The sequence below is a fragment of the Diadema setosum genome, chromosome 9 (assembly GCF_964275005.1).
Source record: "Diadema setosum chromosome 9, eeDiaSeto1, whole genome shotgun sequence".
NCBI lineage: Eukaryota > Metazoa > Echinodermata > Echinoidea > Diadematoida > Diadematidae > Diadema > Diadema setosum.
In genome coordinates, this window is record NC_092693.1 from 38,433,121 (window position 1) to 38,505,209 (window position 72,089).

The 72,089-nt window shown below is 38.7% G+C and overlaps 5 protein-coding genes across 5 annotated transcripts; 3 read left to right on the plus strand and 2 right to left on the minus strand.

Moving 5' to 3' along the window:
• The first annotated feature begins 7,147 nt into the window (after positions 1-7,147).
• On the plus strand, positions 7,148-7,720 carry LOC140233379 (uncharacterized). The gene has a single exon (XM_072313485.1). It carries the CDS (start codon positions 7,148-7,150, stop codon positions 7,718-7,720), a length of 573 nt encoding a protein of 190 aa, XP_072169586.1.
• Positions 7,721-10,915: 3,195 nt separating this feature from the next.
• Positions 10,916-27,414, minus strand: LOC140233380 (uncharacterized aarF domain-containing protein kinase 5-like). Its single transcript, XM_072313486.1, has 14 exons — positions 27,089-27,414; positions 26,130-26,259; positions 23,936-24,070; positions 23,062-23,202; positions 21,516-21,632; positions 20,545-20,676; positions 17,941-18,024; positions 15,663-15,744; positions 14,970-15,048; positions 14,173-14,264; positions 13,247-13,466; positions 12,542-12,616; positions 11,823-11,918; positions 10,916-11,212 (listed from the first exon to the last, which is right to left on the minus strand). The coding sequence occupies exons 1-14, from the start codon at positions 27,412-27,414 to the stop codon at positions 11,065-11,067; spliced, it is 1,857 nt and encodes a 618-aa protein (XP_072169587.1). The 3' UTR covers positions 10,916-11,064.
• Positions 27,415-38,114: 10,700 nt separating this feature from the next.
• On the plus strand, positions 38,115-41,021 carry LOC140232752 (uncharacterized). The gene is made up of 2 exons (XM_072312867.1): positions 38,115-38,253; positions 38,506-41,021. The coding sequence occupies exon 2, from the start codon at positions 38,756-38,758 to the stop codon at positions 40,079-40,081; it is 1,326 nt and encodes a 441-aa protein (XP_072168968.1). The 5' UTR covers positions 38,115-38,253; positions 38,506-38,755; the 3' UTR covers positions 40,082-41,021.
• Positions 41,022-54,722: 13,701 nt separating this feature from the next.
• Positions 54,723-55,766, plus strand: LOC140233489 (protein phosphatase 1 regulatory subunit 3B-like). The gene has a single exon (XM_072313607.1). It carries the CDS (start codon positions 54,723-54,725, stop codon positions 55,764-55,766), a length of 1,044 nt encoding a protein of 347 aa, XP_072169708.1.
• A 13,409-nt stretch (positions 55,767-69,175) lies between these two features.
• On the minus strand, positions 69,176-69,667 carry LOC140233381 (peptidyl-prolyl cis-trans isomerase B-like). The gene has a single exon (XM_072313487.1). It carries the CDS (start codon positions 69,665-69,667, stop codon positions 69,176-69,178), a length of 492 nt encoding a protein of 163 aa, XP_072169588.1.
• Positions 69,668-72,089: the final 2,422 nt, after the last annotated feature.

Consider the following 72,089-nt stretch of genomic DNA (forward strand, 5'->3'; position numbering starts at 1 on the left):
ACAAGTTTATTTTGTCCGTTTCTTCTTATTCGAATCCACATATTTATGAAGTTCTCCTTTATTACCATTAAGTAAGGGTCATCTGATGATTTTTTTTTTTTGGATTAATTATGTTTATTATCAACCTTTCATCGGAGTGAGATTTTTAATTCTGAGCCTCCGTTAGACGCAATGTTTGTATATGTTCGGGATCGACGCTCCGAACAAGGCAAACACTACTTTCTAGGTCTGATAAGAGCAAAAACAAAAACACAACAAAAATAGCAACAGCAACAAACAAAAATAATACTTATCAATTAATTCGTTTATTTGTTATCATTACCAAGTGGAAATGTGGAACAAAAGGGTTAACCAATATCTAAACGGAGTGCGATACGTTGATGCAATAAGGACTGCAATCGTGAGAGGACGAACATTTATCATTCGAGACGGAAAACACATTATTTTTTATACTGGCGTAAATAATCCGGCATTGTGCATGTAATAAGAAAGGACATCTTTGGTTGCAAATTAAGGAAAATAGCACGTGTTCAGTCATTAAAGGATACCATGAAGGAGCATCATAAACAATGACAAATTGATTACACGAAATAAACGTGATTTTCAAGCGTTTCAGGAAGAGTGGTGTTTGCTCAGGTAATGTTTTTTATTATGTTATGTCATGATTGCGTTGTTACACATAGTCCGCTGTATGCTCCAAAGTGTCCTATTTTTTGAAATACGAATGTCATATGTATTCATTTTGATGAATATTTACATACGTGACATAAACTGGATATCCAGCAGTGAGAGAGAAAATACCCATTTTAACTTTTTCCTTTTTTCTCTACAGTCTACTAAACAAACACATACACACATCCCCCCACACACACATACACATATAAACACACATACAGACATACATAAATATATACACATACATTCCAAAATCTACATTCCATTTTCAGAGCATTTAATCATCTTCTTTGCAAATAAAGATACATGTATTTCTAAAAATCAAAAGAATGTCATGTGCAAGTAGTAACATAAATTCTACACGATACAATAAAGAAAATAATTAATCTGAATTCTTAATCTTCCTTGTCTTTATCATTAATATCTGTGATTATCTTTAAGTTTAGCATACGTAGCATATACAACTACTTTCATATCTCCTTTAGACCTGCATGTAGTATACCAGTGTTACAGTTATGTTTAAGACATTTTTTTTTTTCAACAGAGCAAAACTCCTTACATCGATTACGCGACATTGCCGCTCATTTTCGTGACTTCCTTCAGACATTCAATATATCATTAAAAATGCGATTTTCGAACTTTAAAGGGAGACTATGATTTATGATGGTAAGGTGTGTATCAGTGTCATTTTTACGTAATACGTGTACGCCGTATAGACACGTAAACAATAGGCCTACTCCATGTGCTGAAAAGATGTTAGAAAAGTTTTATCACACGACACTTGTCAACGCCGGCAAATAAGACTACTCTAGCTCTAATGAGGTACACTTGTTACACTAGATACAAACACTTTGAAAAAAAGATAAGTAATATAAATATATATATATATATATATATATATATATATATATATATATATACATATATATATACATATATATATATACTCCTAGATGGGTCATTTGGAAGACATTTCCATTTGTTTTATATGCAAATTTTAAAATACATGTTCAATGGCAATTTACGCAATGGAGACACGAAAATTGTCTCCTTAATGACCAGTTGTCTCCCTAATGAAGACACTTCCCCCCAATATGTCTCCCTAAGGTGCCAACTAGGTAAATACATATATATATATATATATATATATATATATATATATATATATATATATATATATATATATATATATATACATACATATATATACATATATATATATATATATATATATATATATATATATATATATATATATATATATATATATTACTGTTACAGTGTATATGAATATATTTGCTAAGCATCCACGCTGCATACAGAGATAGACACAACTTTCACACTTGGAATAAATTATCATTAAACCTTCATTTACATGTGATAAAAAAACCCCAAAAACAGAAGACACTGACATGACCACATACGACAATATATTCAATGACATACTCTGTGAGGCAACGTGTCTTCCATATAGAGCAATGAATGCATTACAAAAGACAGGGAATATGAGAGTTTTCTATGAAGACATGGTACATAATTGCATTCTAAATGACGTAGTCGATGACTGTATGACATAGTCAGTGATTGTAACCTATGCGACTGGGTTCATGATTAGGCCTATAATGTAACAGAGAAAACCCTCAAGGTCCATGATTACACTCTTAAGAAATGGGATAGAAATCATTTTTCACTGCATCCTTTATGACAGAAGGATCAATAATGACACACTTTCATGTGTGGGCCATCAATTAGGGCATTGTAGAAGAAGGGGAAACCTGACTGCTTTCTATGTGAAAAAGAGTACGTGATTGCACTTTATACAAAGACAGGAGCCGATATGATCACATTCTCCAAGAAAACATCAAGTTACCAGCAAGTTACAATGCATTCATTACAATGCATTCACTACGATAGTCCTATGGGCCATGAGGGCATTCTATTACACGGGGGTCATTATTGAGATGTATGAGAAAAACGTACATGATTGCAAGATATTATAAAAACAGAGGCTAAGTAAGACACACAGTCAAGGCTGCGAACACAAAAATCAAAGAATGTAAAAAACAATGATAATGCCCTCTATGCCAATACACATATTGTGACTGAATTCATATTATAACTGACCAATGTCATAGTCTTATACAGAAGGTAACCTCTTGTTACTAAACGACGATACTGTGTGTTTTGAGGTATTTACGCCAAGTGGAGAACAATACAAAACAAAACAAACCCATGATAGTCTGAGCAAAGGGAATACACTGTTCATATTTCTGGGCAAGTCTTCGTACTACACATACTCTCATAGACAGAAAAAAGAAATAGATCAAAACAGTGTGTTATGCAACTAACACTACACTTCTCTCATTGTCATATAGCAACCATAAAAATTTAGAATACATCTATGGCAGACTACTTTACATAATATACAGTATTCTCGACTGCATACAGCAGTTTCTCTTCGGAGTCTTACAGTACAAATGATACTCAAATCTAAATGTAAAAAAACTAAAAACATAGAGCTTTGTATCAACTGAGAGGTAAGGATTTCTTCTAAAATTCAGGACAGAAGCTATAAGGCAAGCAACAACACTGTGAATACTGTACACTGCAAATATCCGAAAGAACTATATACACCTGTCAGTCTATGTATGCATTTTCACTGAGGTATAAATGTTCAGTTTCAGCAAACATCTCTAATCTTCCATGTAGAGGAGCATACTTCACATACATATCAATAGCACATTCACAGAAACAAGCACAATATCAATCAGATAAAATAAATAAGAAATAACATAGTAACCTTTGCTTTGGGGTTGCTATATCCAAGGCAAGCCACTGTTAACTCAAAGCTTTTAAGAGACATGTACCTGATCAATCCACTCAAGGTGGTATTAAATATTTGCCTCCATTAATCAGAATTAGAACATACTTATGTTGACAAGGATGGCCTCCTTTAGCTCTTGCCTCCATTGCTATCACGCCCACACAGACACTATGCAGAGATTTTGAAGAGACTCTTTCAAGGAAATCATACTGAACAGGTTTAGGGAAGAAGACTTGGAGCACGCACACATGCCTCTGTTGATGGGAAAAACTGTATCCCTGTAAAATCATGTCTTCCTCATTTCCACTCTGTATACTACATGTAATATATTTGTGAATGAAATTTTCCAAACATAGCACAAATATGTGCACTTCTGTGAGAAGTGTACAACTACTTCAAATATTGAACACAGACTGGCTGAATGAGTCACGAATGCTGTAGCGGCAGGAAGTATAATTCCCATCCAACTCGGTTATCAATAGGGGTCCCACCCCTTGGTCACTCTCAAGTAAGGTACCATGTTTAAATAGGTATGGCACCCCCTAAGTCCATTATATAATCCGTCTGAGGAGAAGTGTAACAGTGTGCCACACCAGGGCCCCATCTCATAAAAAAAAAATTGATATGATAGCAACTCTTGCTGGAATGACAATTGTCATAGTAACGACAAGAATCCCGGTTCCTGATTGGCTGTTGCTATTGGAAGTTTTCATTACAGCAAGAGTTGCTCTCCTAACATCTTTTATGAAATGGGGCCCAGGAGTTGGCACATCATTCTTTGTGAGGCAAGGACCACTTGCAACCCAGCAGACAAATGTAGTGAAAAAGTCTGTGAAGTCAAGGATGAATTCGGAAAGCAGTCGTGAACCACGCTCAAGTCACGCTAACGAGAATGCATTACGCTTGTGTGCACGCTCACGCACACACACACATGCCAGCTCGACGCTGCTAAAGAAGAACGCCAAGAAAGATGCTATTAGTAACGAATAGTAAAAAAAAAAAAAAAAGAAAGAAAGAAAAAAAAAGAATTGGTGACTGTGATCATCATTGGGCTCGTCGAGTGGAGTCTATTTGGTGCACACGTGCGTTTGGACTGAACCTTAACCACTTCTGCGTAGAAGGCTCATTTGGGTGCAAGATAACGCTACATAGAATAACTTCACGACTACGAGATGGATGATGCGGCAACTCAATCGCTAAAACAGTCATGGTCAGCACATCAGAGATGGCTGTCGAGGCTATACAAGGAGCTCGAAGTGTTGATGGATGACTTTGGAAATAAATCTGCGGTGAATGAGAAGTACCAGAAGCTGATAGGGGTATTTGCGCAGTATGAAGGAGAGTACTGCCAATATCATGGCACACTGTCTGGAGCTGAAGCAGAAACCGCAGAAGCAAAGATCAGTGCCAGCGTCAACAACAGAGAAGAGTTCAACACTAGGTTACAAGGCTGGCTGGATAAGGTGGCGGGACATCGAAGTGCTGACAAGGATGACAACAGGGCATCAGTCCATTCATCTGAAACATCGTTACGCTTATCAATGTCATCGAGCATCAGGTTGTTGAAGAGGTCGAACTCCAGTTCATCGTCGGCAAGGCTGAGGGAAGCTAGGGCCAAGGCAGCTGTAGTATGTCTGAAAAGAGAGCAGCTTCAGTGAGCTCACCAGCTGAGGGAACAGGAGCTTAAACTTCAGCAAAAGATAGCAGCGATGGAGGCTGACGACATTGAGGCTGCCGAGGTGGAGCTGCAGATACTCGGAAGAGAGTGACGATGACGCACCTCACGTGGACTCAGTACAATTCAAATACGACATGTCTCATAGTAGTGTGATGGATCACAATATGTTGACACTGAACTACAGACAGCCTCAGTCAATTTTATTGGGGCACCTCTCCTATAACTTTATGCAGATCCGTCTCCCACTCGGTCATCCATTATGGTGCTTCGTGTTTGCCCCTTATACCCACTGGATAGCCATAAGAACCCCGCACCATTAATCCAGAAGGGCGCAACCACACACCCAGCACCCCCTCACACATCCAGTCATCATCCAGCTCACCGCACACACACACACCCACACCACCCAATATCCCCCAAGATGACCCCCACTTTTAATGCAAAATGATGTCCTTATCAGAAAGGTTAAGTCGCCCAAGGATGGACAGTTGTATCATCAGATACTCCTCCCTGCGACCCTACAAGATGAGGCCCTTCATCGCTACCATGATTCGGCAGGACATTTTGGTTCCAAGAGGACATATCACATGTTGGCAGACAGAGTTTTCTAGCCCAAGATGGAGCATGATGTGAAAGAGTGGTGCTGCAAATGCAAGAGGTGTACTTTGAGCAAGCCACCAACAAGGAGGCCACAGGTTCCTTTTTCCATTCTTGTGCACCAATGGAGGTTTTGACAGTTGACTTTACCATCTTTGAGCGTTCTCATGATGGCTATGAAAATGTACTTGTAACAGATGTTTTCACAAAGCATACCTGGGCAATACCAACCAAGGACCAATGTGCGGTGACGATTGCAAGGGCTCTGGTGGCACATGTTTTTCTCGCCTACGGATGTCCTTACCGATTGCACTCCGATCAGGGAAGATGCTTCGAGGCCCAGGTAGTGCAGGAACTCTGTGAGCTGTACGGAGTTCAGAAGAATCACACTGTCCTGTACCATCCGGCTGGAAACGGACAGTGTGAACGTTTCAATAGAACTTTGCATAACATGTTGGCCACCCTGCCTGAAGCCCAGAAGCGGAAATGGACCCTGTATCTTGCCTATATTTGCCTACAATAACAGCCTTCATTCAGCAACTGGAGTGGACCCTTTCTTCCTGATGTTTGGGAGAAACACCATGTGGTATTGATCCAAGTGGGGAGACTTGACTTTACAGAACAGTGACTGGTTACGTCAGGAGACATCAAAGTCGGTTGAAAACAGCCCGAGTCATTGCTGCCAGACAGGCAAGAGGAATCATGACTGGGGCCGGGATTGCTCCCATAAATCAAATGTTCCAGGCAATTGATTTGGCTTTAAACATGCCTAAGCCAGAAATAGCAGTGTTTGACGGTAATCCACAGGAGTACTGGGGATTTATCAATCAGTTTGAAACTACTGTAGCATCTAAATGTGTGATGAGAGAGTCAAGTTGACATACATGTATTTGATTCGGTACTGTAGAGGAAGGCCAAGGAGAGTATTGAAAACTGCACTTTCTTGGGTAAGGTAGGCTACCAAAGGGCTTGGGAAATACTTAACAGATCAGTTTGGGCAGCCATACCAAGTGAGCCACGCCCACATGAAAAAGGTGCTGTCTCGCCAACAAATCAGGCCTAATGACAGCAATGCACTGTGGGATTTGGCATGAGACATGAAACGATGTCACATGGTGTTGTCTCAAAGGGGGTATGGGGCGGACATAAAAGCTCAGATAACCTTCTGAGTATCCAGCAGTTGCTTCCGTTACATCTTCAAGCAGAGTGGACAAAGAGGGCACACCCAATAATGTGCAGGGGGGATGTTCCCAACTTTGAAATCATGACTGCATTTATGGAAGAGTCTCCCAAGCTTGCCATCAATATGTTTGGTCAAAATATTGGGAACACAAAATTGTGCGTTTGTCTTGGGGAGGGCTAGATTAGCACCCATGCAGGCGGTTTCAATCCCGAGACTGGAACTGATGGCGGCAGTCCTAGCTGTGACCATGGACCAGTGTATCAAAGGCGAACTTGACATCAAAATTGATGAGACCATGTTCTGGACAGATTCTACAGCAGTGCTCCAGTATATACAGAATGAAAGTAGACGATTCAAAACATTCGTTGCTAACAGAGTTGCTCAGATCTACCATGCATTGACACCTAAGCAATGGAGGCACGTTGATACGAAATCGAGTCTGGCAGATGACGGATCTCGAGGTCTGAAAGCATCAGAGCTTCTCAACAATCAACCTTGGATCACTGGACCTGAATTTCTCATGAAGGAAGATAAATTCTGGACCGCACCTCCAGAAGTGCTACAGCTTGCACAAAATGACCTTCAAGTGCAGAAAGAAATCAGCGTGTTTGCTACTTTACTGAGAGGTAACATGCAAGATCTCCTCAGAAGATATTCTTCGTGGAATAAATTGAAGCGGGTTGTGGTGTGGCTTCTCCGCTTCAAGAGGTGGCTTCTTGCCAAAGCTAAGGGCGAACAGACTGGAAAGCTGATGTCTTCATAGTCAGCAGAAGAGTGCATACAATCTGAGAAAGACATTACCAAAAGTCGTGCAAAGAGGTACGTTCGGTGATTTTCTGGACAGTAAAGAGTTAAAGGGCTGTGCTTTGAAAAAGGTCAATCCAGTCACAGGAGATGGTATTGTTCAAATCGGAGGCAAGCTCGGCAATGCTCCGCTAGATTATTATGCGAAACACCTAATCATCATGCCTCATGAACATCACGTCACAAGACTCCTCATTTTGCACCACCATCATTTGGTAGGACATTCCAGGGCAGGAATGGCATGGTCTTTCCTAAGATCCAGGTACTGGGTGATGAAAGGAGGTGTAGCAGTGAAGAAGGTACATTTTAGTAGGGAAATGTCTTAGGTGCAGAAGAAGAAACGCATCGAAGATGGAACAAATGACGGCAGAGCTTCCATCGCACAGAGTCACACCAGACAAGACTCCCTTTGCATATGTCGGCGTTGACTATTTCGGGTCAATTCTGGTAAAACAAGGCTGTAGCAGGGAGAAAAGGTATGGCTGTTTGTTTACGTGCATAAACACAGAGCTGTTCATATTGAGGCTGCCCTGTGACTTGACACAGACTCTTTCATAAATGCCATACGACGATTGATTGCCAGGAGGGGCAAGCCAGAGAAAATTGCGAATTATAACGTGACAAATTTAAGCGGCGCAGAGCGAGAGTTGCGAGAGAGCCTAGAGTCACTCAATCAGTCTACGGTTAACAACTACCTTCTCGATCAAGGAATAAACTGGACACTCAATACCCCCAATGGCAAGTGACACGGGTGGGGTGTGGGAGAGAATGGTGAGGTCGATTCGAAAGATTCTCGGCAACCTCCTCGGGCAACAGACAATGTCTGGCGAAGTCTTATCTACTGTGGTGGTAGAAGTCGAAGGCATTCTGAATTCACACCCCCTCACTCAATTTAGTATGGATCCGCAGGACAATGAACCCATGACTCTCAATCACTTGTTGTTGATGAGACAGAGTCCTAGTCTTTCGCCTAGCAAGTTTGACACGGGTGATTGTTACGGGAGGCGCAGGTGAAAACAAGTTCAGTACTAGGCGTCGGTCTTCTGGCGGAGACGGCAAGCAGAGTACATGTACTTGCCTTTGCTACAAGAAAGACAAAAATGGCTTACTCCATATACAAATTCGGCTGACTCCACGAAGGAATTTGGCCATAAGGGACTTAGTCCTTCTGGCAGATGACAACGTTCCGAGGGGACAGTGGCCACTTAGAAAGGTAGTCCAGGTGTTTCGAGGAAAGGATGGGTTCACGTCACGCTTACGGCAATGCATCACGCTTGTGTGCACGCTCACGCACACACACACACATGCCAGATTATTTGGGGGCCCTGAATTTTACTTTGCTGTATCCAAAAATTTGTTATAACAGTGTTCATTATAATGGGAGAGTACTGTATATCACTCATAAACCTGTCCACAGCAACAACAACAGGTGGTTCCTCTCAAGTGAAACATAGTGTGAATAACGTGAGCAGGAATGGTCGATTTGAAGGAGTGTCAAGAGAACAGCTTGAATCCAAATCTCCCATTCAGATCACACAGTTAAACCATATCGTTAATTTGCATATCATTTCATCTTAATAGCCCTTGGCTAGAAAGTAAGGAGATTTATAGTGTGAACTACAGTGTATTACTATCTATAAATACACCATGCCCCAGTTCCCTCTTTGCAAATCTATGTGAGATACCATTTTGCCGTGACTAGCTTTGCACAAATTACAAAATCATCTCGCTTGGGTATTCCTTGGCCAAGGAAGTACAGAAACAATGACAAAATGAAAGGCAACATGGATGACAAAAATATTTCAGACTTCTTTACATACCAATATACAGTATTGCTAAAATGCTAAATTCACAGATAAAGAGGTCTTAGATACCTAATTTCCAGATCAACATTGAGAAAGGAACCTACATACTTACACACAAACAAGACGTAGAAAGAGTTGCTGAATATGAGAGGGGAAAAAACCAACCCTGGTGTGAGGATTTATATACCTTCGTAAGATAGAGTGAAGATGAAGACGGGGAAATTTTCTACTGAGGTATGCTACTACAGTACTTATACTACATATTATGACAACTACTTCTACTACTACTTTTAACAGTCACAATAATGATAATAATGATGATGATCGTGATGATAATGATAAAATTAATAACAGTACCAATGGCAGCAATAATACTGTGTATCTACTTGTGTTTTTCATTATTAATAGCATCAAGGCACTTGCTGCGGATACCATCGTATGAAAATCACAAAGAGTTTAGATGCTTTCTGGATGTGTTTTCCACATATCAATAGAAATGATCTTTAGTCATTTTTCTCCATCTGATAAATTTTAGCTCTGATTGGTCAACCCCAGGGGATCAAATGAAGAATACAAATTATGTTAGGAAGTGTAGAGAGTATGCAAATTAGAAATCTGCGAATTTCACATAGTGGTGAATTACAATAAAAACAAAAACAAAAACCAAACAAAAACCAATTTGTTTAAGTAAATTGAAACAAATGCTAGCGATTCATATTTCCAACTTCTGAATACAGTGCATATAGAAGAATAATCAGTCTTGTTTCCCTAGTAGTGTGTTCACACATGTGAAAGACTATTACCCCTTTCAGTAACCCTCTTGGCTCGGACCAGGAGCGGGCCAAGTCGAAAAATTTTGAGTTTTGAATGGGTCGGGCCAAAGTGGCCCGCGCCAGGAGCGGGCCAGGAGCATGCTATTTTGGCGCTGCTGCAGCTAGCACCAAGCACGGACCAGGCACGCCCTGGCACTGATCAAAGAGTTTATGAACAATAGCAGAACCAGGTGTGGGCCAAAATTCCTTTCACGGTCAAAGGTCACCGCTTACGCTGTTCAGCTCATAAGAGTGCGGCACGCACATCAAATATCGCGCGAAAATGCACTTCCGCTCTGTCCATGACGTGGTCAGTTACAATGGCAGTTATCCCTTATGTGACCGAGTTTATGAATGGGTCATCGTAAAAGTAGCGCAGCTCTGCTATAGTAACTGAACGCAATTTTTACTGCTTGGCACAGGCTAATTTAGCTCGGACCAGGAGTGGGCCAAAAATGCACAAGTTACTGATTTTGATGAAAGGGGCTTATATGAAAAATTTTAGCAATCGTATATACCAATTTGCTCATTCCCATATTGAAACAAAAATATATACTCAACAAACTCAGAAAGACAAGTATCCCTATAGCCAGTGAGACAAATCTACTACAAGGTATCTTTTTATTCATAGAGTACAGGAATAATAAATGACTACAATTGCATACTAGCTGTAAAAGCATGAAAGATCATGAGTTGGCCGTCTTTGGAGGCAGCAAGCTGTCAAAGAAGCTACCAACATCTGGAGTCTGTGACGGCTTCTTTGAAGAGAACCAACCAAGGCGTGCCATGACAGCAAATACCATCATGCTGAGCTTGTTGACGAGCTGATCTGACCTGTAGAGCAATAAGTGCAGAGACAGAGTATAAAGATTAATACATAAGACAGATTAATGCTCAGCTTTCTGAGTAGTTGACAAATATGATCCAGAATTTAACACGAGATTGTGAAATAGTTTCAACATGCATCCTGCCAAGTCTCAAAGAGATTACACTGTGTCTGAGATCACACTAATAAAAGCTCCAGTAAGTACAGCAAATCATTCCATTTATGTTGAAAACATCACACTAATCATATCTATGAAAATAGACAATAGACCGGAGTTCCATAGCACTCTTCCCTGCAGAACAAAACCATTTGGAGAATACTATTTGCTAATTACATGAACTTATATCTGCGGGTACATTTATCTGAAAAAGCTTCATTTTCTGCCCGTAGCTGACAAAATTGCATGAGGGCTCTGATGGCGACAAACTCAAGATAGCTGTTGATTACAGTGTTCAAGTTCTCTCAATTATCTTCGTGAATTTGAAGGCAATATCAGTCAAAACAATATCAGACAGAACAAAGAGAAAGGAAAGAAACGGAAATGTTTACAATTGACCAGGAGGCACACACAAAACAAAATATTTGTGTTGTTTGTTGATTGTCATGTCACTATCTCACCTGAGAATGAAGTCATAGATGAATCTTTGCCAAAGAGCATTCAGCTGACCTCTGATTGACCTCTCCTGAGGCAAGAACTCTGAGCTGCCCGCAGCACTGGACAGGAAGTAAAACATTATTTAATTCAATTCAATTCAATCCAATTCAATTCAATTTATTCATTTCATAAAATCACATTCAAAATATTTACAAAGATGTGTGAGTCAAAGGAGGAAATCACGCAAAAGCCTAGGGCTTGGAAATGGAGATTTCCTTTACAATATAGTTTAAAATCACAGTTTTGAATGAAACATATGTCAAATGTACCTAAAAATAAAAAATAAAATCAGAGTCATCATGAAAAAAGAGAAGGGAAACTCTAACAAACTGTGGACCTTTACTCAGTGAAACCCAAGCACAAGACATGTCTTCATTCATATTAATCCTGTCATATCTTTGCACAGCCACTATCATTTTTATTGAATGTTACAGTTCTCCTCATTCTCCCCTAGGCTACTACTACTACCACCACTACCACCACTACCACCACTACCACCACTAACACCACCACCACGACTAGTACTAGCCATCTACTACTTGGCTCGAGTCTGTATGTGTGTGTTCTGTAGAGTAGGTTACGGGGTTTCCTTCATACACTCAGCAGCAGCAGCAGCATTATTACCAAGAGTCCCTAAATCCATTTAAACAAGCATTTGTGGGTATGAAGTAACTTTACTTACCATCTCCCCATGGTGACTAAGTAATTCACTGGTTGCCCCAGAGCTCTATCAATGTACCTCACTGTATTCATGTTCCTGGGAGAGAGAGAGAAAAAAAGAGAGATGATGAAAATATGGTAGGGGAATGACAAAAGTGAAAAAAAATATAATAATAATAATAATAATAATAATAATAATAATAATAATAATAATAATAATAATAATAATAATAATAATAATAATAATAATAATAATAATAATAATAATAATAACTTGGCAAGGTACTGGCAAGTGCTTGAGAACATAAGGGTTCTCTCATGCTGAGGACATCTTGAGCATACTGACAGACAAGCAAACAAATACTGTAAGACCAGGAATATTCATGCCATGAAATTTTCAGGAAATGGAGCCAACAGCCTCTTTTGCAATATGAAAATTTCGAGAATTGCCACTGGCATTCAATGCATTAAGCAAAAAAAACAAACAAACCAAAACAAAACTGTGGTGTGCAATTTACTTTTGCAAACCTTGGCTCCTCGTGAAATTCACAAACATTTTATGTATGTGAAAATTTCTGGTTTTACAGTAACCACAGAACAATGTTTCCTTTTCCAGCAAAATGGCAAATAAAGTAGTGTTCAGTCCTACTAGTTCACAAGAGGGTGTTAGTCTAGGTAGCTGGAACATTGGTGTTAAGTCTCACAAGGCAGGGCAAGGTCGATTTACCTCATGATTAGGTAGAGGCACTTGGGGAAGGTCTTCATGAAGTCGTTGAGGCGCTCCTGAAATTCTTCCATCTTGTCCTGCAGCCGGTGCATCTCATTATGGACCTCCATGCTCATCTTGCGAAGCTCGGCATTGGAGAGAGCGAAGGACATGTGGAGTCCTCTCTTCGCCTTCATGTTTAGAGGGCGCTGTGTCAGCATCATGCCCAGTATCAAGTATTCTGGTTGACGAGAACAGAAAATGGATCAAAGTCATGGATACCAACCTTGTAAACAGCACTGCAGTAATCTGAGGGCTTGAGAGATGTATTTTTAGTGGAAAACAGTATGTTTACCTCTTTGTATTAGACATGAGTAGCCATACACTTTGAGAAAACTATATTTTCCATGAAATCTGCAGTATTTACGGTGAAAAAAAAACCCAGTATAAAATACTGCAAAAAGAAAGTAACAATCGACATCTCTGCAAAGTGCTTTAGTGATACTAGACTACACAGAAATTCAATAGGCAGATGTACTTCAAATCTAGACATCAGCAGAGAATATTGTTGGAGGGATTTCAACCAAAAATCTGATATCATGGGTTGTTGCACAATTGGTTGCCATGGTAACACCATCAGATATCTATTTCTCTGTAAGAAAGCCATATCCACCAATCTCTCTATAGTAGTGAAATCTAGCTGCATCATTCTGCATGGGTATATAAACTGTGCTATCATGTAAGCTAGAGCATATTTCATCAATCTGAACAAATTACCGGTAACCATTTTGCAAACTATGTCCATTCAGGAGGTATAAGAAATGAACATTTCATCATCTCATTACAAGATGCTGTACAATCTACCATGCATATCTTGCAACCACTGAAGCAAATCCCTTGACCACTGCAGCAAGTTCCCTGACTACTGGTCAGTCAGGCATCCTTACCTGGGACACCCATCTCGTTTGCATGCTGGATCATGGCAGGCTCGTCCTTCAGGATGACCGCCCTCCAGAACTGACCAAAGGCTACTCGGATGCTGGGAGTCACATGAGAAACAGAATTTAGTTATCAAATGGTACATTGAAGAAGAACCTGCTGATTGAGAGCTTTAATGCGAACCAACATAGAAAAAAAAATCAACAATGAAGTGCTTTCAACACATTTATGAGGCAGCAAACAGGATGCATTTCTTGCAAAAGATTGGGCAGTGACACTTTTGTCCAACTTAATACAGTTAACCTTGCCTTAGCTGAATCTATTTGGACCAGAGAAATAGCTTCGATTCAGAAAAAAATTGACTTATGGAAGGATTAAAATCAATAGATTATAAAGAGAAGAGTACTTGAAAAGACCTTGAACTTAGGCGATTATTCGACTTGTGCAAGGTAGACTGTATATATTTCATTTTATGTCAGATATGAAACCAGAAATATAAAGTCAATTAACCCATCAAACATGGGAATCTAGCTTAGCCTGTACAAAGTCTTATGGATATTTCATAATCTCAAGTTAAAGCTATTGCCATGGGGCTGCTCGACACTGTCTTTAAATTGGCTCTGTCATATGATTTAGACTTCACCTCACTAAATTATGACTTCCCTAAACTCTAAGTCACAACTCATTTTACACAACATTTACATGGTGTCCCACTTGAGTCTAAGGTTCTTGATTACAAGTCAATTTGAAAGGACCTCTACACACATTTCCAGTTTATTCCCAAGCTCTGTACATCGTGACTCACTCTGATGGAACCTCCTCATACAGGCCATGGTCTAAGACTACCAGCTCTGCTTTGCCTCGAGGATTCTTTCGGACCAGCACTGCAGAGAATTATCAAGCAAATATATATATAACTCTGTTCGTTCATTTGAAGCTTGTTACACTTGCCAATCTGTACAGTTCCTTACAACTACAGTACCAAGTTTAAATGTCTTTGGAACTCCTTATACAGTGGACTCCCATTATAACAAAGTCCTCGAGACCAGCAGTTTTGCCTTGTTATATCAAAATTTTGTTATAACCGAACAAATAAACAATAGAAATACATAGAATGGATAATGTAGTGGCCTGAATTTTTACTTTGTTGTAGCATGGAGCTACCATGGTTGTAGTCGGAATTCGTTATAACGGGAGTGCACTGTATCCAGCTCATCGTACATGAACAGGATTTCATCACACCTATAAGTACCTAAAACTGTTGGTCTGTCAGTTGGGCAGCTCATGACGGGAAGCACACTCCTTCTGCTCATACTTATTCTATTCCCCATCACAAAATGGGTGGACAATTAGCTATTAAATTTTATGGCAAGAGGATATATCAACTTAGTACATCTCCAAATCTTTTGTTTGTTTTGCTCACTCATTGGTTCTGTTTTGCCATTACTGAAAGATTTAAAGATTCTGACACTTTTTTGCCAACTGCATTCATATTTACCATTTCCAGGGTGGGGATCTGCATGTACAAAGCCAGTGTGGAAGATTTGTTCACCAAAAACTTTAATAAGCTTTCCATCAACCTACAGAAAGAAAAACATGAAAATAAATAAATTAATACATAAACAAATGAATAAATGAATGAATGAATGAATGGATGGATGAATGAATGATGGGTGGATGAATGAATGAATGAATGAATGAATAAATAAATGAATGAATGATGATAATAATGATGAGTAATATATATAAAGGAACACAAATAAATACATGCAAAGCTTCAAATATTAAAAGATAATAAGGTCTGTCTTTGAACTGACCGAAGAAAGAAAACAGGACTGTTGAAAGAATATATTGAAGAATCTTTGGCTCCATGAACAAATGTGAAACTCTCATAAAACTTTCAAATTTCTGAAGTTTAAAGAAATCATGGATATCAAAAACACATGCCAGAATTACAATTCATACTGAAATCTCAAATGGTTATGCCAACTAAATGTATTCCATAAATCTCCTATCAAATGCTGTGAAAGCTAAAGGCAGCTTCTGGTTGCAATGCAGTCAAAGACTCTACTCATCATGACTCCATTTCATAAACAGTTCTTATGAGAGCAACTCGTGCTGGAATGGCAAGTGTCATGGCAATGACAAGAATCCAGCTTCCTGATTGGCTGTTACTACAGGAAGTTGCTATTCTAGCAAGAGTTTATATCACAACATTTTTCATTAAATGGGGCCCAGACGTGACTGTACCTTCAAATTTGCAACATTAATTGCATGATGAGTTTTTATTCAGAGTGTCTGTAGGCCTGCCCAGTTCAATGCACCAGGATGTGCTTTGGAAGAGAGACTTACTAGCTTTCACACCGATGCAAAAATTAATGCTGGTGATAACAGGATGTGACGGCGGAATATGGAATGTTGCCTTACAGCACATGATAACTTTATGACCACATCCTGGCAGTAAAAGACATCCTTGCAATACTACCAGTACTAATGACAGTTTGAACTGACACCCAGATAAAATAACATTCTACTAACACAAGATTGATTTCCTAATGCCTGGTGTGCTATATCTAATGTTTCCTCCATAATGTTGCTGCTCTCAGATAACATGATTTTCTCTCAAATTTCAAACTGAGAGTTGGAAGTTTCATTACGAGGAGAAAAATAAGAGCTTCAACTTGTACAAAACCTACAATTACTACTAGCAGCCTTCTTCTTACTCCCATGAAGTAGCTTCAACTTGTGCAGAATCTACAATTACTACTGACAGCCTTCACTTTCCTCCCAATAGGTAGACATGAACCTAGTTACTTTCTGGGAATTTGGCAAGTATCAAATCTACAGGGCATTATCATATCTTGGTTACAATGTGTTTGAAGGGTACTGCAAGGTAACGACCTTGTTGTTTGCTTCATGATAGATACACCACCCAAGAACATACATCACAATTATTTTGAGTTCAAAAATTCCTTTGGACTGCACCATACAACAAAATTGGTGGAGTCTTTTGCAAGGCTGAGGCTCAAGAACAATTTATCACTTTCTGCAACATCACTGAATGCCATCTATGTAATATGCAGAATAGTCTTCTCAAACAGCAGCAGTCAATACTGCAGTAAAGAAGTCAAAGGTACTCAAGTTTGACATACAGTGAAAGTTTACTGAAAGTGGGAGGGCATTACAAGACTTTTGTCTTTCCAGAGGCCCAACAAGACAGATGGATACAGGTGGATACAGGTGAGTATAGAGCAATAAATCTTTGGCCCCTGCATGCACCCGGTGGGCCTCATGATTTAGAAGCAATATCGTGCACACATAATTGAAACACACAACAGATGGAAGTTGCATATAAAATTTATATGATTCCGTAAATTCTGTAAACTCATTCATTATTTCTTGGGGTTTTTTTTCTTCACATAGCAATGTGATAGACATTTTGTTGGGATGTGTTTTAAAGCAAAAACAGTAAGGTCTTCCTTAGTCTCGGCTTCCTTAGCACAGCTAATACATCCTCACTTATTTCTTTCAAGAATCAATGCAAAACAGCCACCATCAAAGCACAGTCAAACGTCAACTGAATGTTCTCAAAGAAACAACACTAGAATAATTGATAACTTGGCAAACACAAAATGCTGTAGCGGGTAAGCACCCACCTGCCTTACTTTCCCTGTCAAGAACACAACATTTGGCCTATCTCTACACAAGGTGAAAATCTTACATCACGCAGTTAATAACTATGTCTGGTCTATATCCCCAAAAGGTAAGAATCTTACATCAGCCAAATTGAAGCCAAGTTCCTGCATCTGTTCCTTCTCTGACACTTTACAGCCGTTGACGTATTCCATCGTCAGAATCCTCTGGCCATACGATACAGTTGAGGCAGACATATCAATCATAGTACTTTCATCAGAAATGTCAAACATTAAAATATTTCCACTGTATATGAATATATGCTGGTACCACTTCAGGCAAAGAAATAGAGATGAATTTGTATGAAAATTGCTTTCATAACATTTCAAAATATCCTCAACTCAGGACAGTGAACGTTGTGTACTCATTTTTCTCTGTATTTTTTTATTTCAGTCAAAATAAATCAAGATACATACAGTTAATAAAAAACAAATTAACAGAGAAAATACAGAAATGAACAAAACAACATATGACAATATGGTGACAAAGAAATACAAGTGAACCTACATATTGTAAAGAGTGAATGTATTTCAACATTAGTTATTCTAATATTCTTGATACCCATGAGGCATTCCTGTCTAATGTTTAATAGAATATTTTTGTTGTTGTTGCTGTTGAAACAACAGCCATCTCTATCTGGAGCACTGGCATCATATTACAAACTGTGACTGATTCTTTCACAATGTCTGTGAACAGATACGAGATGGCATATGCCAAATCTGAACAATAGATTGAGATTTATGCATTCAACAACATTCATCGATTTTCTCAAATTTCCACTTCTCCATTCATTGCTGAAGGTAATTTCCTGCTCCGCATCAATGCACCAGAGGTTATATGAACTGCAAGGTCGCAGCTTCTACTTCCACCACTACTGTTTGCCTTTAGCTCCAGACAGGGGAAATTATTGGGTTGGGTTCAATGCCTACGTAGTTCTACAATTCTTGACTGTTTTGAAAGCTGCCAGAAAAATTGACGTCATTAAGCATTTCAGGAGAACAAACACCACATAGCCTGATTCAGTAATATCTCACTTTCACACATACATTATTACAGGAGTCATCAGTAACAGTGTGAAACCCTGCAACAACTTTGTAAGCATTCTAACACCCCCTTGCTGTTTCTACACGTACTGAAACAATTCATGCTTCTGTATGATTTATTTTCATCTATGCATAAACATGATTTATCATCTTATGAAAATCAAATTTCAAACTAGAGAAGCACTTTGAGAGCACACACCTCCGCCAAGCAGTTAATTTCCACCACTGATCTTGTTCTTCAATAGAGATCAGTGATTTCCGCCCATACATATGCATGCTGAAAATCGCTCGAATTCCCAATGTAGAAGCCTTTTGTTACATCATCACGCCTCGCAGTAGAGCACACACTTTAGTGCGCGTATGAAAACCTCAAAAATGCGCAGCTTGCACTCCCAAGTTCATTGACCCCTGCCTGCCAAAATATCGAAAATCCTTCCTAAAATCCATAAAAATTTCCAGATCACTCCCAAAAATTCAATCATCTGTTCCTTGTGTCATTTTCAATCTTTCCTGCAAGTTTCATTAAATCCATTTGCAACTTTTTGAGTTATTTTGCACATGGACAAACAAACAAACAAACAAACAAACGGTAACAAAAATATAACCTCCTCCATTGGCGGAGGTAATGATGAATATGTGTGTGTTGAAATTACAAATTCTTCCTGCCACCCTAGACATACATATTACCAAAAAAGTCCTTTTGAGAGAGGCCAACACCATGGTTAGGTTAATGGTCTCTGAAACTCTGCATAGCAGGGATGCCAACCTTGTAAATAAAGTATTGCAGTTTTCTGAGGGCTGAAAAGGCACTTTTTGGTAGAATTATGTTTTCCTTTCCTGCAATAGACATATGTAGTACACTATTTAAGGAAAACTACCTTTTTCATGAAACCTGCAGAAGGCCTATTTTTGGAAAAAACAAAGAAATAAAACAGTACAAAATACTTTCAAAAAAATAGAAACAGTTTGTATCTCCAGTATACTGAGAGACTCTGGCCTATTTTGGGTACACTATTATTACAGTGTTAGATTTCCTCTTTTGTAGAGCATTAGTTCTAAAGTAACCTACTGGTAGTCATTCAACGATTCAAACAGAATATTTGGTTCTGGGAGGATGAGACCATGGTGTAGGTTCCCACACAAAAGTCAGCTTTTCTTCATCTCTCTCTCTCTCTCTCTCTCTCTCTTTCTTTCCTATTGTATTTTCTGCATGACAGCGACTTAGTGTTGCGATTTGTCTGGGTGCTCGTCTAGGGCTACTTAGGTTTTTATTCTTAGTTCGTGTAATTCATTTTGTAAATTTAGTTTCATATAAAAAAAATAAAAGATCAATGATATATGTATAATTGTTTTACTACAATGGGGGGGGGGGGGGGGAATGCACTCTACAAGCATTGCTTCTTCAGCATTACTCCCCATCTCCTACATTTTCCAAACTTCAGACTGTTTTTTGTGCATTTTATTTTTCACCCTATCAACTGTATATCCATAAATTTCATTCATCATATTTTGTAATGTTGACATATATATGTACTTATACCTTAAGTGAAAAAACAGAACAAAATTGTATTTAGAAATGTTGTTGTACATGGAGTAAGTAAATGGATGAATGAATGAAAAAGTCACTGAACATCAGTAATTTACCTTGTTTGTGTAGTTCCAATGTACTTTGGGGACGTAGACGTAGTGTAGATGCTGCAGCTGTCTAGCACACTTCTCTGAATTCCTCCCTTCATTCTCAAAGTCTAGTTCCTTCTCCAGGGGGCCTTCCATGTCCTGGGAAAATTAAAGATTTAGCAAATTCAACTCAGTCCTTTGTTCACCAACTGGGTGAGAGCAATCAGTAGCCTCTTTGCTTTCTAAGCAGATCCAGGGCCCCATTTAATGATGATGATGATGATGATGATGATGATGATGATGATGATGATGATGATGATGATGATGATGATGATGATGATGATGATGATGATGATGATGATGATGATAATAATAATAATAATAATAATAATAATAATAATAATAATAATAATAATAATAATAATAATAATAACAATAATAATGATATCAATATCAATAATAATAATAGAATATAATATATATGATAGCAACTCTTGCTGCAATGGTAAGTGTCATAAAAATGGTAATGAGATGAATCCTGCTTCCTGATTGGCTGTAGCTACAAGAAGTTGCCATTACAGCAAGAATTGCCATCGTAACATCTTTTATAAAATAGAGTCCAGATGTCCTGGAAAAGATTTGCCAGTGAATGAAGGAACATGTAATCCTACTCACTATTTTAATTTTGGGAAAATAGCCCATATATGGGACTATCACATTGTGCACTCCCATGTTGATTTTTCCAGCACTTATTGCTGCCAGATTTGGGAAGAAGTTAACAAATGCTCATAAAACACCAAGGCAGGATATGACCAAATTCTTTGGCACATGAAATTACCATTCCCCAGGCTACCACACAGAAAATGCAATGCATATTCGCAAACATCATCTGCTAATATAAACACACTAACAAACAAATAAATCAACAATCATCAAAGGTACAGGATAAACATGGTCCCATCCATTGTTGTGAAATATTTCTTTCTCCTCCTGTTTACCTTCAGCATCTGCTTGAAGTTGATCGTCTTTGGGTGCATCCAGTGGACTATGCCCAGAAGGATCCCGATGGTTCGAAGGTCACCTTTATACTGGTCTCTTAGATTGATGTACTGAACCTGTCAGAGATAAATATTTTAATGAAAGATGATACAAACTTTTCATTACTAAAGGGATTCACAACTTTATTCACTTACATTCATGCATGAAGTCATTTAAATTGATTTCAGGGATATTTTGTCACAGAAATTACATCCTACAAAGTATGTAGTTATCTATTCTTGATTGAACATGAACCATACCAAAATTTGGGAGGAACATATAATATACAGAACATACATACCTGTGTGGTGATTACAGCACGATGCTGGTGGGTTTCTTTTGCGATAACATTATAATGGGGAGCCATAAATCAAAGGTAAAAAGCAGTACCGGTATATTCGTGCAGTCTTCTGCAGACAATCTACAATGCATGAATAACAGCACAAACCTCATAATGATGATTTTATTTGATTGTTGGTCCACCATTATCATTCAATTACTATTTTTTCAATCTTTATCAACACAAGCATTGCCATTTATTCTATGTCACACATTTTGGTAACACATTTTCACACGTATGTGTATATCTGCACATTAGAAACCACCACCATATGTTACATATGATGAAAATAGAATTGTATCTGTATACACCACACATTTAGCGAGTCTTATTGTTTTGCCTATTAGATCTTCCCAACAATTTCAAGAGTGGAGTGGAGTACAATAAATAAATATAAAAATGTACACATGCATGTCACATTCATGTGGGGATAAGACTTAACATTTTCATGTGTTGTTGAATTCGGAATGGCACCTACTTTAATGAAAATGATATATTCGCAGCATGAAATTTTTGTGAATTGGAGCCAACGGTCCTTTTTTGCGGCATGAAGTTTTCGCGAATTGCCACTGGCATTCAATGCGTGTAGCGCAGACAAGAACTTTCATGTGCATTTTGATTTCGCTAATCTTGGCTGTTGCGAAATTAAAATGCACGCGAACATTGCTCATTTTACAGAAACTTGCAAAATTTGCGAAATGGTGTTTACAGTATGTGATGTGTTTCATCTCATGAGGGTTCAAAATTAAAGGGACTGTACAGTACTGGTTGAGGTGGGGATTCATGTTTTGAACATTCCTTTGAGATAATGAGAGACCTCTTATGAAATGTGAAAGAGCATTTGATTTTTAGAAGGATTCAAAGTTTATTTGATGAAAATTGGTTTTCAAATGGTGTGAGATATCAAAAAAAAAAAACATCATAATAATAAAAGGCGACAGGCCACACCATTTATTAGGATCTCTTCATTTCACCTTGTTTTTGGATATCTCAGCCATTTCACAACCGATTTTCATCAAATAAACTTTTGATACCCCTTAGAATTACATGCTCTTTGACATCTTATAGAGTTGTTTCTGAATATCTCGCAATACGTTAAAAGCTAAATCCTCACCTCGACCAGAACTGACACACCCTTTGTTATTGGTAGGGATATAGTCACATACCTTGACTGCCACCTCATCCCCATCGTGTGTAGTAGCCTTGTGTACCTGGGCCAGGCTAGCCGCTGCCACCGGCTCCACATCAAACTTAGCAAACAGCTGGTCTGGGGTCTTCCCAAACTCCTCCAGGAACAATCTGTCCAGCTATAAAGTCATGGATAGAATTAAGAAAAGTTTGACATGCATCATGCCATGCTAGATTCCAGCATTTTCTTACTTTAAAATGTAATCCAGTATCCAGTTACAAACTTTGAAAATTACCCAACAGCATCCTTTCAATATGCTACTTGATTAACATAACAAGACAGGAGTTTGTTCTGTCTACAAAGCTTACAAAAACATCAGAGTTCCTAATATGATGTCTCTGCTGCATAATTCATCTTAGATGGACCCAAAGTCGGCTATAACTGATGTCATTGCACGTCAAAGATGCTGTCGTTTTTTTCTTGAGCAAGATTCAGACCAGCATGTCATTCAAATTGAAGAATAATGCCCCTTCCCCTCTTCTGCCATCTTACTAAAAACAGGAACCACCTCAGCTCTGTGTTACACTGGGGACCAAATACAGAGATTCTGGAATTGGACAGCAGTGACTAAGACCAAAACTTTTCATCATCCTTGTTGCTTGCCTTAGTCCTTGTAATGCAAAATCAGCAAGTGTTGTGATAAGAACATCAGTGACAGTATTTAAATGGAGTTTTACAGGCCTCAAAGTATTTAATTCTATCAATATCACTTTGAAATCCACATGTATGGAAAATTTAACATTTTATGATGAAGATCCTACAAATTTCAGTGTCCTCAAGTTAGGAGTCACACTGGCTCTATTTGCAGTTGATGCTGAATCAGTATTCAAGGAGCAAAAATGAACACTGACCTCCTTGTATTCTCTGGCCAGAGCTCTGTCCTGCAGAGTGGCCAGTTTCTGCAGAATCTCCTTGGGTAGGATGTAGTTAGCAGTCACCATGTACTGACCAAGCTTTACGTAGAGTCCACCATTCTTCAGGCAACCCTGTCATTGTGAAAAGTCAGAGAGATATCTTTATGTCAGGTATCTTTGAAGAGGGGTTGAGAACATACATGTATCAATTTATGTCAACTAAAATATGCCAAAGATATGTATGTAACTTCGAGAAAAACAGACTAATTCCAATGAAAACCTTTCCATTTTAATTAACAATTTGGTCTAAAAATTCAAAAAATAAATCAGTCTTCAACATACTCACAGGCAACAATTACCTGGTATGTGGTAAAGAAGTTGCAAAATAAAATTTACTGTGTTGTAGTAACTGGTAAATCCTCATGAACAGATGCATAGAGTACCAAGGGTATCAGGAATTTGATGACTGAAAAAAAGACCGCAGGACAAGAAAAATCTATGTTTGAAGCATCCATCCTGCAAATTAATGGCAATGTCTAAATATTTATGATGCAATGCTCAAGCATTATCTGAGCAGTGTAAACACACACACACACACACACTAACTAACTAACTAACTAAACTATGTGACTTGCGATTTAAATGTACATCTCTACATAATTCATGTGACACAGATGTCAGAATCACAGTAGGAATGCAAGACTGAAATCAATCAACAGTCTGTACTTTCTTCTTTCTTTTTTTTTTTTTTTTTGGGGGGGGGTCAATTACAAGGTCTTTTTATGGCTTCATTTGATCACACAAGAAACATTATAACTAAAATATTATTATTGCATAGTGTTAATATACAAATGATGCACAGGATAGAGTGTGTTAGTGAAGGTGCGGCGCGCTCCAGAGTATTGACAATGGTGCGACATGCACGCGGCGCAGCCGAGTGCATGTTTGCAACCGTTGTCAATACTCGAGAGAGGGCCGCACCTTCACTAACGCCACGAAATAATCCTATGCATCATTTGTTTTATAAAATGGGTCGAAAACTAACAGCATTATTCACATACCTTTGTGGGACAATACCAGTCAGCTACATGTAGCACTCGCTCAAAAGTCAAGATGTCCGAAGATGTTCGTCCCAAACATTTACGCACGTCGCACTCGGAAATCCCGCACATAAGTACTGTACGTACGTATAAGAGTATACGTACGCCATGTACTGTTATGCACAAGAAAGGCCGCCGGCTGTTGTGGCAGCCCGCGGCCCGAACTAGAAGTTGTTTACAGGATTGACAGCGCGTATAGTAGCGCGTGACGCACTTGTAACAACTGATTGAGTGCGCACTGCTAGTGTAAACATTGTGACGTACGTCAGGCCAGGGAGGTGGAAGAGAGACTCTTCTTAGTGCATACCTGAAGAAATTAATGCACGCACACGTGACTCATTTCAGCGCTTCCAATTGGCTACATTCTTGAACCCATTTTATAAGATAGAATCATTGCTATCACTGTTCCTTCTACTACTATCAATCATTGTTGTCCTTACCATGTGTATAAATGTCACCATTATCAATGTATCATACTACCATTTCATAACTATCATCATCATCATCAACATCATGAACTTCATAATCATCATCAGAAGTAGCACAAATAATAGTATCATCATCATCACTGTCTCATCATCAGACACCCTCCTCCTCCTCCTCCTTTTCTTTTCTTCAGTTTCTTCTCTTTCTCCTTCAAACATACTTCGGCCTCACTGCTCCACCCACAGCTTGTCACACATTCTCCAAGACCCGTTTATAGTGCAGGGCTGGGCCGAGCCCGGCCTCAATTGCAGTACTCGGCCCCACAATTCTGTCCGTCTACAGTGGAGGGCTCGGCCCGGGCTTTTAATTCAAACCTTTCAATATTTTGTCGTAGTGGTGCTCTGCTTGTAAACAAACGATTATTACTGGTGAGTGCGCCGGTCGCAATTTGGTATCGCATTTGGCCCAATTTGCGTTTACAGTGAGAAAAGGCCGGGCCGAGCCGCCACTGAGACTACCTCCAGAGCTTGGCCAACTGCGCAGCCAATTTTGGTACCGCATTTAGCCTTTTGCGCATTTACAGTGAAATGAAAGCCGGGCATGGCCGCGGCCGAGCCCGGCCCTTTCACTCACTGTAAACGGGGTTCAAATCAACACAGACCTACCTGCAGGAGGCGGTCACCGGTCCTCCTGTGACACGCCCGGATGGCTTCTTTGTACTCCTCACTCTCACTATCCACATTCCACAGACTCCACTTGTAGTCTAGTGATACCAAGGTGCCCACGTAAAATGTCCTGGATTGCAGGGGTGAAATTGCAATGATGGTATTACACATGTACACAGTGGTGTTGGAAGTAGTGCATCAAGCACCATCTGAATAATCAGTTGAGAAATAATTTTACACTAATTGTTCAATCCTTACGATAGTTTTCCACACAGGCTCTGTTTCACTTTCCATTCATGGAGAACCTATGCAGCTGTCAGATACATTTCTGCATATAGACCGATTCTGTGACGCGCTATGTGTATTTTTGGCATGGGCAGCGCCATTACGCGGTGTCTCAGCCGACCCCCCCTTCTCTCTCCCCACCCCTCTCATGCGCACGGAATGAAAAACTGATGCATGGTTGTTTTAGCCAATGGGCGTCTCGTACTGAGTGCGCGAATGCTTGCTTAGTGCGTGAACCTTTGTTACAAGTGCGCGATAAACATGTTGCCCGTGGGGTGGTGGAGAGGGGGGGGGTCGGCTAAGACACCTCAAAATGAGCTTATGGCTGCGCCCAGTGCCACAAATTGTCTGCTGCCCTCAACGAACCCGAATCGGTCTATATGATACAGAATAATTGCACACTGTGTGGATGACTGTAACCCCTTTATCATCATATTTCCTAAGTTATATCAAAGGCAAAGTGCAAGAAAACAAAAAGTAAGCATCCTAGGAACTTGGACACACTAGCCTTGCTTTAACTGTTGGCTGACTTGCATGCATGCATTAATTTTTCCCTAAATGTTTTTCCAAAATTTGTCTCCCTGATTTTGACTTGTATCGCAAAATATCTGCTTTGTTTGTTTATTTCTTTCTCTGTTTGTCTGTTTTTCTACACAGGAATCCTTTATTCTTACCTGAAGAATCTGACAAACCCTTCTGCTGTGACGTAGGTTCTTCTCCTAGCTGCACTGTCCATGGAGGCATACACCCCAGCCCCTCCCAGCACTGTCACCCCAAGCAATCCTGCAAAAATCTTTCTGAAGAGCCGTCGTTTGGGCCTCACCACTGCCGTGGGGGATGAGCTGCTAAACAAGGCCCCACGAGCCAGTCCATGGTGGACGCTAGCTCCTATTCTACTCGGCAAAGTCAAAGTTCTAAATCTCCTACAGTTGACATAATTTGTCCTGTGAGATATCAAATTAGTCCTTGCAAGACTTCCACAAATCCTGAATTTCTCCATGATGTTCTTTCTCTTAGAACGAATGCAAGGCTGCGAAATATCTTTTAACTGCTTGAAATGCACACTGGAAGTAAGTATTCCCTCAGCTACACCTGATTTCTGCTGAAGTGAGGATGATGGAACCAGATCTGCACAGCCATGGATCAAGATCTCTTTACTTCAGTCAGTCAAACGATTGCTGAATTCTAGATGTACAAGATGAATGAATAATCAAAGAGAAAATATAATTTGATAGACAACAAATAAAAATAAAAATGGGACAACATATTATTGTATATGCCATACATTGTATATTTCGTGAGTCTAAATTTTCATGAAACGGGACTTCCTGACAATTTCGCGAGTGGTTAAATTCGCGATCTTCATGGAGTTCTGTACGGTACTGAATGGAGAAATGTATACGCATACGTCACTTTCATATCGACATTAGTGTCAATATTTTTGTAAGTTTTTAATTTCGCGAATAGCAGCTGACTCGCGAAATTCGCAAAAAATAAAAACCTTACGAAATATTCGGCGTATACAGTACTAAAAGGGTGTGTACAGTTCTGGTTGAGGTGAGGATTTAGCTTTGAACGTTTTGTGAGATATTCAGAAACAACTCTACGAGTTGTCAAAGAACATGCAATTCTAAGGGGTATCAAAAGTTTATTTGATGAAAATCGGTTTTGAAATGGCCGAGATATCCAAAAACAAGGTGAAACAAAGAGATCCTAATAAAAGGCGTGGCCTGTCGCCTTTTATTATTATCACTTCTTTTGATATCTCAGCCATTTGAAAACCAATTTTCATCAAATAAACATTGAATCCTTGAAATTACATGCTCTTTCATATTTCATAAGAGGTTTCTCATTATCTCACTTAGGAATGTTTAAAACAGGAATACCCACCTCAACCAGTACTGTACAGTCCCTTAAGTATATATCTTATAACCAGCATAGTACAGCTGAGGTCCTAAAATTGACGATGATGATGATGATAATGATGATGATGATCGATATTATTATTAAATTGCTATCATTATTATTATCACAATCATTTATTTATTCAGCCAAATGAAAATGACAACAGTTAGATACGAAACATACATTTTATACGTGGAAATGATGAAGCTGAGTGATGTAGGGTATAACACAAAAAAGTATGAGCAGGGCCAGGGAAGCAACACATGAGCTTTATTCCACATTGATGCCTGCGCCTGTACAAGCTGTTTCATATGAATATGTAACTATACACAGCCCAGTCGCTGTACATGGTACGTCGCGACAGGGCTGTACGAGCGCGACCACCAACCACTAGGAGAGCGACGTAATCATATTACGACAGCTTTGAATTTTGATACTTAACATCATTTTTGTCACCTCAAACTCAACGAGTATACTTTTCAATATTTACTCTACATCTGATGCTATCAGTATTCAAATGTACGCAATGAAACTTACCGAAATAGACCGGTTTACTAATGATATGCATAATGACGTCAACCCCACGCGACCCTAGTGATTGTAACTAAGTCGGGCAAGCGAAATAAGCGCGGACGCGCGCGCCACACTGTTTTTGCATTCACGCGTGTATTGTCTACGATCATTACTCGCTGCGGATAATCGACAACTGTTTGCTATAATCTTGCTTTGAGATGGCGTCAGCTTCAAGTTCTAGCCAAAGTTCCAGCAAGCCATGGAAGAATTGAACAGTTAAGGAATTAACTGAGTATTTTAGGGATATATGGTGTGAGCACAAGCGGCTACAGCAAGGAGAAACTCATCAAACTAGTGCAACTGCCGTAGCCGATTTGGGTTTGCCCATCGATCCCGACCTCTCCCGGGCGGACACCGGCCGGTCACTGCAGGAGAAGCTCGCTCTGGTAGGCTGCTCTTTCTCCGATCCTAACAAGCTGGCTGGGTTTACATCCAACTTCGAGAGTATTCCGGATTGTGGACTCTTTGACATGTTCAACTACCTGATCATCAATCGGACTGACTATGGGACTGACTATGGAAAAGCTAAAGGGGTACAAGTCATTTGAGGACTACCGTCTTTTCGCGGATGGGAGTGTTTCAAGCCTGAAGTTCAATGAGGTTTCGGACACGAGCCCTTTTCGTGTTTTCCTTAGTGAGGTTAGGCCGACCGGACATACGATACCTTAACAAACCAACGTACCAGACCTGGGTCGTGATGAATAAGTCAACGGGGGAAATAAATGTTGCCTACTGCGAATGTGAGGGAGGTTAGGTCTATCATTGTTTTTGTTTTTAATTTCAGGTCTACGTCTAGATCTACTCTAGATCTAGTCTATATAGGGCTAGGCCCCCTAACTGTTATTGTTAATAGAAAAATAGGTCAAAATCGTCATTCTGTTTCATGAGGTCTAATCAGTCTGAGTCTAACTTTTAAAAAAATCCTTGGAAACATATCGATTATGAGAGATTCGTTGTCTAGTTTAGATTTCACAATCAACCATAATGCTTAAAATCATTGAAGTTTGATGTGATGCGGTCATACTGTTGTATGTTCCGACAGTTCCGTTGCAGCAGTGTTTTCCACCCATTTTCAGAACTACTGAAGACAAAATCGAAGCCAAAATTCAATAAAATCGAAACTATAGTCCAAATTGCGTTTGATCACAGCAGAATTTTCCCTCATCTAAGGTTGGGAATTGATTTAGAGCCACACGAAATGCCAGGAGGTAAAGTCGAAGTTGATGCATCGCACACATGTACACAACATACACGTAAGTCTACATGTGGGGACGTGTCGGGGACGGCTGCAGCAGCCGACGTTGCAGGCTCGCATCCTTTGTTTGCCCGAGGTTGCGGCCGTGTGCAAAATTAAAGATCTGTGCATACATTAGTAAACCGGTCTATTGATCATCATATCCAGCATGTCCACACGGTACACAATCTTTCACGCCAGGCCTAACTATACACAGCCCAGTCGCTGTACATGGTACGTCGCGACGTACCGACGGTCAGGAATTGCGCCAGAAAGTGTCATTTATTTGTTCCACGGACTTATCGCAAGTGGTCTCCATGGACCCAGTGTGGCGAACTATTCTTCTGTAATAGAAACATGCATTTAACGTGAGTAAAGTATTCTGTTTAAAGGAGAAAAGTATACATTTTCCTAAGTTTTGTAGTTGTGTTGAGGTTCCTCACTTTAAGGCTGCATGCCGCGCTCGTCAGACGCTGTTTTCGCATAGCGTAACAGCATCTGGTCGGGCTAATGAATATGATGCATAATGTGAAAGTAGACATCTAGAGCTCTAAATCAAATGCCTCTGTAAGTCTCTGTTCTTGATGGAATAGGATCATGGAAGAAGAATGAAATGAATTAAACCAAGTTACCATATCATATTCATAGTCACTTCCGTCCGTTTTCAGCACACAGTAGTTTAGCTGTGGACGGTGTGGTGGTGCTACAACTACAAGCTACCCTACACTGTAGTTACAAGTTCCTTCATGACAACATACATCTACGTGAGCATGGTGAGACTATGAGTAAAGCAAAGTTTCTGAATGATGCACCATGCATTACGCTGAAGTAGATAGTGAAACTACGTCTAGATCTACAACATGGTCATGCAGCATGCACTCATGGTAACTGCGAAACACAGCCCGAACGCCGAACGCGAAGCAGGAGCGGGCGGGGTTACTTAGCTCTCATGGATGCACGGATGACAATTCGCAAAACACACGCGACAGGAACCAAATAAAACATTTTGTGGTCTCATTTTAACCAGTTTTACAGATAAGGGCAATAATTTACTAGAAAGTGGAATATTACTCTTTTAGTGAAAGGTGAGAACAAGAAATGGATCATTTTCAGAACAGAAATTTTCCATTTCGATTCACTTACGTAAATATAAGCACGTGGGACTGGAGCGAAAAACGGACCACACTCTGCAGCATGCAGCGGTGCACAGAATCAACGCACTCTAGCCCGTTCGGTCGGGCTGGCGGGCTGTGTACTTCACGCCCGCCAAGGTAGCTTCGCTTACTGTTTGTGCAGTCGACCACTAACCCTTTCAAGCCATTTGAACCGTGACCGCTGCTCAAAAATTCTTAATACCAACCGTGAATACAGCGCCCTACATTTCAACATTTCAAGGTCCATTATAGTGAAAACAAATATGCTACCCTGATTATCTTACCTTCGTGTAGATGGCAACTTCCCTTTTCTAGTCTGTATTTATGCACGTTATGCGTTAGTGTCAGCCTGCGGGCCCGGTACTACAGTGCATGCACTGCATGCTAGTGCACATTTGTACATGAGATTGTATACTTGAGTATTATGCAACGCCAGTTGGGTATTACAAAAGCAGTCCATGTGAATGGTTAATTTACATCATCATTCGGAGGACCTGTGTTAGAACCATTCAAACAAATACCCATGAAAAATGATAGTGTCGGTTATCATTATCAACATTGTAATTATGAACATGACAACATAACAGCTAATTACACATCACTTTTTTTTCGTGATAACTGAGTGATACGGGCCAGGATACGGGGCATTAAAAAAACTCAAATTAATATACAATATTAATTCAATTTGTGATTTGTGATATATTTACACTGCAAGAATATCTACATTAAATTTAAAGGAACCCTTATGGGGGTTTTCTTTTAGAGTTACAGCAAGAAAAAAAAAAACCCTCGGTATCTACACTTTTCCTGTAAAACAAATTCCCTTTAGGCCTTTTCTTGTTATCCTTCATAGTATCTAATAGGCCTACAGGCCTATCTGGGATCTTGGGTATCTGGTCTTCGCACAACAGCCTATTGTTTCCGAAACGTTAAAGTCAATCTTTTTTTTTTTTTTTTTTCAGTCTAATTTTGGGTTGGTTCCCCAGTACATGTAGTAACAATCCATTGCAGGGCCGGCGGAACCGGGTGGAACCCCGGCCCCCCCCCCCCAAAAAAAAAATGCACCCGTACATAGGAATACATAGGGTGTCATCACTATGCCCCCCCCCCCCCCCCCACACTCTTTTTCTTTTTCTTTTTCTTTTTACCCGGAAGTGGCACTAGAAAAAAAAAAGTAGAACGAAATGATCGTGGTAAGGCTTTTATTTTTCAGCTGAGGTTTTTTTTTTTTTTTTTTTTTTTTTTTTTTTGGCTTGTCAGCTGAAGAAACCCGGAAGTGACTCCAGAAGACCCCCCCCCCCCATTTTGTTTTGTTTTGTTTTTTTTTTTTTTGCTACTCATGAAACCCGGAAGTGCCCCCACCCCCAGCACACACACTTTTGAAAACGTACCGCCGGCCGTGCATTGATCTCCAGTCCTAATGAATTTAGAGAGAAAGTGTATCGTTTTATTTGGGACACCCTGCATGCGTATATTAGCATGAGATGGAAACACCAAGTAAATGGATTCAATCCAATAAAAGATGACTTTCAAAGCTTTTCAACTACATTATGTATACCATGTACCATAGCTACCACTTGGGCCCTATACAATTTTCACAACCGTATCCGGGCAATTACCCCCGGAGGGCAATTACCCCCCGGCCAAATACTGGTTAGTGGTAAGGTAAGAGTAAAGATTAGGGTTAGGGTTAGGTTTAGGGTTAGGAGTTTGGGTGAGGGTTAGGGTTAGGTTCAGGATTAGGATTAGGATTAGGGCCAGGGGAAGGGTGCGGGGTAATTGCCCAGGGGGTAATTGCCCTAAACCCCACCACTTTGCCCCCCCCCCCCCCCCCCCACTTTTTTACCCCGGAAGTGCTAGTGTGGCACTAGAAAGAAAGAACTAGAAATCTTGAAGTATAATGAGAGCGGGTTTTTGCGCTGACGCACATGTGCACTTCTTCCGCAATTATTTGGAAATATAGGACCTACGATATATATTTTGGTAATGGAATAAATTTACACATTCATTTTCCTTCTTTAAATCATGTACATTGTATCTGTATACTGATATTTCATGTGATATTACTGAAAAGAATCTTGATTTATGTATGAAATTGTGTTTGAAGCAAATTAAATCAAACAAACAAACAAATAAACAAACAAACTCACACACCGGTGTACAGAGTGAGACAAGGATCACCTTAGATTCCGGTAAACCATAGAAGGTACATGTACTACACTTTAACATTATTATGAAGTATTGCAATATATTGAAATATTAATACACGTACTGACGTATATACAGGTTTATACAGATTTCGTTTATGTCGAATTCATGTATGCTGGAAAAATTACCGCGTCCCTTTGGTTTGTTGTATGTAAAATTATTGACATGTGAATCTGTTTTACAGTGGAAAAGAAATTTCATTTTAAGGACAACTCCACACTGAATTTAGTTCAATCATTTTATATCCAAAAGGGTGGTCCGTGAGAATTTATTCATCGAATTGGAGTGTAGGCCGCCCTCTATTGACATCTAAAACGTGTGATAACCACAGTGATAACACCTCAGTGGTTTTGGTGATGTCTGGATGTCACTGAAATAGAAATAAAGTAGTCATGTGACCGTACCGAACTCATCATACATGCACGAATTACAGCCAGGGACGTCTACGGATTTGAAATGGAGTGTTCACATGGAATATAGGACCTGTAATTGTTAATAGGCCAATTCATAATCACTTTCTAATTCCAATTTCATGTTATTCCTCTATCACAGTGCTGCTTCAGACAACCAGAAGTATATAGCTTACCAGACATAACAATTAACAAGAAATCAGACTAACAACCGAACTGCAGGAAACCAAAGCTCCAATATAAAATGTGGATTGAGTGAAATAGTAGTAGTACAGTGGTTAGTAGAACAAATCAATAAAGGTTTTGAGGAAAATCGGTCAGTCAATTCAATAAGTATGGATTTTTAAATTTTCGGTGTTATCATCGCTGGATAAGGAGCCTACTACACATCATGACGTCATATTGGACAACAATATGAAGAACATAATATGATTATGAAGAGAATTTCACAATATTTCATTTCTTTTTTCATGAAAGGCACACATTTCATTGACTTACACGCGTATCATTATTCGCCATATCCCTTTGCTTTCTGAAAGACCTAAGTCAAGTGAGCTTTCATAATGCTAGAAAATACGAGAATAATAAGTATAATCATCTTATATTTTCTTAATTACTATTCGTCATAATGACGTCATGAAGTGTATTAGTCTGCTTATCCAACGATAACGACATCGAAACTGTAAAAATGCATAACATTTGTACTTGTGAATCCGTAGTCCAATTATTAATTGGAGTATTATACTCCTCGAACTTTACATTGTTGCTTTCACTCAATCCACAGATACCGCCTTTTAGATTCCTTTCACGATATTATCCTCTTTTTGTAGGACTTAGGAAGTTGGATAGCAAGTAATTATATCCAAGGGGATATGCATAGATTCGAACAAATTTTGAAAACCCGCGGCCGGGTATCAAAGAGAGACCCCATGGTAGTTTACTAGAGACATGTCACGTGACAATCTGAATCGTCCTTGCCCTATACGAAGGAGTACCGTGTACTGTATGTCGTCGCAGTGGAAACACACACACGCTCGCTACTATACGTAAATTTCATAGAAGCACGTGTATGTGTCTGCACCTTCACGGTGTGTATGATCTAGTCTCCATCGCAGACCTCTCCAACTTAGAGACTCCAGGGATTATAATCCAAGAAGATCAAAAAGGAGATGGTATTTTTCTGGGTTTTTTTTTATCTTATTCAGATAAAATCTACTGATATATCTTTTGCGGCAAAATATATTCCACTTACACATTGATAAAATTGAATATTATGTGCATTATAGGAAGTGATGCGACCAACTCGCATGAAATTCACATGTTTCCAGAAATGTTAATGCACATGTAGAAATAAAGTTCACGTGTAAATCACGGGATGTATCCATCCATAGACCTGTGCTGGATTTATTCGTAAATCAGGCCTGTCGTAAATGCTATGATTTAGTTGTGCTTTCCAAAATGATGTCTATAAATGCGCATTTTGACAATAACATCAATCATAACATAATAATAATGATAACTGCAATATTGATGATGATACTGTGACCTGTTTACATGGCTATGTGTCACAGACGTGTGCACTTGCACTGCATGTGTTAAGACAATTTTTTAAGAATACAATATCATAGGTTATGACAGATGTCACATAGTAGTAGTAGTAGTAGTAGTAGTAGTAGTATTTATGGTTTATTGAAAATTAATTTACAGCCATGAAGATGACTGAATTGTAGTATTTTGTACATTCTCACTGGGTAATAACATACAGAATCATACAATCATACCTCGATTAAAATGTAAAACTACACTAGATCATTAAACCAACAACAATATAGGCAAATTATACATGCATCATTTCACAATTGTATACATATATGGTACTCACACACACGAACTCATAAACAAAAATTATACACAAATCATTGGATTTCCCCATTAAAATTTTCAAATTATGTTTAGAATGAAAGAAGGGGGAAAGAGAGATAGAAAGAGAGAACGGGAATACTGAAAATGAGATGTGTAAACAGATAATAAAATCATATATTCCAATCGATGTAATTATTTAACATTATTAGCTTATTTCATTATAACATCATTAATTTTCAAAATTATGCATGCACGGATGTGGTCCTAGCCACGCTCATAATGAACACACAAACATAACAGCATATATTTCATATATCATGTGAGAGTATATAATTTTTCATCCTGATGGCACTAATTTATGTTATGGATGATACTTGCATTCTTTTTTTAGCCAAGTACGATTTGAACCACTGTTTACAATCACTCAGGCTGAAAATCACCTCCTGCAGTAGTAGTTCCTTTCTCCGCACAACATTGAAGACACAGCAGGGATATGGGTCTGTGCATAAAGACTAATATTGGCCTACGTGCGGAGAAACACTGCGTCGGCACAGTGACCGCTTTTCCTGCCCTCGCGGAGGACATCAAACTCCACAATCTTCCCCACTGGAGCCTGATCTCATGAATATTCATATGGAAGATAAGTCCTTCCCACGTGCAGGTTCCCCCTACCCCTTCGAAATGACAACAAATTTTGCATGTTTTTCGCATTTATTTACAGAAGCTAAGTCTATCCATCGTCTTCTACTACCTATACTACTAAGCGCCTACTACTACTACTACTACTACTACTGCTACCCAGGATCACTACTACTACTATAGGGCCCACTATATAGGGCCTATATAGTATTATACTTCCAATGATAATGGTATCATTAATGCCACTTATGATTCAATCAGTGATAGTGATGTTGATAATGATAACAAAATGATTAAATGATAGTGATAATGATAACAATAATGATACTGGTAATAATTTTGACGGCAAGAGCAATAGTTGTTTTGATTGTATCTTCGTACTCTGTTATCGTGGGCTAATCACTAAGACGGATCGAGCTCGCAGTGGTTCCAAACTTGCAAATTTGGATTTTCATGTGAGATATTTTTTGTTGTCGTTGCGATATAATATATTTTGAGATATAGGCCCTATACACACACAAACATAATCATAATATACATATATAATAATTACAATGTATATATTACATATTATACACACACACAAACATACAAATAGATTATATATGCATATATATATATATATATATATATATATATATAGGTATACATGTATGTGAGACATTTTTATGTAATACATAAAACAGGCAAAGCAGAAGGCTGATCGTACGTTCCATTTCACTTGTTTCATTTTTCTGCGCTCGGCATGATTGCGATGTAATCCAAGTCGTATAGCACTGAAATTGTAAGCCTACTATACTTCTATCCCATTCTCATGCAATAAATGTGACTTCCTAAAATTACTGTCTGAATAGATATACTGATCCCCCCTTCCTTTACAGATTTCCTGGATCCGCCCCAGGTAATACCTTCCCCATCTCGGCCAATCCAGGTTGGGGGGGGGGGGGTGGTAGGGAGTCCCGTTATCAAACATAAATTTAATTGATTATATTCAACTTCCTTTCATTTAGACGCGCGCATGGCAGTAGAAACAAGATATTTATAATTTCATCGTATGTTTGAGCTTGATGCCGTTCACATTTCATTTCTTGTCGAGTAATTTTCGATAAAAGCAATGGATTAATCATCAATTATCTTTCAGCGAAATTTCGTATGGAATGTAATTATTTCTTAGAATTTGCACGTTATAAAAAGAGACGGTTATCAGCCTACTATACGTCAGCCTGACGATGAACCCTGACATATTTCTGTGTCTTAAGTCTGGATGACCAGAAGTTGGGGGTTTGGGGTGAATACATTATCATAGAGGTGTAAAATAACAGTGCGATATTAATTATTTACTTGTAGACAACCGTGTAATCCATTGACAGCAAAAACAACATAGGCCGCTACGCTTTGTGGAGCATACCGGTACACGCCGCCGCGCGCCGGAGTAAATTTTGAATACATAAATAATAATAATAACCATTCGACCTCAAGCTTCGGAGAAGGCGGGGTTTGTAGTCTGCGTGAGTCTCCGCCCCCTTTTTGAAACCTCGGACGTGAATGCGAACGTTCTAGCATTGTCTAGAGTGATTATGAATAACCGGTGACGTGCACGAGAGAGAGACAGAGAGAGACAGAGAGAGAGAAAAAATGTGGCACTGCGCACCATGTTTTGACCAGCATTGGGGTATATAAACATGTTTTCAGCTAGCACGTGTAGACATTCCGCCGTGACTACTATTCACACCTGAAGTAACATCATAACAATTTGATATTCACTGGTACAAAGCTGGGTCATTGCTTATGCCCGCGATAAGCACGAGACATGGACTCAGCGTGGAAATTCAACGACGGAGCTTTTACTAACAGTAAGTGGTTAGACTGTTTGCTCTATTTTCATTTGTAGATTCACATCAGAAAGAATATTCATGTTATCAATTCGCTGTAACAAGAATTTTTAATCCCCATGCAAGCATTATATCCAGTATTCTGTCGTCATAGACTTACATGCCTTTCATATTATTCTCGTGCAACCAGCCACCCTTACACAAACAACGAGGAAGCGTGTGGCATATCCTGTAAAACTTATGCATAGCTTTCGTTTCGTTTTCGTAATGCAGGTCAAATCGCAGCAGACGACACAAAGACCCGACCTCGGCGGTGCATTAGCGTGGTGCAGTAGAGCATACATAATAAGGCTAAGATCAGCTGTTCGGAGAGTGGGCCAGGCTGTGGAGCTATCACACGTATGAATCGCAGAGAAGCCGATGTCTGTACAGATACATTGTAGCCAGCTAAGAGCAGTGGATTTTAAGCCGAGACAACCGGAGATGAAACGCTGTCTTGTGTGTTGAGGTGATAACCGTTTAAATGTTATGTGCGAATGTCTACGACCATACTATGGCGAGTGAATGCGCCGGAGTCAGTAACGAGGAGGATGAAAGTATTCCTTCGACGATGCAGGAAGTGGCAGGTGAGCTTGACAGTTCGCACGCTATAGAGTTTGATGTGCTTCGCAGTACCATGGACCGTCCGCGGTCGCCCCTGTTCGCGGCGGAGTGTTCGCCGGCCTCAGGGGCGCCGAGCTCCGAGTTGGAGGTGTGTACCGTCGAAGTCCCGAAAGTTGATGTGGATTCCCGCTGCAGCTGTGGCAAGAGACTGCCCTGCGTCGAGGAATTCCCGAACGGTAATGTGACAGAGCTGGATAAATCATTGAATAACGGAGCTTCACCCCTATGCGGGATGGGCAACTCCTCTACAGGCTTAAACCCTGTTTTAAACGCTAATGGATTCTCACCCCTATCTAGCCCGTACTCGGAGTGGGATGAACTGTTTGCTCTGGCGGAGTACCGTGCAGTTGGACAATGTCAGGACCACAAGTTAGCTAGTGGTGAATACATGTCCTGTTTCAATGAAAAGTTCAGCATGGGATACAGACACGGGGGGACTGAAGAAAGCCTGACTGACTGTAATAGCAGCAGTAGTGATTTATTCGATGTATTCGATAACCCAATAGCACACAGCGATACCAGTGATGATGTGCTGTCCAGTCAAGATTCTGAGTCGGTAGTCAGTGAGCCAGATAGTGATACCCCCTCGAAACCTAGGAGATCATCCTTAAGGGATCCAAAGAGACCAAAGACACCTCCAGGAACGCCCAGTAAGAAGACGGTTCGCTTCGCTGATGCTCTTGGTCTCTCTCTTGAAACTGTTCGTGACATCCTGGAGATGGAACCCTGCGTCACTTCTCCACCCCCATCCTTCGACCTTAGCGACCAAAGACTACTCACCAAGCCCACCCTGCGCATGTGCTTCGAGCAGCCAGGGGGTCGCCCAGACTTCCTTAGGCGACTCTACCAGCAGATGGTATGTCTGGAGAACGTGGTTGTCTCCGATATGACCGTCCTAGGCACCATCAAGGTCAGGAATTTGTCCTTCTACAAGGAGGTCAGAGTCCGCTACAGCTACGACGACTGGAGCAGCCACGTCAACATCATGGCGCTGTACGTCCAGGGCTCCTGTGATGGTCCGACCGATCGCTTCTCCTTTGGGTTCTCCGTCCCAGCTCGTCACACAGGTGTGGGAGATAAGGTGTTCTTTGCAGTCTTTTACCGTGTCAACGGCCAGGAATACTGGGATAGTAACCACGGTAATAATTACTTTCTACTCGTTGATGAAGCTCCTGTTGCCAGATAGACGATTGAAGTGCTGGTAGTATATCGCCTATTACATAATGAATATATAGCTTGTAAGACTGCCAAGTCAGAAATGATATATATTTGAGAGTATATTTTTCCGATGTGTTTTATATACTGTGATTTTAGGGCACTTGATTTTGTTTATTTTTTTTCTATTTTTTTCGTCGATTTAACTGCAGGTGAGTTTAGCTGCAAGTAACAGCTGCCATGTGAGAGTGAGATATTGCAACAATCTAGATCGACTAACAGAGGGCCTATGTGCTTCTACAGCACCCTCCTCGGTTATTTTTAAGTGCTGCTTGCCTATTTTTAAGCGTTTTTGTCGTTGTGATGATTACTCATTTCCACATCGCGATGGCTGAACTCTTTTGAGCTTTGCTTTTCTAGCATTTTAGTACGCCGTTTGTTTGTGTTTATGATGTCATCATGAAAATGTATTTATTTGTAAATCAGATTTTGCCAACATTACGACGTCCCAAGAACGTCATAGTTTAAGGTATATCAGTCGTCATATGCAGCTCATCCCATTTTGTTATTGTTTTGCCCGACTTTTATAAGCGTTTGGCGTTATGAGATGAGTATCACATAAATTTCGCGTATCAGTTGGATTATTGGGAAGTATGCAAAGTCGTAGGTTTAATAGTGGTACGAACGTGTTGACCTGCCGACATAATATTTTTATTTGCGCATGCGCCACTCTTCATACATGCATGCATCAATTTCAAAGTACCCGATTTTACACCAGCATACTTCATGTAGACAGAATTAGAGAAATACAACTCGTTGTAGCCAGTTGCTGAAGAGACGCAAGCATGCGTGACCGTGCTATCTGTTGCACCTTGGTGCCCAGGCGGTAATTTAGACACCCATATGATATTCATATTCATTTTTTAAAAAGACACAGTAGTTTTGAGCATGAGTGTAATAATTACTGATTATTGCATCTCACCAACACCCATAAAAGAATTTAGCTTGACTGTATTCCTGTATAATAGTGTGCTGTGTACAGGCCCTACTTGGTATATTTTGTTTGTATTGTATAAAGAAGTCAGTGTTGTCACATTTTCTAACGTGACAGTTTGGACTGCTTTCACAAGGGACCTCCTTGCATAATCATCCAAGAAAAAGGCAGTCAATTAAAGCCTTAAAACACTTTTTCATTTGGTGATTTTGCTTCAGTCTCTTCGCGGTAATTTATGTCATAGACATTTACTTGTTTACGTTCAATTATTGACCGTGTTTGCTTCATAATAACCGTTGATCTGTTTTATAGAAGAAAAAAAAAAAAGAGAGGAAAAAACCCCTCTATTTTCTTCCATATCCCATGCACGGTCCCGTTAGTTCTATGTGTCTTTTTCTGCTCATTAATTCTTATCTCATCCCAGTCTTTAGTTTCTTTGTTTTAAAGGTGGGGAAAATATTAAAAAAAACCCCAAACATTGTTTTTCAGTATCTAAAGCATGGAATGATACTCGTACCAATAAGCTTTTACATCGTAAACTCTTGAATAATTTACTGTGATATTATCTGTGCTGGTGGACCATATCTCGATTATCATATTATATGTGAATGACGTAGATTGTCATAGAAGACATCAGAAATCAAGGTCTCAATTCGCAAAGCGACATAAGATATACACTTCCTAATGACGTGTTTGTGTGTGTTTAAGCGCTTATAGGCCCGAATTCACGAAGGTGGTACAAATGAAACCATTTAAACCATGGACAAAAACCATGGAACGCCAAGTGTCAGCATGGAATATTTCGTTACGAAATCAGTCATTTCGTCGATGAAATGATTATTTTGTAACGAAATGACAACATTTTGTAACTAAATGAACATTTCGTCCACGAAATGATATCTTTCACGAAACGGTCATTTTGTCGACAAAATGACCAATTTCATAACGAAATATTCCGTGTGACACTTGGCGCTCCATTGTTTTTGTCCAAGGTTTAAACCATGGTTTCATTGCTGTACCACCTTCGTGAATTCGGGCCATAAAGTGCACATTTTTTCCATTTGACGTTGAATGGTTGAATGACGTTGCAATATTGTTCTTAGCATTCCCAGTCAGCTTATGCGACAGCAATTAGGCCTATAAGTATTCAAGTTTGGGTATAAATACTTCTAAAGTACACTGTGACGCTTGAATTAATACAATGTGATCTGCTTTCTCGCAAATGTATCTGATGCGGAACCTGCCACATGAAGGGAAATTTCATCCTGATATGTTGCTTTGTATGAAGTAAGGACAAAAGTTGTAAATCATAAAATTTTGAGAGGAAAACAAATGGGCAACCCTTTTGCTGCAGGCAAAGTGAGCAGGTCTCCATTTAGGTTTGTATAGCTATGTACGCAAAATTTCGCTAATTTTCATTTCCTGAAATGTTTGGGCAAAGACAGAATTTATCCACTGAGGAGGATACTGTGTGTTACTGTTATCGTTTACCAAGAATAGGACTGAAGATTTTTTATTTTTTATCTTATTCTTTTTTTTTTGGGGGGGGGGGGAGAAAAATAAAAATGGCTGAATCTTGTCTGCACTGAGTGGAGAGCTGCTCAACACCTACACCACACAGAGTTATTAATTTGTCAATGCTCTCTGAACTTCTACAGTTCATGTGTGTGTGTGTGTGTCTGATTTATTTGTCCACATTTTCACTTATCTAGTTTTTCTTATACATCGCAATATAATAGCAGGATGAAATTTCCTTTCAAAACTTACTGTTCGTCGTAGAAAGAATTTGTCCACGAGCTAAGCGCGATTGTAATACATGTAATAGGATACACTCCTACCACTGCGATAACTGGCAATTTTCTACGTGAAAACTTTGAATAACTCCATGATTACTAAGATGTGATGATTAAAGCTCGACAATGAATTTTTGCGCAAGTCAGTTTTTCTGTGTATATAATTGCGTTGCAAGACGGTCTTTATGACATACGTGATATTTCATGCCTAATTTTGCGGTTTTTTTGCAAAGAAGAAAGCAGTGCACGACAACTAGAGGTAATTTAGATGCGGATATAATTAATGTTTTGTATGTGGAAAGAATGTCTTCATCATTACCCACACACACTTTAATGCCCATGCATACACTCATCAGAATGATGGCTGAATATTCGTTTTCTTGTCTTGTACTGATGAGGTAGATTGCAATGTATGCAATGAATAAGCTTTCAAAAAATCTACCGGCATCAGTTAAGCTTAATATGTGTTATTCCAAAGGTGAACTTTATAGCAATGATTCCAAAGATGTGGTTCGCTCTTTATGAAATTTCAATAAAATTGGTGGAAACTATTTAAGAATTATATATTAAGTTATTTCTGTCGCAGTGCCATGCAGTGCAAAATGAGTCGTGTTGAATCTGTATATCTGGTGTTCGGGAGAAAAATATTGTTATATAATAGAGAAGAACGAAAAAAGAGTATGAATAGATCTATTTTGCAATGAATCATGCACAAATGTCTTCCCAGTGTAGGACGTTGTAGACATTTTGCAGTGATTGTTCGTGAATGCTTTCATATAGTCGTTCTGGATGGGGCACAGATGAATATTGTGTAATTCTTTTGATAGACGATAATAGGTTGACTTGTTTTTGAGTGCGGTGATGAGAAAAGAGTTATGCAACATGTTTCCAAACGAATTTGTTGTTATGTTTGGGCGATATCAATAAAAACAAAGTATAAAATTATGTACATAAACTCGGGCTGTGCAGGATATGTTGTGACGTGTGCGCAGTAGATTATAATATGGAGTGCTTGCTTTTGCCATTCTGAAATATTTTAACCATTGACTGAATCAAGTAAACGTCTTATTAATAGTATATAGTTTAGTTCCCCCTCCAGGGTTCGAGTGCATTGATGGTATAGCAATACTTCGTTTCTTCTTTTACTTTATCTTTCCAAATAAGGAACATCGATATCATAATGTTCCTTGATATAGATGTAGACTTGAAAAAAAAGTATATGTCTGAGTTAAAAAGGGAGAGCTTATATATGTATATATATATATATATATATATATATATATATATATATATATATATATGTGTATATATATATATATATATATATATATATATATAACGCACAAAAAATAGAATTAGATTAAGATTTAAGGTTCATCGCATTAGATGTTTCGGTTTAGATTATAATTGAAGCTTGTAAGTTGAGGTATAAGAAGTGACTTTGTCAATCGTGCGGTATAGCGACTTTATCCCATCAATGTCACGCCGCGGCACCACCTTTGCCTGAAAACTGCGCAACCTGCTGGAAGGGATAAATAGTTTAAACCCGTCAATCCATGAGATTAGTCGATGGTTAAGCAGAGCTCGTCCTGTGGTTACCAATGGAATTATTTTAATACGCGCAATCACTTCAACCTTCATGTGTGATCTTCATCAACTCTGGTCAGCCATTTTTGATGTGTACGTGGTCCATGCTTTACGTTGATCGCCTCTCTTCAATCAGTAAGCACGCTGAGAAAATCATGTGTTGTTTAATTTAATGTTGGTGTATTGCTACACATTGGCTATGTAAATAATATTATGACTTTCAGTATTACCCGTCGACCATTGTCAAAATTTGGACTGTCGACTATATTGTAGTCCCGTATATTCACATCTTTGTTGGTGCCCGCAAAGTATCGCCAACTGTGCGGGTCTCTTAATTCGCATGGAGGTCCGTATGATATTAGGATTGTCAGTTACGTCTTATAATGACTTTCGTTGTGGTCTACCATAATGGGTTGTAGTTCGTTTGCACAATTTATGCGGATTTCTTTTTTCTCCGTACATCATCCCCAGCGTATAGGCCTATCAATAGGAACCTATACTGTCGTAATCAATACTATATTTTTCAATTCTTTGAGTTCTTTGAGTTGTTTACGAAGAAGGCTGATTCACGAGACTGTTCTGATTTATGGATACAATGTACCTGTTTTACAGTTTGGACCTATAGTAAAACACTTCAGTTTCGTGCAATTGTACCTGTTATTCATGTCCGTTTCACTGCTTCAGATTCGATGTGCAGGCATGAAATTGTTACGTCGGGCAAGACCAGGCAAAATTTCTGGTTGTCGGGAACAACAGTTATATTCATGGGATGACATGGCATTCGCATTAAATTTGGTTATCGGTCTATTCCCGAGCAGGTGTTATCGTGGTGTGCAGTGAAAAGCTCGAATGTGAGGACTATTATTTATTCAGACATGGCATCTTGCTATTGATGAAGTTCTTATGAAATCTGATAGGATGGCAAGAATCCCATCTATTCATATTAATTTCAATGTTGACAGAATGGTGAACGCGGTATGAAGGTATAACTACAATAAATATTATGAATATAAATACGGTTTTATTAAAAAAAAAAACAGCAACAACGAGCCAGTATGATAAAAACACGCTATTTTACCCATACACAGCTCTGGCATAATAATACATGTCTAACTGAATTGGCTCTCAAATCTCAAAGCTGGCTACAGACCGCTCCTGTATAGGTTATTAATGACCAAGTTATGGTGTGTCTTTTTTCTGTGGGTTGCATATCACTTTATTCAACTGCTCCCTTCGATTAGTTTCTTGGGACAGGAATTCAGTTAGTTTTTTGTTTTGTTTTGTTTTGTTTTTTGTTTTTTGCTATGTCGGGCAACCTCCGTCAAGCTCTGTGGTTTAAACAGTGCAACTTTTTGTGAACTAATGCGTAGGAATACTCTCTAAAAAAAATCGAGTGAAACTATTCACTCTTAAGAGTGAATACAAAAAAGAGTGATTTTCAAGTGAAATTGGAGTGAATTTTGAGTGAAAATGCTCATTTTCACTAATTTTGGAGTGACGTCAGGGATCACTCGAAGATTTTGGAGTGATCCCTGACGTCACTCCAAAATGAGTGAAAATGAGCATTTTCACTCAAAATTCACTCCAATTTCATTCGAAATTCACTCTGTTTTGTATTCACTCTTTTTAGAGTGAAAATTTTCACTCGATTTTTTTTTAGAGAGTACATTACCAAAACTGCTTTGCTACACCCGTCAAGTTAAGCTGTTGGTCTATCACGGGAAGAAAGTGAAACCTCAAAGGGAGCGGCCATTTTGTCGTAGGTTATGTCTCACCTTGATTCAAATGTTGTAACTCATTCTTCTTGTTGATGTTTTGATTAATATGTAATCGTAACAGGCGTTTGTCGAGACACCTTAATCGTCGAATGGAAATGAAAGAATTTTGATGAAGTTACATAGCGATTTCATTTGAACTCGATTATTCAGATCCAAATTGTACTGTATGCCGGTAAGTCACTATAAATTATGCCTATAGTACACAGTAGCAAATGTCACTCTGAAACAAAATGGAGTTGTAAATCGAGGCTGTTTTCACAAGGATACAATAAGTCGTGTATCATACACAAACCATCAATTATTGTAAAGCAATACAGTGTTATATTATCAATAATGAATACTTGTGTCATAAAGTTTGAAATTCAATTGTGTACTTTATTTGGCAACTTGTGGATTCGTTTCGACAGGCACAATGTAGAAAAGGTCAAATCCAAATGTTTCCTATAAAGCCGAACTGTCTACAATGAAGACAGGTGTATAACGCACTGCATGATGTGAATCAAATATTGTTATCATGGTGCTTGGGAATAGTGTCACAATGATGAATTGAAAGAGAACCAGATATCCTAAAAAAGGAAATGGAGCGAAGCGGAACGCGGACAAATTTATCACTGATAAAATGGTTCCCTTTGATCACACCTCGTCAATCCACAGAGAATAGCCAGACACAGCTGCACAGAAAAAAAAAAAAAAAAAAAAAAAAACCTGAATTCACGTCGCGTTTTCAATGCCAAACGTCACTTTGGACTTGATGCTCCTTTACACACTTTTGTAGACAGTAAGCATGCAGGCGGATAGCAGTATGCTTATAGTTATTTTGGACTCCGATATAAGAATGTAGTTTATGAAACCCCAAAATAGTCGTTTATTGAGATTTTTGCATATGAAATTTGTTGTTGTATCCTTTACCTCGGGCTCAGCCCTGTAAGTATATCGAGAGAAGTATTTTGAATACATTTTTGTTAATGAAGCTATGAAAGTGTATAATGTCATATGGATACAAACTTCTATTTTTATTTTAAACCTAATTGTCTTTATTGTGACGAAGTCGTATCTGAATTCAACTCAAAGGAGGTGTATGTATCCTGGATCGTAAAACCAGTAAATATCGCAAACTAAAGATCTGTAACAATGTGATGTGTTTGTTTTTTGCTGGTTGGTTTCGTATTGTTGTGTACAAAGAATGCATGATATGTGTCTTTCTGTGTGTGTGTGTGTGTGTGTGTGTGTGTGTGTGAGTGTGTGTGTGTGTGTGTGTATGTGTGGTATACACGTAGTAGCCTTAAAGGACAAGTTCACCTTCATAAACACAAGGATTGAGAGAATGTAGGAATATTAGTAGAACACATCATTGAATATCATCTTTTGAAAAAAGTACACATTCCCTTGACTCGTGACCGACATAATATGTTTTGGGTACAATGTTATTCCCCCTGCCTTTAAAGCGACAAGTCAAGTGCTCTTTTATTATGCGAAAAAAGTGAAAATATGTTGAATTTTCTTTACATTTTCTTAATACTGTTGTACTCATATCATGACATTACAAGCTGTAGTAGTCTCCTCACCCAGCGGCTCCAACACAAAAATTTTAAAAACTCATAACTTTTGCATCGATTGTCCAATTTTCCTCAAACTTTCACTGATGTGTTCTACTAATATTGCTGCATTCTCTTAATCCTTATGTTTATGAAGGCCTAAAGGTCAACTTGTCCTTTAAGTTGACAATACAACTGATCTATACACGTCTGTAATTTTATACGGTATATACTCGCAGTGCTATTTGTGTGCTCGTCTGTTTTTTGCGTCTTGATATGCGTGTAGTATGCATTCATGAGCGTGATAGACGGTTTGTGGGTATCCCCGTGTATTTTTTGGTATGTCCCTTTTAATATATTCGTATAAAAATGATTTCATACTTTACCCTGTAGGGCCTTCCATTATCTTTATTGTCCAGTGCAAAGTATTTGGCAAATGTAAGTTAGAATTTCAAAGTCTGATCGGTTTAGCAGTGATTATGATTTCAACGCACATGACATTGTATTAGAGCATGGTTATTTTCGCACTGGTCGCTACAACGTCATGACCGGATCGACCACAAAATTAATCTCGAAATAGGTCAGACCATCCATGAGGTTTATCATGTTCATAATCATGATGACTTATCACAGAAATATTACATTGTTTTAAAATACATGTATTGAAACGGACATAAAATAATGATACGTTCCTCAGCGTATATGTTCAAAGGGGATAACTTTTTATGATTGACATAAACGTGAAATATTACACTTGCAAATTACATGTATAGGCCTATGCTTATTTTGGGGAAGGTGCGTTTCAATGACTTTTTGTTAATTTTATCAATATACGATTTAGTAGTGATTGACAGTATGATGTAATCTGCATAATCTTGATTGGAAGCCGCTTGTGGGCGTATCCGACTAATCTGAAGAAAAATATAAAAATTATTGTAAAAACATGTTGCACATAATAATTTTTGATATTTTTTTTGGCCACCCTCGTGATCAGGCATGTCCAAAGGGTATCTTAGTCATCACAAGTCAACATGCATTTGCATTGTATTGTGATAACTGCATTGTGCATTTTAACTTCAAAGAATGCGTATACATATACAATCTAAAAAGGCCCCAGCAGCCTGCATCGTCTATAATCATGATATGCGCCATGTCTTACATCATCATCCTCTTCGAGCAAGCAATATTGAGCAGTATTGGCAATGATTAGTGCATCGAGATAATAATTATGAAGGAGTCTACAGTCGACTCTTTATGCATAACTCACAATACGTGTCTGACACTCTAAGCATTCAATCATTGCACATGCTTAACCTCATCACTTCCTGGCTAAATATGCCTGCAATGAGACAATATGTTATCAAGATTGAAGAACAAGAATGCTAAATAGTGTGCATGGACTTCTGTCGGAAGATATTCTTGCGCAGGGAGGCGTATCGCAAGCAAGAATTGATATTGCGTATTCTGCATGCTTGCGTTTATTCAGTTTGTTCATGCACTGAATCAACCCCGGTGATTATGCATTTTTGGAATTAAATCACAGAAAACGTGGTGTTTGCTGTCCTTTATACATCATTGTATGTTCGTGACAAACTCTTCTGAAGGGAGCTCTTAGACGACTTTGCACTTTATAATAACTTACATTAAGACCAGAAAAATAAAAAGGCTTCTCCCCACAAAAGTTTGTGCCTATCACTTCCGAAACGGGCTAAAGGCCGTATCTCACCAACGGAGACGTCTCCGCGACGTCTCCGCGACGTCTCCAATTTATCAGTCGCAGCAGTCGCGGAGACGTCTCCAACATAAAATGGCTTGCGTTCTCACCAAGGAAACGTCTCTGAGACGAGTTTCAAAATATGATGGAGACGTTGCAGGATCACCTGACTTGATCTGGGCAGGATGTCAGCACGCAGATGGGTCACGTGGTGTCTAAAGTAGGTCAAACAGCGTCAAATAGAGTCGCGGAGACGTCTCCGCGACCTCTCACTATAGTTTTTCTGGTCTCCAGCAGGTCTCGGAGACATCGCGGAGACGTCTCAGCAGTCGCGAATATAATTAGTCTCCGCGACGTCTCCGCAACTGATGGAGACGTCTCGAAGACGTCGCGGAGACTTCGCGGAGACTGGAAAAAGTCTCCAAAAGATCGAACATGTTTAAATTTCTTGCGACTCCTCGGAGACTCTGTAATTTTCAGGAGACGTCTCTGCAACTAGCAAAATCTGGAGTCGCGAACGATAGACGCGAACTAGTCGCCGGTGAGATACCCCCTTAAACGAAGAATGTGTCGTAGAATGCGCTTGGTGCATCCATTATGTATATAAACATTGGCTTCAATTAGATGTAACCAATACATGTATTGTGTAATTATAACCATCGTCAAGATTTGCATTATTTTTTCTTCTAGACAGAAGAGGTACGACAGTATACTTATTCTTTGGGATTATTCTCTTCCCTGTTTGACCAGTAAAATATATATACAGTACGTCGAATACTGTTCAAGCTGTGGTGGTGGTATAATAACAAGACAGCTCAAACAATGAAAAATGATACTACCCTATAAAGCTAATTCTTATGTGGAAACTTGTAAATAACTGGCATAATGTCTGCTAATTCTAACAATTTCAGCTTTCGTATCAGTTGTTTTTATGCCTCCGCCACGAAGTGGTGCCGGAGGCATTATGTTTTCGGGTTGTCCGTCCGTCCGTCGGTCCGTCCGTCCGTCCTTCCGTCCGTCCGTAATGAATTTTGTGGACAGCGTAACTAAAAAAAACCTTTTGAGGTATCCTAATGAAACTTGGCAAGTATATGTATTAGGGGGTGAAGTTGTGCCTATCAACTTTTGGGTGCACATGCTCAAGGTCAAAGGTCAAAGGTCAAGGTCAAATACATAAAATTTCTTTATTTCCACCATATATATACATATATATTTTCTTGAAACTTGGTGTATACATGTATTACCTAATTAAGATTCTCTGGTGAAAGTTTGGGGTCATGAGGTCAAAGGTCAAAGGTCAAGTAAAAATATCAAAACTTCACTTTTTTTCTGGAAATTGTTCAAGGTATCTTCATGGAACTTAGTATATACATGTACTGACTGGCAGTGATTATCAAGACAATTTAGGGGTCAAAGGTCAGGGGTCAAAGGTCAAGGGCAACACTTCAAAATTTGACTATTTCGCCTCATGTTTATTCAATGCCAGCAGGATTTTATTATTATTTTTTTTACACTTGGTGTATGCATGTATAACCTTATAGAGATTCTCTGGAAAGTTTTTTTTTTTCTTTTTTTTTGCCCCAAAGGTGAAAAGTATATGGTATGGTATGGTATGGTATTTATTTCCGTATAAAAACAATAAAAACGGGTGGATTGCCCATATTCAGCGTTGCCAACATGGCAACGCTGTTCTTCCATGGGGTCCACAAACAATGAATACAATATACAGTTTAATGGACACGAACAGAATGAAACCAAGGTTTATACAAACATGCAGGTGGAAACACATACAGTAAATTGAGAGAAAGAAAAAAAAACAACGGATAATGGGAAAATCTTAAAGGCAGTTAGATATAACAATGAACAAATCAAATATGTTTAAATATAAAGTGGAGTGTTTGGAAATAAAAGTCCTCAATCATATCTATGCAGTGAAAGAAAAAAAAAAGATTGTTATGAATAGTTACTTTGATAAATTCAGATAGAAATACGTAGTAAACGACTGAAAAGAAACTGGAGACTTGTGCAAAATGCATGAATTGATCTATGACAACATAAGAAAACTAAAATTCGTGGCAAGTGATATTTCAAGGAAAACTAAAAGGGAGGTATTAAATAATGGTATCGACATTAAAGAACAATAATTCAATGGATAAAAACAGGTACAATTTGTAAACAGTTTTTTAAAAATATTTTGAAATATGGAATGGATTGGAGAGCTGATTCAGAATTTCAGATGTCATGAGTTGTGAGAAAAAATAATAAAATATTAACTGATACGGATTGCATAAATACTCATTTACATGGGGTTAAAATCATAAACAAATGACAAAAAATTCATGGGCAAGTCCAAAGAATGAATAAAACAATTGAAAATTAATACTGGGCATGCAATCGCAGCATTGAAATAAAAAGAAACAAGTTTAGAAAAATGCTACACCAAAATAGATTGCATCACATTATATTATATAACTTCAAGAAAGACAATTGAGTGAGATTGAATAACAAGTATAAAAATATATAGGAACAGTAAGAACGCATCGAAATCAAAGGATAACTTCATGAAAACAATTGAATGAAACTTGAATAACAAGTATGATATACATCTGAAAACAATAAAAATGCAATTAGAGAATCAAATACGAGGGTTGAATAACAATTGTTAGCGAGTGGGAAAAATAAAGTGGTTATGGTCAAGATATGCACAGTAATTGAATAACTTAAAGATTTTACCTCATGGGCTGAAAGAATAAACACAAACAAACGAACAAGAACACATAAATAAATTTAAATTCAGCTCTTATGGATTTGGTCAAAGATCAAGTGAAAGTGCTGAACTAACTTTTCCCTCCATATCTCAGAAGTGGCTAAAGTTATCTTGAAACTTACTATATATTTATGCATGTTCTGCCTGACAGTGATTATCTTATGAATTTTAGGGTCACAGGCCAGATGAAAATGGTAACAATTTACTATTCAATACAGAAATTGCACTTGCAATTGCAATTGCACTCCATACCTTGAAAATTACTCAATGCATAAACGTATGAATGGGCCAAAGTCAAGTTAAAGTCCTAAATAGTGTAATCCCCAAATACATGCTCTCCTATTCATCCAATTAAACCCAGGTCAAGGAAGGTGAACATTCAACACATTTGTGACAAACTTGTCATTTTAACATTTTGCCAATATTGTGAAAATGTAATCACATCACATTGTCCACATGTACTATCTAGATATATTCCTGCCTATTACGAGAATCATGCATTATGGCGGAGGCATACCAGTCGCCATAGCGACATTTCTAGTTAGTGTTATCATGATATAGACTCGTACACCAACGGGGATTTTCATGTCACGTCTGTCACAAAATATATGAAACATGCAGAGTATTGAGCGTATCAAATTGAATTAGAAACAAACAACAACTAAAACACATGTTGATTATGGGCTCGTGAACTTTTATTCGAGGGTATAACTGTGCATTTGTATTTATAACCGGAGAGAAAAGTAGACTAGTCACAATAATTGTATAATTACGCTGATACAATGACAGTCCCCATTCACTCCAACTATATAGTCAGTCAATTCAAAACTCTGCTAGAAATCATATACCCTAATAGACCAGCATTCCAAATATAGCATGAGGTCATGAATTTATTTCTTTAACGGGACGTGGATGAGCAGAGGGCGATGATAAATTAACAGAAATTTTACTGTTTTGATAGTTTATAGACCATTGAATCGTACCATTCGAAGCAATTATCTTTTACTTACCCTTGTTTATTCTCCATTAAAAAAAAAACTGCAAAGAACAATACATAAATCATACAAGAAGCAAAGAAAGATTATGATGGATTGCCCATTTTAGATTCATTATCTAAATGATTTGATTTTTTTCCCCATGGGGTTCAATATGCACATAAATGCTAAAAATTGTAATATACCACAGTGAAATATACATATTACAGTTAGAGACAAGAAAGTCAATGTCTCGAGCATTTTCCAAATCTGGCTCATGACATTTTTTTTTTTGTCTTTGAAGTGATTTTATTAACTCAAACATCAGGAGCTTTGTTTGCAGTGTATTAGAATTGAATTTATGATTATGATTATAATCTACAGCGTCTGTGTGAGAGTGGCTTCTTGTTGTTTGGTTGTGTCTTTCCGTTTTGTGTATGTTTGTGCATAATTTTATGTAAACGTAAACAGGTATGTGTAAGTACAAGTGTAGAATCAATGCGCATAAGTATATGGGGGTAAGAAAATGAAGAAATGTTTATGAACTACAACATATAATTATGTTTAATGTGGCATAATGTTTGCATTACAAAATGATAGCCAGGGATCTCAAGGAAAAAGAAACAAAAATGAAGCGCAGGTCCCATGATCAAAAGCGAGAACACTACAATTGTATATGATTTTGTTTTATTACTTCAGTACTCAGGTGCATTCTCCTCGAGAACTTGATAGTCAATTTTCTCCGTTTCCTATATCTGGCGAGAGACTCGTTCACCGGTGTTGGCCCCTGTCTACGAACTTTGCCCCATGACGTCATAGTTTCCGAATGCGCATGTTTTGACGGCATCCAACTTCAGCGGTCGGTCCGGTCGCGGCGGCTGAACCAGCCGATGCAAATTTGGAATGCAAGGTATGCCTACGTCACTGTAGGTTCACGACAAAAACACACAGATATAGATAGAACTTTGAGTACATTCACCTTAAGTCACGTGTGATAGGGAACATACAGTCCATGTACCTGGGCGATGACACAACTGTCTGCTGTGCTGTGTGGGTATTGTTGAAAGACGGTGTTCCCCCTGAGCAAACCCACTGCCCTGAAAGTGACTCTTTTTGCAACTATTACCCATGAGACTGTACAGAGATTTCTTCAGCCTCTCTTCGTCGATCTTACGCCAAGTCAACACTATAAATCCCCACTTCCTTGTCTCAACCCAAATCTGTGCATGCATGGAATGATCGCGAAGTGTTTCCCGTGTCATTGTGCAGAGTAGCCGATCGCTCGCCCGCACGTACGCACGCACACACACCATCCCTGGATGCACTGCACTGTGACTTGCACTGACTCCATGCACGCACTAGTTAGATAGCTTCTAGACGTTCTATTATGACTTATAACGTACGAGTACGTACAAGTGTAATAGGTCACGAGGACAACCGTGTAGAGAATCGCCGGCAAACAGATATGTGTAATTTCGTTTCTTGTCTAAATTTATCAACGGAAACGAAACACGTGATTTATTTGTGACAATGGCGACAGCTCCAGCCAGTGACTGTGATGACAGCATATCAAAAATGGCTCATTCGAAGTCGAAATCGGGGAGAACCTTGGCCGAAAAGGGAAAACACCTTGATCCTCTCGTGGGCTGCCACACGGGCCAGACCGGCGATCGCAAAGCTGGAGACTCCGTGGTGCAAGCCGCTGGAGATGCCGGTCAGGTAACCACTTCTTGCGAGAATTCTGAAGCCAGTAGTAGTACTAGTACATATAGTACAGGGAACGACCGGCTTGTAAGTACAGAAGTAAAAACTAGCTCAATGTCATGTCCGCACACCGATTTCAAACTAGGAGCCGACAGCGTCGATGAGCCAGGGCTAGATAATGTCGTGCCCGTAATGGTAGACGGCTTCTTATCACCGACATCTCCCACATCTCCCGTTAGTCCCGGCTGCTGCAGCCCTGATGGACTAGCCCTAAAATCGTCTCTACGGGACCCTCATCGGCCCAAAACACCGCCGGGGACCCCTCACCGCAAGTCAGTCCGCTTTGCTGACGCACTTGGACTAGACCTGGAAACTGTCAAGACCATCCTTAGGACGGAATCCCCGCCAGATTTACCTGGATTAAATGTTCATGTAGATGAAGAGAAACAGACGATTACAGTCAAGTCTCTGTCAATGTGCTTCCAACAGCCTGGGGGGAGAGCAGATTTTATTTCCCGCCTCTACAATCTCAATGTTTGCCTGGAGAACTTGGTTGTCCACGAATTCACTCTGATTGGGACTATCAAGGTGCGCAACCTGGGCTTTGAGAAAGACGTCCGAATTCGACACTCGTCAGACAACTGGAATAGCTATGTGGATGTAATGGGGATGTATGTCCAGGGGTCCTGTGATGGTCCCACAGATCGCTTCTCGTTTGGATTGTCTGCGCCGAGGAGCCTGGCCCCTGGGGGGATTCTGAGTTTTGCCATCTACTACAAGGTGGCAGGGAAAATATTCTGGGATAATAACAATGGTCAGAATTATTCATTGGTCTGTGAGGTGGTCAAGAAAGAAAGCTCCAAAAGATGAGAAAGCGTTGAGTCTTAAAGAGCCAGGACAAAATGACAGCTAACATCACAGTGGATGGCGATTGTAAACAGTGTCATCAGGAGGGGAAAACAGTACTTTCTTCTTTAAAAATCTAAATGTACTAAGAGATTTGGTAGCTTTCTAGATTTGCTGTATCATATGTCACAGTAGAAGTAACTGAATTACCTTTCCATTTGATACAGTTTTGTGTGCATTATTTTTAGTATTCATAGAAAGAAAAACAATTCAAACTTTCCTATTGATGAACTCTAAAGATGTTGCACAGTAAGAATGTTTGACAGATGAATTATCTTTGTTCATTACATTGAATTTACAGTATATTTGACATCTAGTGGGTCTGGTGTGTACTATTACTCATGACCCAGAATGGGATAGAATTTCAATCATAATGCCACGAGTATTTGGGACCTTTGAAGGCCAATTGGAATTCTCTTTGCACGTGTAATGGTGCTAAACATTTGTCACTGGACTCTATTTTAATCTAAATTGTTGCAAGCTTTTACAAGTTCATACTGGATATACTTTTGCATGAAATATGATTTTATCTTGTGCAGAGGATCAGCACATTTCATCTCGCATTATATTGAATAATTACACATTTATCTAACTCATTTTTATGGCTGATTTCCTGAGTTTTTAATCATTTGCTTAGTGCAGTATTTGTAATGGCCTTTTTCTAATGTAAAATCGTGTTACAGATGCTGTGAGATGTTTAGGTTTATAACCACTTCTTGTGAGAATGCTGAAGCCAGTAGTAGTAGTACAGGCTAAACAGGGAAAGGCTGGCTTGTATGCAGTGATACAGGTTAGACCCACCTTATGATTTTGTTCGTGTTATGCTCATATTTTAAAGTGTGTTACATATGAACAGAATATATTCAGAATTCCCATTAACTCTGTAAAAGAGTAGTCTTGAGTATACAGTATGTGTACTTGGGCAGGTGTGGATGGGAAATGCATCAAGCAAAATCAGATTTTCTTCAATGGGTTAAATGATGAAATAGTCAGGATATGAGAGTATGGGAATTCGCACAAGTGTACCAGTACCAAAGTAGCTTAGTCTATGTTCAAAATGAAGCTCTTTTTTTTTTTTCTTTTTTTTTTCTTTTTTTTTGCTAAAATTTGACGGGGAGATGAGGTACCTATGCATTGTACAGTGTAATGGAAGCTACATCTGTACACTTGTTCAGAGTAGTGGAAAATTGTGTGCCAATATGTACATGGATACATAAAATGACACCAGGCATGTATCCATGCTCTAACTTTATTGAATTATAAAACTGGGTCAACCTTCTATATTTGTGATTTTACATAGTCAGCTATCGTAAGTAAAAAAATTCTAGTCTTTTTCCACATGCATGCATGAATGTTCAATTGTGTCTTTCCAGAGGAAAACCAGTATGGTGCCCACTGAAATCTGAGCTAAAATTTACACAAATTTGAGAATGATAACATTTTTGATAAATACTCAGAAATATTTGTCATAGCATTTTGCTTACCTAATACCTGTTTTAGTAGTATTGTTTAAAAAAAAACCAAATGTACATTGATGCTGCTTTTAAAGATTTTGTTTGTTTTTCAGTTATGTAGGTTGTGGAAGGAGTTTGAGCATAGGTTTTATGATTGTAGATTATCTGTTGTTGCTGATATTTCCTTGTCTGGGCATACCACAGTAGCTTTCCTCAAAAGTATTCCTGTAGTATGTAAATATTGTGTAAAAAGCGTATGATAAACACTGGGGATTGTTTTCGTGTCAGAGTTGTTCTTTTTAACAAGTTTGCATTGGATCCTGCGCCAATTATCATTTCTCCTTTCTAGTAGCCTCATTGAACGAAAACCTCCCTCAAACAACATCAATTAGATTACGTGGTCTTTTCATTCAGATTGTGGACTTATACTTTTATGTCAGTTTTCATGTACAGTAGGACAGTTTGAGCAGTGTTCCATAAGAGTAAAGTCTGGTACATGCATTGATAAAGTTTTTTGAAACAGTATTATTGCAACTTGTATGCTTACCAAAAGTTTACTAACTAGGAAAGGGCTGAAATTCCAAATGCATGTATGATCATGCAATTATGATTTTGCACAGAAAGTGTAGTACATACAGGTAATAACTTGAACGAGAGTCTGGTAATGCTTACGAAGCATGCCACACATCAAATATCTTACAATGTATGTGACTATTTTACCATAGTTCCCTGTTCTTCATGATTCTGAATACTGTATAGGGTGTTGTGTGCTGTTTAGAATATGATGGACCTTTACCACTAGTGAGTTTCATTTATTACACCATGTAAGTGTTGGTATGTCTTCCAGAACCTTCATGACATAACATCGTGTGCTGGCACAAAGGGTATTGAACATTCAGCACAAGCATTTCATTGCTTTAATATGAGAGCATTTAAAGAGACATTGCAGTAATTTAATTCACAGACAGTGTGGATGGAAAGCAACTCTGTAGCCTTTCTACTTCTGAGTGAAATATTATACATGTATGTATTGAGTTTGTGGTAAATGCCTTCCACAAAATCAGTGTAGATTAACTGCAGGTTGAATGCACTTTCAGTAAGCAAACCTCAGAGTTTGGTTTTCACATTTTGGTCACATGTCATCTGGTATAGACTCAACTCGACATTTCTTAGCAATTATTACAAACCTCATACATGGTAGGGTGATATCCTTTTGCATGGAGCAACTCTTAAAGCTGTAAGCACAATGATATGTAACAATTTGTTGTTTGTTTGTTGCTGTTGTTTTTTTTTTTGGCCAGGTTTAAGTGTCCTGCTACCAAGAACTATAAGATATTTTGCACTAAATGTCAGTGATATTTTTAAAGTAATGGTCTGTATATGTGGGGTTAAAGACGTTTGCATATTGCACAACTCACAAATGATATGATTACAAAATAATGTCATTTTGGTTTCACAGATCATCTATTGACTGCAGAACAGGTTATTCATTTCTCAAGTTTTAATCAGTACTTTACAGCGATTATCTCATTTAGAACGTGTTTGTGTGCATTTGCGTTAATGTGGTTGTTTGGCTCAATGCAAAATTCCTCAATCTAGTGTGCTTTTAAAAATTTTTGCATGATATATTTTATTCCAAAGTAAGACTTGTTATTGTTGTATGGTTTGCATGCAGCTTGAGTGAATATTAAGTTTGACATCAATTGTCATAAATCACCCAGTCATGCTTTAGAGAGTATAGATTTGTATTTAAACAGGTGCGAAGACAGTATCATCATCACAAGGTTGATGTGTGCCTTTAAAGGAGACAGCAGGGGGAGAAATACCACTGAAGTCAAGCCATCATTAGGTGTAGGTTGAAAGGGCTCCAGACACCAGGGTCTGTCTGTCGTACCCTCCCAGTACTGGGGGTGGGGTTGATAGAGCTTGGGTGACCCATCAGACACAAAGATTGTTCACTTATTATGACATTTGCTCAATCAAAGGGTATGTCTGTCTCCATTAAACTTTTAAGAGCAGATGCAAAGGCCACAAACGGTGGATTTGATTTGTGTCTTAATGTTTCCCATGCTGGGATGGCTATTTCTGTTTTCTCTATTTGCTGCAATGCAAGTAGCAATTCCTGATCCGTGCCACAGAAACAGAAAAGAAAAAGCATTAGGAATGAGTTTTAAAAAATATTTGTGATTGATTGACTAATGTGAGTGAATCTAGGTGTTAGGGTTTTTATTGTTATGTTGACGAGACTGATGTGAATTATTAATCAGTAACATTTGGCAAGGTACTTGTATGCAAAGGGGCCTGGCTGTTACAGACTGGCTAGGAGGTGAACATTAGTCTACAAATGTGCCAAGATTGCATAAAGCATTCATGGATATAGTAATCAGCCTGGGAGGAAGACTATCTCACCTTGGCCTTAGCCCCTTTTCCACTTATAAAATCCTCTTAAAAATATTATACACGATAGATCTCATAGCACAAAATAATATGGAGTCAAGAGATGTCTGTGCGGATACAGAGAATGTGTTGTGAACGGGACCTTGTCGCTTTGCAATCGAGTCTCAGTTACCACACAGGACTGATGGCAAAGTTACCTCTAATAAAGTTTGTTGTATAAGCTATAGGCCTGTAAGTTATATAATATGTTCAAGTTTGCCTGTTTTGTTTGTTTGTTTTTTTAATGGCCATATCCCGGCTCATATCCTGTAGGAAAATTAAATCTTGTGTAAAAGAAACTTGCACCGTTGTATTATCATCTGCTATCCTAGTAGGGTCAACTGAGTTTCTTGGACAGAGGACAAGGGAGATGAGAATATAGATCACAGTCTGAAAGTCAGGCTACAAGATGCACAATGAGAGCAATATTTTGAGAGAATATCTCCTTTTTTTTTAAGGGCACCACAAAGTCCAACCTCAAAGGTATTTAGTATACATCCGGCTTGTTGCCACGTGGTATTGCTATGGATTTCCAGCGATGCAATGATATATCAAATATGATATTCAAACATCAACATGAGATGTTTATAAAGTGTTTTCTTATAGGTCAGTGAACTACAATGTATAGCGACCATAATGCTGTCCAGTTGACATGTACAGTATAAGATAAGCAAAAACAGTTAAAACAAAAGGTTGATATCAGCAATTTTATCTGTCAATGATTTTGCTGTGAATGTTTCATTCTTGTAGGATATCAGTGTGATCAGTAAGCCAATGATTGCTGTAACTACATGTTACAGTCTTTGAATTCTATTCATTGTTTACTATAAATCAACAATGTTGCATAATTTATTGTGTGTCGAACTTGAGTGTCCAGTGTTAGTGTACGGTTAAACACTCCAAGTACAATGTTATGCCTTTCCCTATATAACCTGCCTTCTTTACAATGTGTACTGTATTATGACAGCATCATATTAATGGTGTTGGGTGTATACAGTGTAATGTGTAATGTGTTAGCATGAAGCATGAAAAACTATGCATTTTGTCTGTTTGCAAACATACTCTGAGAGAAACCAATGTGTATGTGTGTGTGTGTGTGTGTATGTGTGTGTGTTGCGTTAGCAGTGGACGTATGCACAATTTCAACTGACTCCATTTTACGTACCCATGCACAACCGTGTAAATCCAATACATGTATGAGCAATTTACACTATGAACCCATCACATTTGTGTAGTTTGGTGCTGTATTCTTTTTTTTTATGTATACAATTACTTTGTACTACGTAGTATTCATTGTTTGCGTTTCATAACGTATTTCATAACGTGCAGTATAAATTTGAATCCTTTGTCGTTTGTTTGTTTGTTTTTTTGTTTGTTTTTAGATACTCCTTCAGATCGCAGAACTTCAAAAGCGTGTTAGTTTCCAAAATTGCTACTTATTCGTACATTGATTTAAGAAGATTAAAGGTCGTTTTCTCTCTTAAATTGGCAAATTTCTTTCTGATTTTGTGCAGATTTAATGCATTTAACAAGTTCTATATGATCTTTTTTTTTTTAATTCAGAGTTGCCAATTTAGAGAGGAAAGAATGATGATTTCTGCAGAAACTTTCATACACCATGGCATCTTGGGTTGAATCATGCTGTCTTTACAACATCACACGCGTTCATGGTTTAAAATTGACAGAATCTCATTTATATTCTCATACCCTTTTCACAAATGTCGTGGACAGTTTGTTAAAGATTGCGTTCACCAAATCTGATAATAATCCTCACTTTTTCCTTCTTTTTTTTTTTACGAGCGCCTGTTAAAAACAAATGCAAAGCCTGGAAAAACGGATAATCGTCATGGTACTTGTGTAACTGCACACTCCCTAAGTAAAAGCTCCGATGATACGTGAGGGGAAAAGCTATAGGCGACCTTTTAATTCGCCTAATTTTTTTGAATTGCGTTCACATTGTACTCTAAATCTGATCACGATGCGGATTTAGGTTATGAGGATACTAGCAGTATTGAAGTACAGTGTAGTGTGGATTGATCTGGTCAAGCTCCGATGTGGACGACCAAGTAAAGCGGATATAATCTGCATATTGAGTCTGTATGAAAGGGGTATATAAGATGCCAATTTTTAGTGGAAAGGAAAACGTTCTCGCTGCATGTGTGTTAACAGGGAGGTTATTTCGGAATTTTTGTGTACCGTGACACATTTTGTACAGTATATGATGCACCACGCACAATGTTTGTGTTTATGCAATGTTTGTTTGTTTGTTTGTTTTTTGATTACTTTCAACTCAGTTTTTTTCCAAGTTTTTTTTTTGTTTTGTTTCGAAATCTCACATTATTTTGCTTTTGATATTTGATTTTTATGAAAAATAGGTATATTCTCCTAAACATAAAATTTGTCAAAAGTAGTAATTGCCGAGATCAAACTGTCTCAACTTTTGAAAAACAAAACAAAACAACAACGACAACGACAAAAACACACGAACGAAAAGAAATAACACACAAAGCTATATATTTATCATGCTGATGACACCTTTTGTTTGAGGCATTCGCTGCACGGTTGTTATCAATACAGCGTGCGTGCATGTACCCTCAGTCTTCTCCATTTGCGATCCCCTGTGTAGTGCACTTTTAATATCGCCCTCAGTGTATGATGAATGCAGTGTTGTTAGTCCGGTTGGGAAAGGAGTTCTTGCGTTTGCCTGCCTATCAGTGAATTGTATTTACCCGAGGCAAGAGTGCTTTTGAATTCGATAGGATCATTATGCAATTATAATAATGTGGACATAAATTGTCAAAATGTTGTTGTAGAGCTATAATATATATCCATGATGCATGGAATCCAACTGTACTGCTGCAAGTTTAAGTCTTTTTGTCATGATTGTGACCGCCGTATTGTTACCATGGAAATGAAACAGAAGTGCTAAAGGTCACTGAAAAGTGTGAGAAAAATTTATATTTATTTCTCGTTTTTTATCATTTTGCTATATTAATTTGGCATTTTCACGTACACTGTATATGATTTATGCAGAGAGGGCACACATACATGTTGATGATGATAACTATAAAAAGGAAAGTTACAGTTATGTAAACTCATGAATGTGGCTTTTGAATTCTGTATAATGAATTTGTATTCATATAATATCACGTGATCAATGCGTTTACTTGACTCTAGATTTACACTCCATATCCTTTACCACGACGTGGTGAGGATAGGGGCGGATTGAATTTATTATGTACATTTAGGGTTTTTGATATTTGTAGACATTTTGATTAACGTATCAGATACGATACCAGCTGAGTGTACGCTTGATTTATAATACGATAGTTCGTCTATTATTTATTTCTATGTGTATATATTGTATCCCCCCCCCCCCCCCCCCATTGAGTTTGTAGATTTTTATTTGTATTGTATAGAGATTTATTTGATGATTGGTCACCGAAAGGTGACTGAAGTTGAGTGGAAGAGTTTGTCTCAATAAAAGCAGCGCTCACAGCCACGGCAGCGGTACTAGAGTGCCAAATAACATGTACGTCAAGTTTCATCCAGGTTTCATGTTCAAGTTCAGGTTTATTATGTTGTATAGCAAATCTCACCCTCATATCTGTGTGTGTTTGTGTGCTATTATGTCGAATTTTTGAATACGTTTTATTATTGTGTATGTTCACTGTATGAAAAACTGCTTGTGAGTAAGGTTTGATCGCAAACCATTCAAGTCATGCCCATTTATGATATTCATTTCTCAAGATTTACAGACAACATCCTCTCACTTCGACTGACATCACCTCTCTTAAAGGAGAACTTATATACTCCAATATATTATTATTATTACTACTATACTACTATTATTATTATCATCATCATCGTCGTCGTCATTATTATTATTATTATCAATATTACAATAATTATGTGGTTCAGCGAATACAGGAATATAAGTACACGTGTATATATAATCCATACATCAGTTAAGTTTGAAAAAACTCACGATCCGTTCAAAGTTATGAATTTTTTATAGTTTCATGTGAAAATCATGTTCCATCATCGCCGAATATAAAGGCTGGCTATACACAAAGAAACGTGACGTCATTGTGGGAACGATATAAAAAAAAATATAAAGAGAACTCCATGAGAGTTTAAATGTTTTCATTTTTGTAACATAATAAAAGAGTATATGACTTATACCTCCTTCAGAAAGTATGCAGGGAAAATATATTACCAGTAACAAAAGCAGTCAGCAAGTCGAGGCAATGCATGTATAATGCTTCATACAAACTGAAATTTAGTGGAATTCTCTTTATTTTTCTTTGTATCGTTTTCGTACTATGAAATCACGTGTTGTTGTAAAATAACTTTCTTACCCATCGCAGCGATTACGGCAAAATTGATAAAGATTAACCTTACAACTTTTTAATTGATATTGTCCGATATTATCCTCAAACTTCATTGTTGAATGTTCCTCTAATATGTCTCATACGTTCACGGAATCCACACAATAATTTTATGTATAAATCCTTTAAATCGCAAGTTTCGAAAGATATGATAAACTGAGCATTCATACAGACTGTTGTGCTTACCACTGTCTTTGGTTGTCTAGGGAGATGCCCCGTGAATAATGAACAACTTTGTTAGTCCTTGATAGCAGAGGGTCAAAGTTTTTGCACTCGTCATTTTATACACAATATTTCACTTCGAGCTACAGAGTCTGACAAGTTGCATTTCTCGGCTGATTCATTATAAAGTCAGCTGTCCCTCTGTTACCATGCAATACACAATTGGCTGGCTGCGTCAAGCAGGAGTGATTGGAAACATTGCTTCTTTCATGCCATCTCATAAATTACCGCCAGAGTCATTTTCTGCCACACAATCACAATCATTATTATGTTCGTATATTAAATGGGTTAGTCAAATACCGGTTAGTGATTGGCTAAACACAGTCACGTGATGGAAGCACATTTGTTATGTTCGCCCATGGGCAGAACATTTTGTAATGCTCTCCCATGGGAAAACATTTTCACGTAACAACAGACAAACCATACCAAACGATTGAACGATCATATTTTTCACGCAATCGATAGGATAAATTTGCCTATTCCATACAATGTGAAAAAGCAGATTTGACTAACCCATAAAAATATAACAGATGATGACTTTTGTTGTCGGGAACATGTACCATATAACGTTCCACCCTCAGGGTTTGAAATGCTATTTCGGGAGGCTATGTAAGTCCCTCGACTTCGTCTCGGGACTTACACTGTATAACCTCCCTCAATAGCATTTCAAACCCTTCGGATGGAACATTCGGTATGTTCCCTCCCCCGCCAGTCATCATCTATTATAATAGTTACTGCGAGACACGATTGTTATTGTTAACCTACGTCAGCAGATGTTCTGCACACACACAGACACACACACACACACACAAACTCCTTTCTTATCGTATCGTAAAGGAAGGAAACACGTGCATTTTACACTGGCGCGCGCGCGCACACACACACACACACACACATACACCCACAGGGTACATACACACTCACATCAACAAATAAAATATACACATACAAATTAGTATAAACAGACAAATGTTTCAAGGCATCATTTTTTTTTTAATGCATTGCTGAAGACAAACTGCGTTTGACACGAATTCATTGTCCTATGATTTATTTTTAGACTTGGAACCATGAAGTTTCTATAAACAGTGTAAGGTACTGTTGGGACCGCCGAGTTGGTACCCAAGACAGTTAGAGTTAAACTCTTAAGGACACAAGAAGAAACCAGGCAACCAGTCATTTCGATGGTTCATGTCTCAAAAGTAGTCTTCTTTATTCGAGCTCGCAAGATTACATGACTATGACACGCCAGTGCTCATTCCAAGACTGCCTTTTACTCCAGTCAGCGTCCCAAGATATACTCCTCAACACTCACTCTTAATTTCTTACAACATCAAAGCATCATTCATCACCTTCTTGTATACAATGACTGTCTTCTACAGTGACCGTTACCAATGACCATTATTTTGTGGTCTGGTCTGGGGACAGGGAGTCTACTTGGGGGTGATAAACTCTAGGGGGCTCGTCCGTGGTAAGGGGAAAGGAAGAACCACAGATACAAACAATGTTCTCAGTTAATGTGTCCCCCCATAAGACTTGCCCTACCAACTTTCAAGTGGGGTCCCAATTTACCTAACTCTGGGACCGTAACACTCTTCCCCCCTTTGAAAAAGAGGTATTGTCCGCAATACCAGATTGCAAGAGAGAAATGTGTAACGATACATCAAATGTTCGACCCAAAAGAACCTTCCAATTATGGAATTATAAATAAATGTCAAATTATAACGTAAGATTTGTTTTCGTAACCATTGACGAACCTACTCAAAACAGTTTGAAAAGAAAAGGAACAGAAAAGAAGTAGTGACATAGTGACCTTAATACAAGAGAGACATATGCTAATTCTGACAACAGATACGAAAATCTATACTAACTATTCTACGTACATGTATAAGCTTACGCATACTCACACTTCATGACATTTAACAACAAACTGGAAAATGAAACAAAGAGCACTAACACCGGCTGAGGAAAAAAATGGCACAGAATTACATCTCCCCTATTGGAGACAGAAACAAGATCACTTAAAAAACAACATAATGACCACACCAACTGCATGATGGACAGTGCAGACAGGTGCCGACACTCTATATGGTCACCCGCCTACTAGAATTCCTTATCTATTACTCAGACTAGAAGTCGGGCACAAACCCTGCAGATGACGGAATTATGTAGCTGGACATTATCAAAATACATCTCAGAGTTATCTTTCCCAAATTTATGAAGCAGGCACATGCCTCAAGTCTGACCTCATGTAACCTCCTATACTGTGCAGGCTCATGCCAAGGAGAGTGGAATTAGCTACTCTGATTGGTCAGTGAACGCACCCCTTGTGGACGAATCAAATGCTCAATAGAGGAAAAACATTGAGGAAGGAACAGGAGAGAGAGAAACAGAGGAGGGGAGCTTGAGGAAAGGATGGGAGGGAAGCGGAGGGAACTGAGCGGTAAAATTAATGGGGAAACCCATTTCTCCGAAATAAAACTCCAAGCATCCAACATGTGTCATGCGCATCAGTAACAAAAGTTTGTATGTACATCAACAAAACGAGTAACTCTACACTGTAACAATGCTTGTGCCCAAGCTAAAACAAAATGAAACACATCAGTAAATTATAATAGTGCTACTACAATTTAAAAAAAAAATGGATGGTTTTCAGCAAAGAGAACAAAGGAGTGGAAGAACTGAACGAGAGATCAGAGATAGAAATAGAAACAGAGTGAGATGAAGTGGTGAAGGATACATTGAAAAATCCGAGGAAAGGAAGGGAGCAGCGTCTTTGCAATAAAAGCATTTAAAACAAGAAAAGACTACTAATACACAATACGGAGCACCTCCATCACGGTTTGTTAACTAGAATGCCTGTACCATCCATTTTACGAGATGGAAAATCAAACAAAGTGGACCATCCATTTTACAAGATGGATAATCAAACAACGGAAAGACGATTTCTTTTAACATACAACACAGCATTGGTAAAAACGTCAAATTACATTCATATAATCACAATGCGAAAAAAAAAAATGGCACAGCTAATGAGCGAGTGGAAGAAATACCTATTTACATAGAGAATGGGGGAGACAGAGGTAGAAATAGAAAGGGAGAGGAAGGGGGAAGAGAGGGGAAAAGACTGCCTCAACAACAACAACAGCAAAAAAAAAAGAGAAAAGAAATGGATACATGTTCGTTTTCCTGTAGGCTCATGAATTATACATCGCTTGTTGGCTTTAGGTAATGAAACAAATACACAACAAACATTTTGAACAGGACTTACTGTTCTCATAACACACATACAGCGATCATGACTACTATACTACTACAGTATCGTAGTCACCGAAAAGACATTAATCAAGCAGTAAACAGAAATGCATTCTTACAGCGTCCACCATCACATAACGCAACGATAATGGTCAGTCACAACAATCAGAGGCGGCAGAAAGAAAAAAAGAAATCCTCCAAACATCGTAAAACATTTGCCATGGCCCTTGTGACCCTTTGCAGTCCATTGACTGAGAGAGAAAAAAAAAAATGTGTGCAGTGGGCACGCGAAGGGAAGGAGAGCCAATAAAACCAACGTGTTATTTCTCGTTACAATTCTCCATCACTCATAGTCTTTCTGCAGTACTTTAATATTGGCATGATCTAAGCTAAGACAAGGTTAAAAGTGTTGTTTATCAGAGCCGACTGACAATCATAACTCTGTTTACAAGTATACACACAATAAGCTTAAGTCAAATGAAATACTGCGAACCTCTACGTGTACTTGTACTTTGGGAACCCAATGTGGAAAGTTATTGCTAAGGTACGGCTTCAATCTATCGTGGTGGACCACTTTTGGCTGAGACTTAATTTGTCTAATCACAAACAGCTGAACATCATTTATCTTTCTAGTAACAAATCGTTCAGTGTACGTGTTACGACAAAAAAGCAACTTCGGCCATTATCTAACAAATTTAGTACGATCAGGAACCAATTGCTGCCTGAAATTCAATCCAGCGAGGCGTCTTTTTCTGAGACGCAGGGCAATATAGCCTCCCTACACCCACAACATTCGTTAGAAATCGGGAAAAGTTTTCGGTGTAACTATTGCCAAACCGTGATCAACGGTGATCGATTAATGCTTATCTTCCAGAGTTTTGTGTAATCGACATGAAAGACTTATTCTCCACTTAAACTGTGTAAGCACTGCTTTCGCTATGTTTTCGATAAACTGTCGCTCTATTCTTATATGTATGCTGTTACAAGTTGGATCATTGCTGCCTGAAAATTTCAGCTATGGCGACTTTGTCGGAGTCGCAGGGCAAATTACCACTAACAACATACACATTAGAACACCAATGCGCATCATTTAATTATTCCTTTAATTCTTAATTTTAGGCACCTTCATCATCTTATTGACAACCCTGACCAGTGGGTTTCAATTTCATCTATATCTTCATCGTGCCAATTTCACCATATTTCATTTTTAACCTTATGCGCAATATCTTCCATACAGTTTCTACAGAATATCGAAAAATAACATAAACTGACAATGGTACACTGTCCGAGTCGTGGAATGAAATGAATTCCACAAATGTCTCATCCTTGCAAAAAGATATGGATACATGTGTACAGTTAAGCTACAACACCAGGGCTGAGTGTATAATGTTAAATGTTAATGACGATAACTTGTTGTTAAAACAATGTTTGAAGGAGAATGAGCACATACAATACCAATTCCCGAGTCCAATGTTAGACCTTCATTTGCCTGTATGAGGTTTATTCTCGGTTCCAGTGTTAGATTCTTAGTTGTCTTGATTCTCTGTCGCACTCATAGTCATGTGGATGGTCGTATATGGTCGATGCCTCCTCGTTGCCATGGTGATATGTGCCGGGTCTATCCGATGATGTGCTTCCCGTCCAACAAAGATGTATCCTTAGTCGCGATGACGAAGTTATGATATGATCCGCCCATGTTCCTGCCAGCGCCTGCCATACTCAGCAACCAGACTTGAAGTGGCTCAGCAGAAGTTGTTGTCATCATCGAACCCGTCGCCACTAGCTTGCCTCCATCAGTGCTACATGTATCTCCATGACTGACGTCCTCGCCTTGGATCATGAAATCCTTGATGACGAAGTTGAATTTGCTACCATCGTTTCCAAATGCTTTCAAATGACTTCCAAGAGTGGAAGAGTTCTGTGTTGACTTTGGGAATGTTTTCCCAAGAAGGCCATGTCTCCCCATCTCCTTTTCTGTGATCACAGTATCAGAGAAAACACTTGTGATAACCATTGATCCTTTTTCCGATGATTTCATACACTTAGTGTGGGCACGGGCTGCCACAAGAGCTACTGATGCCATCAACAGTATGAGAGTTAGGGCCTTCATCGTGTTCATTGTCCTGAGTCGAGAGTTATTTAGCAAATCTCATACTGGTAATCATAGTTCAAGCAAGTCGTCGGCTATTGCATTGTCCTAGCTCCTCCCTTCCTCACATGCAAACTTGCCGTGTCGCTTCGATATGGCGTCTTGTCTGAAATTAGATAATCACCGCTTTACCGCTGCCACCATTGTTGGGACCGCCGAGTTGGTACCCAAGACAGTTAGAGTTAAACTCTTAAGGACACAAGAAGAAACCAGGCAACCAGTCATTTCGATGGTTCATGTCTCAAAAGTAGTCTTCTTTATTCGAGCTCGCAAGATTACATGACTATGACACGCCAGTGCTCATTCCAAGACTGCCTTTTACTCCAGTCAGCGTCCCAAGATATACTCCTCAACACTCACTCTTAATTTCTTACAACATCAAAGCATCATTCATCACCTTCTTGTATACAATGACTGTCTTCTACAGTGACCGTTACCAATGACCATTATTTTGTGGTCTGGTCTGGGGACAGGGAGTCTACTTGGGGGTGATAAACTCTAGGGGGCTCGTCCGTGGTAAGGGGAAAGGAAGAACCACAGATACAAACAATGTTCTCAGTTAATGTGTCCCCCCATAAGACTTGCCCTACCAACTTTCAAGTGGGGTCCCAATTTACCTAACTCTGGGACCGTAACAGTACCACACTTGACTCCACAGGCGACAGACAAATCTCGCAGTCGAAATCGAGACGGTTCACGAACCATCATCTGACCTTTGACCTGTGCGGAGTACTTCAAATCCGTAATGTATGACAAGATGGCGGACTGACATTAACGTAGTGGCAAAAAAAAGATAAAAAATAACTCCATTTTATACAGATATTTCTCTCTCTGAGTATACCCGTACTGATGACAACAAAAACTCTGCCACAGCGGAAATTTTGAAAGGGGAATCTTTAAAATTAATGAAATCGGATGGCAGTTGAGTATTGGTGGATATATACTACTACTCTTCCATGTCATCTTATAATAGTGAAATGTCCCTCCCGTCTGATTAGCTCCATTCGTTGAATAGAGCAAAATCAAATATAATGGAAAGCTCTTGAAATTTTGACGGAAGAATAAAAAGGCATCTAAAATCGCACATTTTTTTTCTTTTCACGAGAAAGTGATATCCCTCGTAACCACATAAATTATATGAAGAGACCATGACCTGTTTATTCTATTTCATTGATTACAAAGAAGGGTATAGCTTGGAATATGCGGCTGTAGATGAGGTGCATTGTGGTTACATCAACATCATAACTATATCAACGCCTCGCAACTCTCTATTATGCATGTAATTGATTAATAGGCCTAATAATAATAATAATAACAATGATAATAATAATAATGCATCTACATGGCGCTTTATACGGGTGTTTCTAAGCGCACTTGTGCTATTTGTATATAATTTTGTAAGAAAACTACAAAACAATAACGTAAGGACAATGTAAAACCAAAATAACAGTAAGGGGAAAAAAGAAAAACAAAGACAAACATGTGACACCTGAATTGGCACAAGTTTCTTATCCAACGTCCGAGTGAGACGAAATGTCTACCGGTCTTTTTGTTTATTTCTACACTTTTTGAAGAGAAAGGGCGTAAGATCTACTTTAATATAGATTCTGTAATACCGGAAGACTGGAAACAAACACGAGGAATAGTTCACCTCATCCTCATCTGCAGAAAACGTTCCTTTATCATAAAGATTTGGAACAATATCTAATAATCTCATTTTCATTTTACTAACTGCAGAGAATGAAATGAAATACAATACTTACATTATATTATTCTTCGCTCTGCATGTATTTTGCCTCATTTAAAATGGAAAAGACGAGATAGCCCATCCACTTGAAATAGTTTATTTGTCTCGCAACATTCTTGTCCAACAAGATTCGGAAATTGTATTTACCTACAAATCACGAAGGTCACATCAAGGTTAGCTTGACTCGAGGATTCCTCACGTGATACACAAGTACAAAGTCAGACTTCTTGGCAAACACTCTTGTCTTGACACGTAATAAGTTCAGCGTTTATGGAGTTCATTAGGTGTGATTATTAAACTATCCAAACATTTTGCAGTATACGTGTGTTTTTGCAGCATCTCCAAAATATTTACTTTTTTTTTCTGATGACTATTATACGCACTTGTGTGTCTGTTATTATTTCTTATCTTTGTGACGTTGTAAAGATGAATACAAGTTTCAGAGTTAGGCTTTAATAATATATGTGAGGCCAACCTAATTTTATATATCTCCAAAAATATTATAATGGTAGGTGTATTCCAGATGGCGGCTGCTCGGGCTGGCCAAAGTTTTAACACCTGCCTGAAACGAACCCGTTCCGATTCAATAGCAAAAATGCTAATTTTATTCAGAACTTTCGACTGATCTTTTTTGCA

Excerpts from the sequence above, each read along its gene's own strand:
- LOC140232752 (XM_072312867.1), top strand. The coding sequence starts at position 38,756 with ATGTTATGTGCGAATGTCTACGACCATACTATGGCGAGTGAATGCGCC.
- LOC140233380 (XM_072313486.1), bottom strand. The coding sequence starts at position 27,414 with ATGGAGAAATTCAGGATTTGTGGAAGTCTTGCAAGGACTAATTTGATA. Across the intron at positions 24,071-26,129 it reads CCGGTGACCGCCTCCTGCAG|GGTTGCCTGAAGAATGGTGG; the intron begins GTAGGTCTGTGT and ends TCACAATGACAG. Across the intron at positions 11,919-12,541 it reads TTAGTCACCATGGGGAGATG|TGCTGCGGGCAGCTCAGAGT; the intron begins GTAAGTAAAGTT and ends CTTCCTGTCCAG.
- LOC140233489 (XM_072313607.1), top strand. The coding sequence starts at position 54,723 with ATGGCGACAGCTCCAGCCAGTGACTGTGATGACAGCATATCAAAAATG.
- LOC140233379 (XM_072313485.1), top strand. The coding sequence starts at position 7,148 with ATGCAGGCGGTTTCAATCCCGAGACTGGAACTGATGGCGGCAGTCCTA.
- LOC140233381 (XM_072313487.1), bottom strand. The coding sequence starts at position 69,667 with ATGAAGGCCCTAACTCTCATACTGTTGATGGCATCAGTAGCTCTTGTG.